Source organism: Streptopelia decaocto (genome assembly GCF_964273445.1).
Source record: "Streptopelia decaocto genome assembly, chromosome: 1".
Classification (NCBI taxonomy): domain Eukaryota; kingdom Metazoa; phylum Chordata; class Aves; order Columbiformes; family Columbidae; genus Streptopelia; species Streptopelia decaocto.
This window is the reverse complement of record NC_138663.1, coordinates 69,331,924-69,404,012: the sequence shown is the minus strand read 5'-3', so window position 1 is coordinate 69,404,012 and position 72,089 is coordinate 69,331,924. Positions and strand designations below refer to the sequence as shown.

Here is a 72,089-nt window from a genome sequence, read left to right as displayed (position 1 = left end):
ATTGGTTTGGAAGGCCAACAGTGTGGTCTACAAATGAGTTTGTGATCCTAACAGAAAAGGAATATATCCTCATTTTGTCCTTCTTTTTAAGCCTGTGATGGAATCCATCACTCCCTAAGACAGGGATGTCCAGCCTGCAGCATACAAGCTGTTTCCAGCTGGTCATATAATTCGTCTCATGGTCTGGTTTTGGCCACCTTTCCTTAGAGTTCCTCACATGTGGATGACAGACTAATAAATTAATCTGGAGAACTAATTAGGAAGGAAAGGAACAGCAATCTGGTTTACTCTGAGTAGCACCCTATAGCTGAATTTTCATTTAGAATTGGTTGACTTTTTTTAGAGAATTAGTTGTTGTGTCTGAAATGGTAACTTTTTCTTTAACTACATGGCATATAACCTCATAGACTTCCCTGTATTAGTTGTGATCGTTGGCCAGCCACTCCAAGGCAACCAGGGAACACAGACACTTCTATCCAGAACCAGAAATTAACTGTGAAGGGAAGAGAGAGTTGTGAAATCAAGTGTTAACGCTATCTTAGCAGCTGTTCATCAGCTTCGGTGGCAGTTATTTGTCCTTTTCTTTTAACATCACTGGATCTCCACAGTGAAGGGTATTCACCTATCCTGAGAGCAAGAACGGCTTTAACCAGCATTTAAGTTAAAAGTGCAGGAAGGAGCCACACAGAAAGGACAAGCCCAAGTACTTTCATTATCCCACATGAAGTTCAAGCATCTAGAGTACTACTGAGATGACATGAGACAGAAGAGAGTGTTTGTTCATCCATTTCCCTAAGTATCTAGTCTCCAGTGCTGATAAGGACCATGAATATACCAGGATCGCTTGTCGTTGTCCTAACCAAATCTTGTGTTGTGTCTGAAAAGTCTCCTTGCATGTTTCCTCCATCTGTTGACAATGAAGTAGTGTTTGTGCTAGAGTATTTAGCACTGGGTGGGGACTGGATCTCCAAAGTGCCCCATTAATAAGTACTTGCTTTTCTGCTCCTAAAGAGCAGGTCATGTATTCCTCTTCCAGAAGCCATCAAGAACTGTATCTGGACAAGAACTGGGCACAGAAGTCTGCACTCATCATCTGCATGGCACTCACAGCAAGCAAAGAGGAGGCTGGCATCAGCTATGTTTAATGCAAATAGTGGCACACCACTGCTTGTTTCTAGGATGTGTTTGCCAGTGTTCCCTTGTTGGTGATTGGTGTCAATCAAGATTTAAGGACATCTACATTTACTTTATCGCTTTCACAATACTTCCCCCATATATGTAAAACTAGAATAGGAAGTGGGGGTGATCATGTTGCACAACTGATATTTTATTTTGTCAGGCCACTTTAGGTCTGACTCCTTCCTTCTAGAAGGGATGCAAGTGCCTTGGCCCCACAGCACCTACTCAGGCACCTTCATGTAAAGTGTTCATGAATATGAACGGGGACGGCCAAACTGCAGAAGTGTATCCCACTCTCTGCCACACAAGTTGTAGCAATAATCACTTTTCACAGTGGGAGCAATAATTTTTTTTGATGCTGAGTTTAAGGCAATACTGAGCCCAGCTACCAACAGAAATCAAAAGGCAAAAAATAGGACTTGTTTTGCATATGAAACACTATGTTTATAAGTGGATGATACTTAGTTTCTTCCCTTTTGGATGCAATGTACATTGAGCGAACCAGTATGAGAGAAAAACAGTGCTCATCCTTGCTTGGTGACTCTGTTCTCAGGCTTCTTACTATGTAGGAAATGTGACTTCTATACCAAGGACTCTTTTTGTCCTAATTCTAAATAAGCAGTCTTATGCTAGAGTAACCACTGAGTTCTCCATGTGCTTTAAATCTTCCATAAATTGCTGGAGCCATCTATCAGGGAGTCGGAAGGGCTGAAGACCTCGTAGTAACTTGCTTAAGTCTTTGCTATGGTATATTAATGGTAGGAGGAATAAATCCAGAGAAACTACAAGGACGTTTCTTTGGACATGTGACTAGAATATACATCTGAAGCCGTAACAGGCTTCTAAACAGCTAAAGGAATAAGAATTACTACACAAAGAGGAAGTAATTTCAAATTATTACCCAGAATATTTTCTTTTCTCTTTCTTCAGCACCATTTAGAAAGTGTTGCTGCCAAACCACTCATTCAAAGGGAAATGTCTAATTTGCAAACATGCGAAGTGGGCACCTAAGTCACTGAGGTGGTCTTAAGTACTTCACCCCAGGTCTAAAGCTGTTTCCACAGTCACCCATTGAATGACTTCTCCTAGTTCAGCACATTTCCGGTTTTCTTTGCATGTAGTTCATATTCCTTTACCAGCTCCCCATCCAGGTGACTGCCATCATATCCAAGTCTATTTGAATTACTTTTTCAAATAAGAATTTGTGAACTGCTGCCAAATCCTTTACTACACCCTAGATATTACTTTATCTGCTAATTTTGTTGATTAAAAAAAAAAAAAAAAAAGAAAAAAGAAAAGAGTTTTATTTGGTGTGTTCTTTATCCTGTAAATCCATGGCATTTTATAGATCATGGTTCAATTATTATGTATATAATCCAAGACCCACTGGAAATTTATTGAGCTTTTTAGAAACTTCCATGGACCTTGGATCAGGTCTTAAATATTTAGAGATTACCTGCTGTGATTTTTTTCTTCCTAGGAATTTTAAACAAAATTTATGGGATGGGAACTACAGGTTTGCTCATATTCTTGTTCTGGTTTGGTGTGGTTTTTTGTTTGTTTGTTTTTAGCAAATTACTATTATTTCCATAGTAATAAAATCACTAAGGAACCTTATTATTACCCTGGTCCATAAAAACATTTGACTGTGCTTAGCTTTAAATATAGGGTTGATCTTACCAACTTCAAGACAGTTATTCTCTCTGAAGTTGAGCATATGTTTAAGGGCTATTTTGGATAAAGAGGATGCAAGCAGGCTGAGTGCACTATGTCCACTTAAATGCAGCCCAGGCCATGGAACTGGCTCTCAATAAATCCTGACTGTATACTTTTTTTTGAGAATGAAATGATAAACCAATCCCACAGCCAGATGGACAGAGTGGGATTACAGGTCTAACTGAGGAATTTGTTAGGAGTGGTTCCCTGATTATCAGTAGAGACCCACTAAATGTTTTAAGTGCAAAAATCTCCCTGAGAGCAGAATTTCAGCTCAAGCTATTGTATTTTACTTTCATGTAAAGGAATTAATTTTACAAGACAGGAATCAGAAAGAAAAAAAAAAAAAAAAGAAAAAATAAGGTATTATTGCTATTATCAAAGGCCAGCTGAATTTTTTTTCTTAAGATTACAAAATTTTGGATTTTTTTTTCTCAGCTTCTGCTTCTCTTTTCTATTGTTTTCCTTGTCAAGCTCCAGTTTTGGCTTTCTAAGGAGTTTCACGGTATCAGCTTTTGTGTGGGTTGCTGCAGTTCTTGACTTATGGAGACTACACTGTTCCTGCTGAGCATGTCATTGCTTGGGGCAATGAAATATTTAGTAAACACTTTGTGAAATAATGAATGACCTTAGGGCTCACAGAAGCAGACACTTCAGATTATATTTAGGGATTGTAAAATCTTTGGCATTTATGAAGACTTTATGGAAAAGTAGTTGAAGAGAAAAATCTCAGTGAAGTTTTCCAAGCCCACAAAGTTATACCCCAGTTCACAAATTGAGTCATCACTGAAGGCTGGTGAAGGTTACAAAACCAAGGATGTAATACTTACCCAGAATTAATCATTTCCGTTTATTTCAGATTGTAGTTTTGGCATGTTTCTAATGCAGTAAAATTGATCATATTACTTATACTCAAAATTTGCTTACTGAAAAATGCTTGGGAAAGCCAAAATGTGAAGTTTGTGGTGAATTAAAAAGAAACTCTCGTGGACACCTTTGTTTAGCAGGACTGGGTTCTTTTTCTTAGCTGAGAATAGATTGCTGTTGTCCAAAACAGTTTTGTTTCTGGATAAGAGCATCTTCACTGATCTTGTAGTGTGTACATGCTATCTTAACCACAGAATCACAGAATCACAGAATGTTAGGGATTGGAAGGGACCTCAAAAGACCACCTGGTTCATTTTCCTGGCTGGAGCAGGAACACCTAGACGAGGCTACACAGGAAGGTGTTAAGGAGGGTTTTGAATGTCTCCAGAGAAGGAGACTCCACAACCTTCCTGGGCAGTCTGTTCCAGTGTTCTGTCACCCTCACTGTGAAGAATTTTCTTCTCATATTTAAGTGGAACATCTTGTGTTCCAGTTTGCACCCATTACCCCTTGTCTTACCATTGGTTGTCACCAAGAAGAGCCTGGCTCCATCCTCATGACACTCACCCTTTATATATTTATAAACATTAATAAGGTCACCCCTCAGTCTCCTCCAAGCTCAAGAGACCCAGCTCCCTCAGCCTTTCCTCCTTAATTTTCCAGTGTTTCTTGTGTTGTGAATAATTATAATTTCAGAATTTAATTCTGAATACCAGTACCTGCAAATTTAGCTTTCAGTTGTTTCTCATCATTTCTTCAAACAAAACAAGGCCCAATGAAGTTACATCTGATGCAAGAGGTAAAGTTAATTTTGAATTCTATGCATGATGGTTCTTAGGGGAGACTATGTAGCTGATGCCTTGGAAAGCCCCTGGGTTTACTCAGTGAATTGCATTGAAACAACCTGAGATCTGACAAAAATATCCCTCCACGCAAGGCAGATGTAGTATAAAGCTGTTACAGCACAGAAGTGTAGGCTCCCTGTAATCTGTCACCTTAAATAATTTGATTGGTATTCATCATGTAACTATGCAAGGAGCAGCTATGTGATATAGGGAAACTGAGAGTCTGATCAAGCATAGAGACCACCACCTGCTTTAAAATGTCACAGGCATAATTCCAAGCTCTATTGCATGAGTAAAAACTGGGACTAATCCTACTGAAGTCAGACATTAAACTTGTGTGAGATCAGAAAAGAGCTAAGTATTTATTAGTTGTATATGTGGTTGTTTCCTCTAAAACTATATGGATGACTCAAAAACTTTCCACTCTTCAGATTGTCTTGTTCTGTACATTCTGGATGCAAGTGAAACTGTTCAAGAGTAAATATTGCTAAAAAACCCCACCTACTTTTGCCTTCCTCTTTAGTCTTTCACTTTATGTGACCCGGGTCCAAAACTTCGCAGGATTGCCTTTATATTTCTGAAACTTGACTTACAAAATGTCAGTGTGGATCCTTCTCTGCAAAGATTCCACAGGAGGAGGAGAAGGACCTGTCCCAGAGATCAGCCTGTGAGATGATGGAGTTGTCCTCATGCTCTCTTTGCCTGGCTGTTGTGAACAGGGAAATGTGTTGTGCATCTATATTGTTACTGTTCTCCATTTCTATGCCACTGATGCACCCCAGTCTCAATGGCATTTAGGAAAAGAGAAAGAACCACAGAGACTCCTGAACCCCCTTCCTCAATTCAGTCATGGTACTGTGATGCTCTTCTTTTCCACTCACATATAAATGTTCACTGCAGCAGGAGCTACAGCAGAAGATTTCACCATATATTTCTGTAGTGAACTACCAACACAGTAAGAAGAAACCTGAAGGGAAAATAGATCACTGAATGACTCTACTTAACAAGAATTTTCCTCTTTCTGTGTAACTTCTGTTCTCCAGCATCCCTGTATCCCTCTAAGAGAACTACATGCAGTAGACCTTTCTCAGGAACACATATCTTCTATTTCTGTGTAAAAACAAAAACAAAAACAAAACAAACCCCCCCCCCCAAACAAACTACAAAAGAAGCCCAAATAAACAAAAACAAGAAAAAAACATGGGAGTTTGAGAAAAAACTGTTCCCATGAGAGATCATTTTTGCATAATTGCTGCTATCTGATTATGGTGGGAGAAGGTTATTTTGTTTCACCTTTACCCCTGCCTAGGACAAGTACGATGCCCTGACGCCGAGTCTCAGGAATCCGAGACAGCCAAGATTATTGACTTAGGGAATATGTGCCTCTGAGTCAGATCCTGAGATCAGGAGGATCATGATGGTTGTACATTCTATTTTATGTGTCTGAGGTGTCTGAGGGGTTTAATTTTCAAGGAACCTACGTATTGATTTTTGCGCCACCCATCCCACTTCTTCACCCTTCAGCTCTCCATTCAGACAGTTCCTACCTTCTTGAGACTTCAAACATAGCTACTTGTAATATCATGGAATAGACACTGTGACTGTGGCAGCTGAGCTCTCACTCTCTGCAGAATGGAAATATTTCCTTCCTGGAATTTTTTTTCCTCAACATAAATTCCATGATCATGCTCTGACCTGTGTTTTGTCTCGTATATTAGGGTTATGGTGTATGCTCTGTCAGCGGTGTAGAAATGAGCAAATTTCTATCTTCTGAACTTAATGAGAATCACATTTAGTAGCTTTGTGCAATAACAAAGATTAAAAAAATATTGTACTCCATATGAGCAGTGGGCTGTGTTGCATATGAATGTGACTCAGAGTATTTGTAATTACTTGACAAAAGCTGCCATTCAATATGTTAAAACATATTTAGTCTCTGAGCCTGAGAAGTAGATTCTGTCACTGTCAAACGTTTGGTTTAACAATCTACTGTACAAATGTGAGACTTAAAATTTTACATTGCCCAGCAACTTTAGAGTTGTAATTCTGCTCCATTATCCACAAAGAATGCATGCTGCAAACATCTATGAGCGGAAAGTTGAGGTGCTTATTATGCAAAATACCATGTGTAAAACAGAACCAAGAATTTGCATTAACATTCCTTTCTCAGACAATGAAAACATAAATGGGAATCAACAGAAGTTGTTTACAGTGCTCGACACAGTATTTTGCTGCATACTTCCATTTACAGGGTGGGTTTTTTTTTTGTCTTTTGTAAATTGCTGTTAAATATATGTGCACTGGTCACATCAGAAAGTTCAAAACATATTTTAAAACTTGAATCCCTGGAACTAAACAAAGCAATGAACAATTTTTATGACACCAATATTAAAACCTTGGCTTGTTTTGTTTGGTGGATAGTGCTTTCAACTTTGGTTCCCCCTTAAGCATTCAGTTTGGATTTAATACCTTCCAAGTCAAATTCTGCCCTCACTTAACAGCTCTGTAATCCTAAGTGCTGACAACAGGGGCTGCATAGGTCTAACTGAGAGCAAGACTTCATCATCTATGCTCAGTGAACACAGCTAATTCTTAATCAACGCAGTGCGATTGACCCCAATTAATAGAGATTAATTTTCCTTTTGAATTCATGTTTCAGATGATCTAATAGTATTTCTTTAACCCTTTTCATAGCAGAAAAGAGTCTTTCATCTGAAGTTATAGTTGAGCAATCTCTCTCCCTTGTTATATTTAATCTCTGTAAGATATTTGCCACCCAACAGCTATGAGTCCCTGCTTTTATCAGTACTTTCTTTTACTCCGACCCTCCGTGGAAATATTTTTGCTTTGACAAAAAAATCATCCTACCTTCTTCCTTAGAAACCTCCCCTGGACATGTTAGTGTTTTCTGTCAAATGGTCTCAATGTAATTTACAAATAAGGGAGCTGGTCTGTCAGTGATGCTCTTTCCCCCATGTGACACAGGTAAATAGTAAGGACACACTGTGTTTTAAAGAGGAGATAACTGACGTACTGCAACCACAGCACCCTTTTACAGCAGTTGCATTCAGATTCACATAAGGTACAGTTCCGGGAAGGCAAAAAATGTGAACTGAGAAACTGTCCTTCTGTTAAAGGTCTACTTGACTTCTCAACCCATGGACACGCAGGAAGCAACCCTTGATTGCAGAGCCCTTAATCATGCAACTTGCAGCTCAAGACTGAAAGCAGACCAGGAGATTTGGGAATGTGGATGTAAAGATGGGGTAGGGCTACTTGCTCTCTTTATGCTCCTTGGTCATCGTGCACACAACCGCTTCTCAAGCATGATTTAGAGCAGCCTGGTCATGATCTCACCTAATTGTGCGGCTTACAGCTCCAAAATAGGCCCTTGTGATCAGCATGTCCGGAAACATGAGGTCATGACATCAAAAGGCCAGTTCCGTAGTGAAAGTATGGCTTTCAGGTGCCACTGGCTTCAAAGCTCAGCAGTAAAACAAAGGAAGAATCTATATTTGGGGACTTTCATGGAAAGCATTACCATTTGCTGTTCATCATAGGTATCAAAGCAGCTAGCAATTACAAAAAAACCCAAATTTTTAAAAATTAATAATCTCATGAGTGTAATAAGTTTCAAAAAATAACACATTTTTGCCACAGAAGTTAGTTAAATAATTTAACTGGGAATGTCACTGCTGAGCTCTGCAATAACCTGCACAAAACTGCATGGACCTACAGTGGTAGTGAATGGTCGACTCTCCCAGGAAAGGTTTTGTTATTCTTATATTGCTTGACTTTTTTACACCACATCTGTGCTTGCTTCGTCATTCCGCCATCTGCTGTAACAAAATACAGGCAAAGCATTTCAGAAAACAACCCCTCTACACTTTAAAATGCTCCAACCCGGAGCACAGCTCTTAACTTCTCACAAGCTGTAGTGCTTATTATCCTCTTCTCCTCCTCCCTCGCCCGCCTCCCCCCCCCCCATGCATGATGAATTACATACGCTTACCAAACGTGGAGAACATAGAATCCCATTGATTTTGCCACAATGTTTCTATTAAATAAAAGGAATGGTTATGCACTTTACTCCACTGCACAAATGTGTTCGCTGAAAGGTCAGAAATAGCAGGTCATTATCATTAAATTTTTAATTTTGGAACTCCCAATCAGACTTGTTTCCTGTTTGGTATTGTCTGCAGATACACAATGTGTAGCCGAACGAAAGACCCTGATTGCTAAAGCATCGACAAAACAGAGTATGAGCAGAGTGATTTCGAGCACACACTCTGTATAGTCCAGTCAAAGTTTCTTCCTGGTGCAGCCACACAAATCTCTTGGTAGCAGTAAACTCGCTGCACAGACTTCATTCCTGAACACATGTTCAAAGGTGATAAAATAAATGCAGATGGTTTCCCAAAACCTCAGTGGAGCATTTTTTACTGTTACTAAATGGACTGTAAAAAACTAGGGAAAAAATGGGGAAAATACAGTTTGACACAGGCAATTTCAGAAGAGCATTTGGTTGTTTGGGAGAAAAGCTAAATAAAATGTGTGTTTATAATGATCTATTGGTAGAAACAATATTGATAGAGCATCTGATCTGCCTACTGGGAGTGAGTTTTAGAATACTCAAATTAAACTAACATTGTAAGCTGAATATTTTGCTTAATTACTTAACATATATACAAAAAAGTTGGATAGGAGTTTTGAATTAATTGTGCCATGACCAAAGTTAACAATAAATCCATCCCCAGCTACAGTGAAAAAAGGATTAGGCCTTAACAAATTTATTACAGGCTTTGTTTACAAACTTGTTACAAAATTATACAGCATCTTATGCGTACACAGGATTTACAAGAACGCGTAACTGATGTGTGCGATTGCTCCACTCCCTGGTTGAGATGTGCAGGTTTTTCTTCACTTGAGGCCTGATTCAGCTTCCACTGGAGAAGGTGAGAATTTTTCCTTTGGCTTTAGTGGAAACTGGATCAGATCCAGAGGGTAACACTTCCGCTCATTGTTATACTGAGGTGGGAAAGAGGCAGCCAATCTAATAACCTTATGTACCATGTTTCTTTCTCATTTAATGCATTTCAGATGACGGATGTTGTATTTACTCCGATACATTTTTGCTGGCCGCTTGTAAAATACTTGGTGCATTGGCAAGGTTAAGAGTCAAAAACCAGTTACTGTTACTAGATTTACAGTGGAAAATGCAAATTGTTTTCTTTGAAACTATAAAGAATGAACCTTGATTCTGAGGGAGCAGAAATAAAGGCATCAGGATCGACCCTGATGTTGCTTACTTTGCTTTAAACCAATGTTTTCTCACCTGATTTCAATAGATTTTCTCTTGATTTAGAGTGCTGTAAAGAAGCATGGCATCCACACTGTAGGAACAATGTAGTTTTCAGTTAATGGGATATAAGGTTTGTAAGCAACAGTGACTAACCAGCTCTGTTAGTTTTCTTACTTCTCATATGGAGATAGACCTATCTGACATACTGAAGCATGGACACCTCTAAAGTTAATGATGTATGTCAATATCTGCTCTCAATTACTCACAGCACTTTGGGAAATCAGGGTGTAAAAATAGGTTTTGAACTTCCAAAAATTTTCAGTAGGATAGGACTCTGAAAAACATGCTTGTCCCTCCAAGATGAAAAATTAATAGGTAGGGGTTATTTTTTTTGTGTTGAAACTTTCCTACTAATAAAACTAGAAAAATTTCTATTGAAGATTTTTATTTTTAATGTTTGCCAAGGAAAGAGAATTTGGGGAAAATTATAGTCAGATCTATCAGATACTGAGTTCCTTATTATATTACATACACTCTTTCCTTTTAACAATGGCTTCACTATCGAACTTCTGAAGTTCTTGCTTGAAACAAAGACTGAAGTTATTGCTTGAAACAGAGTCAGGGTTTAGTCCTCTGAGGTGACAGTATTTCCTGTGAGGTAAATACCCTGGCTTCATATTGAAAATTGAGATGAATCTCAAAACCTTTGTTTAAGGCCTCCCCTACAGAATTGTCCCTACATGCTCCCACCTGGCTTTCAGAGTCACTGCTACTCCAGTGCCTGGCCTCATGAGCAACCTGTCTGGTTCTCCAGTGGTTTTATGATGTGCAACACTCTCTGTAAGGGAGTAGAGGACACCACACAATTTGCTGTCTTTGATGACCTGTTGCAGATTTGAAGTTGGTTTTCCAGTAGTGAAAACTCTATGAACAAAGACATCCTGCAACCTGATCTCATTCTCATTTGTGATGCTGAAGTTGCTACAACAGTGAAAGCTGTACTGTAAAAAACCAAGACCACTGCAGCTGTAATGTTTTTTAAATGGCTGGCATTTTTCAGCCCTGACTGTGTTTTAAGATCTAGCTAGATACAGACAAAATATGCTGTCCAAACTTAATTCTGTTGCTATCCATGACAAGACTCTCATTTACTTTTATGGGAGTGGGATCCCATCCAGGGCATTATACAGCTAATGTATAATAGATTGTCTCTTCAAGTAGTGTAATTATCATTGTCCCCAGTGAAGCTACATGGCAATACAAAGAAGAGTTTGAGGTATATATATGCTAGTACATTTGTCTGTCCTAAGTAATAATTCAGCTGTATAATCAAATAACTTAATTGTAACTATAGACTACCTGGATTTTAGTCACCGTGCTGCTCAAAAAGATATATTGTTTCATGTTCCTATGAAAGCTACCAGGTTTATTGAGCAGTTCTGCACATTTTTCCCTCTGTGAAAATGAAGAATGAATTCCTGAGGAGAAGAACAACTTCATATGGTTATGTGGCTTTCATATCCACACCAGGATATCATATCTTTCCTTACTAAAATTTGCAAGCCAAGGGTTCTTTAAACCTTAAGACACAACCAGCTTGGTTTCTACTTTAAAAACTCAAACAGAGTGGAGTGATGCAACAATGCAAACCGAAGATAATTGATTCATGTGAAGAGGGAGAGACTGATCACAATAAATAGTCAATTTTGAAGAAATCATATTTTATGCATTATATTAATGATCTGTGTAGGTTGTTTCTTGGCTTCAGTAAGTTTCTGCTACAAATATTTTAGATTTTTTTTCATATTTTTTCTACAACGAACTGGCAGCATTATAAACAGTTGCAAAACAAATGTGCTTCAAAAACATAAACAAAAATTGCTGGATTATTATCATTCTGAAATGCTAACAGAAGAGAAAATGGTCATTTCACTAGCAAAACTGGCATAATACACAGAAATCATATTTTATGGCTTCTTGATGGTTGTAACATTGACATCATCTGCAGGCTACAACATGTATTTTGGTCCATTTTTGTTTTGCCAGTAAGGAGTCAACACTGCATCCAATTAAATGTGAATGTATGGAGTGGGGAATATAAATATGTACACAACTCTTGACATTGATCTGATTTTTAGCAAGTTTACTAAATGACAGTCACTGGCTTGACAATACTGAATGAAAAATACTGATTTTACACAGATTTTACAGCAAGGTTACAGTATGCTGCCGACGAGCAGTGTCACAAACATAGTCTAAAAAAAACCCGGAGTTGCCCACAGCAGAGGTACACACCCTTTGCTCTTGTTTATTGAGAGAGAAAGCTTATATACTGTAGATTTGCTGAAGTTTAATAAATAAGGTCAACTTATAATATATAAAACAATATAAACATTTATATGCTACATGCATATCATATAATTTAAAGTAATAATTTATATAGCGAAGAGATGCAGATTTATGTTCTTCCTATTTTCCTTGACAATGCGCACACGCAGGAGGTGTCTATTCTTATCCATCTCCATCCTACCAGTTTATTGTTTTCTGAAGTCAGTGCTCTAACGTAAGTTTGGGATGTCTTGCATTGGGAGTTCCAGTGCTTGTCATCAATGCCGCGGCATCCATTTTTTACAGGCTTGGCCTCTTTACATCTTGTTTCATAAAAGTATTGCTTAACTGGAGAATTACCTGTTTTAATTTCTCCCAGCACAGTTACCTGGTGTCCTCTAATGTCGATCGCAGACGATTTGTCTGTGACCCATAAACTTTCACTGTCACAAACTGAATATTCCCCTCGGTGACTCCTGTGCTCCGCGTACCTTTTCCGGCGTGAGGTTCTGTTCACCACCACCGAATTTCCAATATAATCCTCCATGAGGTACAGTGGCGGTGGTTCCAGCGGTGTGTTGTCACTCAAGAGAACTCGGGGAGAGTTGTAGCGTCTCTGCTGCCTTAAGAGGTCTGTATCCATTGAGATAACTGGCTGGAAGTCTGATTTCACATTTTCATCTCCATCCATGTCTTGCTGAGTGTCTTCTTTCTGCACCGTGTTTTGATAGTTTTCCTTAATATCGACCATCTGCTTAGAAAGCTTGTTTTTCAAAATGTCTGCCTGAATGAGTTTAATAATAAGAGAATTTATTGAATCTTCTGGCAAACTCCTTTGATCCATGTTGGTAGACTGGATGCCACGGAGATAAGTGAGAAATATCACATAAAAGAAGATGGACATCACCTTGTTCACCTGTAAGATCTGCAAAGAAACAGAAAGTCAACATAAAACCAATTAAATAGGGAAGTTTACTAGATGCTGTAGACATTAAAATTCTTATTTGTTTTAGCTGTCATACATCTTCTGCATGTTATAAATATAGCTAGGCCATGTGTTTCTTTTAAGATAATTTGTCATTGCATTTTATAATTAATGTAACTGTCTTCTGATTTTTTTTTTCCAGTGTTTAATCTGTATTTCATGCACTTTTCAAGATGACCTTCTTTTTCCTCTTTCCATGTATAGTGACAAATACATCTTTTAGGCCCTTTCTCTACAGAGGTGTGATAGTATGTCCAGGTCTTGTAAGCAGAGAGCGGCTAAGTTACTTTCACAAAGTCTATTCTACAACATAGTTTAGTTTCAAAACTGCAAGATTATGCAGAGTAACATATTATGCAATGGTGGAAAATGAAGAATTTCTGATTTTGCTAAGTGTTGTCAGTTTTTGCGTGTTGATGTCTCCTGGATTCCTCAAATTCCTCTAGGCAACCTGTTCCACTGTTTGACCAACCTCACGTTAACAAACAAACAAACAAAACAACACTCCTGTTTAAATATCATTTCCTGTATCTCAATCTGTACCCGTTGCCTCTTGTCCTTTCTTGGGACACCTCTGAGAAGAGTCTGGCTCCATCTTTTTTATTCCCTCCCATCAGGTATTTCTACACTTCTATAAGGTCTGCCTGAGCCTTCTCTTCTCCAGGCTGAAGAGCCCCAGCTCTCTTAGCCTCCCCTCGTATGACAGATGCTGCAGTCCCTTAATCATCTTTGTGCACTCACTCATGTAGGTCAATGTCTCTCCTGCACTGTGAAGCCCAGAACTAGACATAACACATCAGTTGTGGCCTCACCCGTTCTGTGATGAGGGGAGAGATCCCCTCCCTTAATCTGCTGGTGACTCTTCGAGTACCCTGTGTTTTTCCCAGAAGAAATTGTGGAGAAATTAGACATCTTAAACAGAACATTTTCCACTTCTTCAAATCACCATTTTTCTTGTTAAGAAAGCAAACCATTTTCTATTTAAGAAAGCAAAAGGAAAAAAAAGAAAAGTGTTTTATCGGAGAATCCTCTATTCGCTCTAAGCAAAACTCCTTTAGCAACAGTGAGTCCCCACTTCATAGTTTGGAACTGTAGCAAAATCAGAGCTACCCTCTGTGGATGTGTGATCTGTCCTTTTATGGACAAGAAATGTGTTTTCTCCATTCTCAGTTTGTCACAGTATGAGTTCACCTAAATCTAGACTGTTGCTTGCAGCAATGTTATGCTTTGGAAAAAAAAAAAAAAATCTAAGATTTTTCAGTTACCATACAATTACTGTCATACCTAAACAAATATTAACTTAATGTAGATGGATCTCAGAGCCCAGACCATGCTGTGTAAAAAGACGTCTTCCTGTGCAATTTAGTCTTCCCTCAGTAAATTATGTGCTTTTAAAAACACTAAAAATATTCTAAAACAGATGTCATTCAGCAGATTTCTTACAGCACTCAGAAGGGCTAACCCACACACAGTATGACACATAAGTCCATAGGATGGTGAGCAAAGCTCTAACAACGCTCAGCTCAAAAGCTGAAAGCATTATTCATGCCAACATGCAGCTGCATGTAATCACTGGTCTGCTTAGTTTCAAGACTAAGTGGCACTAGCAAAATACACAAGTTGGAGCAGGTGATGAGGTGGGAAAAGTAAGACTGGAGTTCCTGCAGACTCTTTAATGTCATGCTGCACACAAAAAGAAAAGGCTAGGGACTTCAGAATCAGGGCAGTTCAAATAAACTACTTTTTTCATCCATTCAGGAACCCCGTTGAGATGGAAACAATGTTTAGAAGTATTTTTCTGAACCTAAAGTAAAATATCTTGTGGATTTGATAAGAGGGGTATTTAACTAATCTGAAATTTTGCTTGCAGTTTGATTTGTACTTGGCAAATTATTTGCTGCAAAAGTAAAAATGTTTCAGAACGAATGTTTACATTTTTTTCTGGTATGTTTGAGGGTGCAAAATTTGGAAAGAAAATCAAATGCTTGGTGAAATGACAAATTTTTTACGGCGTTTCTCGAAGACAGTTCACCCAGGAGGTTCATAAGTGGATTGTTCAGAAATTCCAGTCCATGACTTGAAATTGTCAAGCTTACCGTACAGTCCAGCACCATCCAGGATATGTGTAAAGTGCTATTCTAGCTAGGAGAAATGGACATCACTGGGAAACTGCAGCTGCGTTATGGTTTTGGCTCTATTTTGAGTATAAGACACCTTAAAAGTGTACTGGTTTGCAGGGCTGGGCAATATTGCTTTTGAGAAATGGCTCTTTGCCTAAAATGGAACTATGTGCTTGTCTAAATTGAGGATAATTTTCAGTTATTACTTTTTTTTTTTTTTTTTTTTTTGTTAAACCAATACAAATGAGAGGAAAATGTAAAATATCAAAATGTTCAGATGTTTATGTTTCCATATTTTCAAAGCAAATCATTCTGATGTTTCTGGACATGCTTCAAAAGTTACACAATGTAATTTACAAAACAGAAAAAACCCTTACTCAGTATAGTGAGTGAGTGTATAGTGAACAAGTTATCTACAGAAGAGACTTGCATTCAGAGGAAAGATTTCAACAGAGTTACCCTGTGTAAGAGAAGACTGACCTAACTTCCAGGCTCCTGGGGCACAGGCTTGTATGAACTTAAACAGAAGCCACTCCAGCACAAGTAGCAACAGCTCCTTCTTCAGCCTTTTGGAGAATGATGTAAAAATCCCCCAATAATTTAGTCCTTCACATGATTTTTTTCTGTTCTCTCATTAAAAATTATGAAACTTTCAAAAAAATCATTTCAGGAAGAAAGATGAATTTTGTTCAAGTCAAACTTTTTCTAATTAACTGATGACCATGAGAAGTTTTTGTCATTCTTCAGGGTTGTTCTTGACATTTTCCACATGTAAATCTCTGAAAAGTTTCATTTTAGCTGTCTTTGTAGACTATTTGCAGTCAAGTAAATGTGATGAATGGTCCCAGAAATTGACACAATACTATTTACAATCCTACAGGCAGTACAGGCTAGAACACTACATTTATGGCATGGGTCTGAGTGCCAATTAGGCATAGGCAAGCATTTCCATGGTGACCTCAGAATAAGAGCAGAGCCCAGCATCATGCTCCCTAGTCTGGTATCAGCTGAAGTAATGCTGTTGGATACAAACGAGACTGTAACAAGTGACTGCTTCAGTTCCTTTCTGTCTGATATCTGATTGTGCGAGAGTATTAACAGTGGTACCTGAGCTCAGTTTCTTTTTCCATGGGCTTTCAGATCAGCTGGGACACACAGACTAGTCAACATTAAGGTGTGTGATGGCACATCATTTAAATGGACCTTCAGTATATATTGGATAAATGACACATCCATTTGAACCAGTATAATCATCTTACTGTGCAGCACCTGCTACATACCAATATATAAAGCTATGTGGTTGTCGAACAGTTTAGGTAGTGCGAATCTAGACTAATTGATCCAGCACTTTCTCTGGATTCACCTTAAAGGCTAACCCTTGTTGACCTGCCTGTTTATGTTGAACTCATCATTTCCCTGGGGACTGAGTGGTTGGATGTAATAGTGAATTACTCATCTCATTTTGTGCCTGTACCACAAACAGAGTAGGCAGCTAGCTAGGGTAGGCTTTAGCAGCTTGACACAGTCTTGCTGCTGGGGTATCCACCACATTTTCTGTTTCTGTGCTTCCGTATCACCCAATTCCTTTTCTGTTCTGTATATTAGGAGTTCAGCAAGGGCTGCTGACATATTCCAGAAAGCTGTTTTTCCTGAGCAGCTGAGAAGCTTTGGCCCAGCTCTGCTTTTGTACTGTGTTATTCTGTGTGCCCTTCTAGATATTGGGGTGTATCTTTGATGCTTATAGCTCTTGCTAAAGATAATCAAAAAGGGGCTGGGGGGCACATGTATCTCAAATTAGCCTTTAAATGTTCCTGGAAAACACTCTGTTTTATGCAAATTGGAAAAAGCACTGGACATAGAGGTAGGAAGACCCGTCTCTTCAAGTTGGTCCCTTTGCATAGTGGCAGTGCTCTCTTATTCAGAGATACTACCCTAGCTTTCAAAAGTGATTGCAAACATGGTATGAGGAGTAAAACTAAGTGACAATAAGGCATTATGAATGGTCCAGAGGGTCTGTGGGAGCACACATCACAGCACGGCAGGAAAACCAGAATATCCTGGTAATACAGAGCCAGCTGTTAATTTTTCACAAGCAAATTTGACTTAGAGATTGCTGACATTTGTGGCACAGTGGGTAAAAATGAACACCATACGAAAGAAAAGCTCATGCATTGCAAAGGTCTTTGATCTTTCATCTGTAGCTTATTTTTGCTCTATTTTAGCGTTTTTTATTCCTGCCTATCACTGTGGTGTTAGCAGGGTATTAATACTGTCTAATCTAGGTGTCCCAGGGAAGGCCTAAAATTCAGAGAAATACATAAGCTTACCTATTGCTTCATCAATAAATAAAATCCCCAATAGATTCTGGCAAAGAACTCTCTGTTCTTTTCAGATGCAACACTTTATGTAGTGTTGGAAACTTTTATTTTGTTCTGTTTGTGGTGATTAAAAAAAAAAAATCTGTATTGCTTCATTTTGATCAGTCTCTGAACAGTCTACACAGCTGAAGAGCCAAGTGTCATTTAATATGTTCTGTGAAAATAATGAAATTCTAGTACTGTGAGATACTGCCTATTTACTTTTAAGTCATTGCTAAGGGAAACTGGAATAGAAAGAAAAGTGACTGATGAATTTTACGTTCAGCATTGTATAATACCCAACATGATTTATGTAAGTCAACTTGAAGTATTTGGCACTTTCTGAAAATTTAAGAGCCGCTTTTGTTCTTCAGACTGAGCAACTGATGATCATTTGTGGTGGCTGACAGCTTAGTCAGGCTTTTGCCAAAGATGACAGTGTAATTATTCTCATTGCTTGCTAAGCACTGTTTTCACAAACTCACAGAAAGCAGCAAGTAGCAGAATGCCTTGTTAAGTCCCTCATCCTAATAACTGTGTTGAGAAGAAATGTAGCCCTTCTCCTGTGTACTTATGGGGACAGTGAAAAGGTACAGAACAAGAAAAATATCATGCATTCTGATTATTCAGAAAGGTAGGAGTATGAAATTATTGCACATGAAAATTTGCACTGTATTTCAAAATAGTAATCAACTATTTGTACAATATGTACCTCTAGAAGGATTTATTAATGTAGATTGCTGTGGAGTGCTGAATGCTCCGAGAGATGCTATGACCCTCCTGAATATTTCCACTTTTCAAGATGCAGAAATTTCAACACATACAAATTGAAGCTAAAGCTTTCAGAAGAGCCAGACCCACTAAGAAGCCTAAGAATTCAGAGACAAAATCAAGTGGAATGGGGTTACGGCAGATTTAAGTGTTAACTCTCCCATCCTCGAGGCCAACCAAACTGTAAGTTAGAGTGAAGGAATTTGAAACTAATTAATTCCTTTTACAGATGGGCTGGGGAGTGCAGCTATACACCATGTCTGAGGATGAGGCCACCAAAGTATCTTAAGTCTCTGCAGCAGGTCAGTTGCTTTTGGTGATGCATTACTCAAGGCCATTTTCTGAAGAGAAGACACATCTGACCACTGAGCCCAAATAGCCTCCAGTGAATAATATATACCTAAGTTCTTATGGAAATGGGGTTCATCCTACTGAGACATTAATATTTCCTTTTCCTCTCTAAATGACTGGCTGAGCAAAGCACGGCAAGACAGCTGTACACCCAAGTATCAAAAACTCATCTGCACTTTGAACCAATCTACAATACTGTTTATGATTGTTATTGTGACTGTGATCCTACTAGTTGTTGAAGAAAGTTTTCCTGACTCATAATGTTTTTCTGAGGGATAGTTTTGTGATAATACATCTGCTGCATGGAACAATCTGTTTTCTGAACAGTTAAATGCGCTATGTAGAACTGTGGCAATATCGGTTCATTTCAGACACAGCTGATTGCAACAGCATGTGTGTCTACATTTGATCTTTCCACAAATGTATCTGAGATCAAAATGTGATCACCTTACACATACCTGCCCATTTCCAAGAGAAAGTTCAGTAACAGTTCCTTGGTGCTTACCTCACTACTTGGAACAGCAGCTGCTTCTCACACCTTGTGCAAAGTTAATACTGTTAGGTTTTGGCCCCACACCTTTCTCCCCCACCACCAACACTGTCTGGAGTTCAGGGCACTCAAGACCCCCCTGGAGGCATTTAAACACTCCCCAGCATCCTCCAGCAATCCCAACAAGGGACTTGTCTATTAATAATGTCCAGTACAATATCAACCACACAAGCTACATCCCCAAGTCTATAATAAACCACAGAAGTAGGCAGGATTCCTTAGTCACAACTAGGTCTGTTTTAATTCCTTTCCCGACTGATATTTTTGTGACATGGTATTTATACCTGTCTGTCTCTGACCTGACTGCCATGGTATAATTTTGTATTAACCTGCTGACTAATTAATCTGTGTATTGAGAAGGTCAGGGAAAGAGTTTGGGAGGCTGGGATCCTGGTTTCTCTAATTTGTTGGATGAGTTATGTCAAAATCTCCATTCATTACTTTCTGTATCTGCGAAATAAGTAACTCTGTTGAATGGTATTGGGGTTTTATCACCCTAGATAAATACCCTGAAAAGCTTTGCTTTCTCCCTCAAAGAGATCACTGTTGTCGTGCTAAGAGAGCAAAAGTAAAGATTTCCTTTCTCCACACAAGGCACAATAGCATTGCAGTATGATGTCCTACATGGGGTGTGGGAGGTGCCTGCCTGTTTTGAGAGTAATGAGACATCTTAACAAATATATTTCCATAAATGTTTTCAGTCTAAATTATCCTCTGTTTTCATTCATCATTCTCATATCACTGAAATTTGAGCTGTCCATAAGAATTTATCTGGGTTAATATCGACAAAGTAATATGTCTGCCATTGTTCACATTTTAAAGAGGAACTGGAATGTACAGAAATAAGATGATGTTTGCAAGGTCATACAGGAGTTCTGCTGCAAGTTGGGGAACAGCCCCTGGGTTTTCCTGTAGCACTCCCTGGATCAGGAAAACTCCTCTGGAATGCTCTACGGAAGCTTGATTGATCATTGAGAAGCATGAAATGCAAGGAAATAAAAACAATGCCATCTGAGATGAGCAGCCAGCTTAATCTTAGTCATGACAAAGAATTAAAGGCGTAGTTGGATAAACAATTTCCACAAAAGCGAAAGTATTTCTACATACTATTCACAATGTAGCTCTGAAAACTGTCCAAAGTAACAGGAAAACAAAATGTCATGTGCTTAGCTAAATCAATAAATTCCAATGACTTGACTAGACCTGTGCTAATTTTACAAAAACAGATTTTCCCAGAGCTTTGCACTTTCCAGAACCAGGTGGTGCATAATTTGAGCTGATAAACAGTTTGTGTGTCAGTTAATCTTTTCATTACTGTTTGTTAATAGTGTCAGGGCCAAGCAGTAAACAAATCAAATTTGCAGATGAATTTGGAGGTGATGCAAACAGCAGTGAGTAAAGAGAAATACAATCTCTGATGGAGAAATGGAGACATAAAATATTGGCAGAAAATTACAAAACAAAAGTCAAAGTAGAAATTACAAGCGAGCATGCTGGGCAAATAATGGTATTGAGCAATGATATCCAGAGAAGTAAAGAAACCTAGAAAGGAGCAATACCTGATCAGTCCCAGGAATGTTGTAAAATTTTGGAAAGGCAGAGTATTAATAAATGTAAATACTAAGGCATTGTATTGCAGAGCTAGGAAGGAATTAGTGCTTTTTGTAGCACAGCAGAAAAATTGGGAGGTTGAAAAAGTTGGAAAGTATTGTCATGTGAAAAAAAATTAGGAACAATCACCAAAAAAAGTCTAGAAAAGTAGTATGACTGACCTTTGAGGAAATTCTCTCGAACACGCAATCCTTTGCTACAAGCTGACAGAAAAGGCATGACAGAAAACCCACCGCAAAGATCTGGAAAGTGTAAACTCCGGTGAAAGAGAGCATTCACTTTAGGGTGGTGCAAAGGAGTACAATCAGGAAAAATGGGATTAAACTAAGGAAAAGGAAGTTAGGCTGATCATCAAAAGCAGTTTTCAAGCTCTGCAAGATGTTTGTAACAAGCCCAAAGCCACACCAAAGAGGCCTGGTTTCGTGTTTCGTTGCAGCCATGAAACTCCATCTAAGTCTTTTTTTGAAACAGTTTGAAGATCCATTAACCTTTCAAGTCTGCCTGGACCTACTTTGGCACAACCAGGGTTGATTAATTGTTTTATATTAAAGTCAGGCAATCGTTGCAGTTCCTCTTATTTTCGTCAGAGAGATGCTTTGAGGGATTATTCTTTCCATAATTAAAGTTGAGAGCAGTCTTCCAGATGAAATTCAGGTCTTTTACTTTCCCATAATTCTGGGGGCTTCAAGCCCGGCCCCTGGATATATCAGGGGCATGACTATATTTTTTGTATGTTTCCAAAAAGAGAGAGGGAAGCCATGCAAAGGCTCAAGGTGAAGTAGTCCACATTTATAACAGGTTGCTCTTGTTATTCTATTTTCAAATACCAGAGGTGAGTTTTATCTAACTTGGCAGAAGGAGGAGAAAGGGAAGCTGCTCTCAGATAATCAGAATTTTGCCCGTCTCCTGTTAGGGTATGAAAAAGCAGCCTTCTAGAGACCCTGTGGTGTAGAACGGTCTGGCACTTTTTGACATTTACATTACTACTGGAGAACTCATTTTGAAGGAAAAAAAAAAATCATAGAAACAATTTGAGAGATTTTTAAAACGCTGGTTTTTAGTTTTTCTGATGTTAAGAAACTCAAGAGGAAAACTGCTTCAAACTGTGAATTTCAATATAATTATTTCACTGGATTTTATATTGAAAACAAAAGGGTTTGTGTTTTGGTTTGGTTTAGAAACTGAAAAATTCCTTTTCCATCTTTTTTTCATACCTTACAATCTATTTTTTTTCTTTTATGAAATAAGGAAAACAGTGAAATCAAGCAAGCAAGCAGAAGAAAACAAGTGTTGCAGCTTCAAAAATGTCTCAGTATGAAAAACTCTTACATCCCTAAACCTGGTTTATGGGTACAGACAAACCTCACATCCAGAAGGAAACAGAAATGTACCAACAGGGAATGCTAGTTAGAAATGAAATGAGCTTTTGTTTGGTTTGAATTAAAAAAAAAAAAAAATCCTTAAGAGAATCTGAGATATCCCTGTTGATAAGAGAGCATTTCTTTGGTTTTGCTGCCACCCTTGAATACAGATGTTTACCTTTAGAGTAGTGATGCTCTTAGGGCAACACTATCTCTTGTGAGGCCCAGTCAAATTTTTAAGTTACTGTTTTCTTAGAAGAAACAGCACTGCTGCTTGAGAGTTTCTCCCAAGCACCAGAGATGAACCTCACTGCACCTCCACACACAATGCACCACCACCCCATGTGTGCCCTGTGGGACTGGGATTGTGGAGAGCCATGGCGCAAGAGACTTGGTGGGGAAGCCCTGTTTAATTTCAGTCAAAACTGCACTTGTGTTTGCTTTGCAAAAGCCCATGATTCTGAGTTTATTTAAAGCTGTACAGAAATACATCCATGGTCACTTTGTGAATCAAAGTTTGCTTTCTGAATTGCCTCTGCCTGCTCCTCAAAGGTGTAAAGTATCTGATGCAGAGTTCTCAAGAACAAGACTCCAGGCCTGGTACAAATACTTTAAAAGCAACCTCGTTGAACTCAGCATGAATTGGGCAAAGTTTTTGCACAGTAAGGGGCGTAAGGAAATCACAATATGACTAGAGGCAGTTCATGTTTGATCCTTATTTTGTCGTACATGTAACTTGCACCTGAATTGTTTGCATTAAGAGCATTAGCATTGCAGAAATTAGCATTGCAGTATATAATTAATACTTTTTCCATGGCCTTTGCATAGGTGCAGCAGCTTGCTCACAGACAGCTTAATACTATATATATAAAGTCATTCTCAGAAAAAAAGCAGTCTTGTATTTCTGATAAAATACAGGCAAAGGTTTTGGAGAGAAATGTAAGGTTAGAAGTTTGTTTCTTTGCATAAAATACAGGCCTTCAGATTAAAAAGAGTTTATACGCCTAAAATCTTGTCTATTCTGACGAGCTAAATATCTGGTCTAATGTGAGAGATCACTTCTCCCACTGTGAAAAGGCAGCTCTCTTAGAACTTCTAACAGCTGCACAGTGAGACTCCTGAATCCTTCTTATGGAGAAGAGCTCACAAATATAATGTGTGCCCGTGAAAGACTGTTGTGCTTTTTCCCATTGCATTTGAATCCTTAAAAATGTCATTGCCCATTTAGAGAAAAAAAAATAATTTTACTAATTTGCACTACTTTATGGCAAATTGCTTACGTGAAGGCCTGTCCTGGGGGTAAAGACTGTTCCGGTAAATCTAGCTGGTCTGCATTTTTTTCCTTGTAAAAATTTGCCTGAAGTGGAACTTTGTTTGTGAGTCCCCTAGTTCATCAATGTTCATGTGGATAAAATTTCCAGTATGCAGTTCTCCTCAAGACACAGAAGTTTTCCAATTTTAACTCTCAGTTAACACTTTACTGTGAGTTTTGCTATACTTGGGGGCTAAAGCTCAAGGATAGTGAGAGAATTCTGATCCCATCTAACAGAGTGCATGTTTTTTAAGCTTGTGAGTTGTCTCAATGAAATGTAGATTGCCCACCCGTTGAATGCTCTGCTAAACTGCACCCAGAGCGTCTGCTAATTTGCAGAATTCAGCCTTCCCTTACAAAGTCAAAGCGTGGTCTCTGTGTTCTCCTAACGCAATAATGCAGGCTCTGCACCTCTACAAATACAAAACTCATCTGAAAACTGCCTTGGGTTTTGGAAACCACTGTGGGTTTTTTTATCTTGTGATCCAGATTCCACTTTGCTGTTCACGTCTAATGCCTCCCATCTACTCCTTGCCAAAAATCTATGAAATAAGAATTTTAGAACTGAAAGTACTTTAACATATGCTGTCTCATGTCAGGCATATGATCTATAGATATTTGATAGAAAAGCAAGGTTTTACACTGGGCATGGGAGACACACAATTGAGATGTACAGTAGCTGGCTTAAACATTGGCCTTGCCTCTCCTTATACAGTAAATAGCTATCCAGTCAACAGCTAGGATGTCTTTCTAGATGTCTTCTTACTGAAGAAATGCTGGTTATGAAGAATATTTTCTATAAAAGGTCAGTAATAAGTAATATGCAGGGTATGGGAACTAGGAATAGAAAAAGTAATTTTTTAATAGACCTTTTTCCATCTCTTGTTGCATGCATACTATACATTTCATGAAAGAATCCTGCTAGTATCTGATCACCACAAGGGTTGGTTATATATTTGGATAATTGACTCATAGGTAAGCTACAACCTATGGAGACGCTGCTGCAGGACTTGACTACTTTTATGAGAGATCAGGTGTCCTGCGATGTTACAGGCTTGGACACACGACCCCCACTGCAAGAGCAGGTCCTGTGAATGCATGAGAGCTGACAGAGAGTAAGTGAAGGCTACAGACATCTGTTTGCAGACATGGTAATGCTGCAGCATACAGATTTTTCATAATTAAGAGTCAAATTTGTGATTAAGTGGTTTTGCTATTGTTTTATGGTTTGGAAATTAAAGCCCAGACAAGTTGTATGAGTTTTCCAAGGTTCTGGAAGACCAAGGTCATGTGAGAAGAGAAGGAGAGGGTGAGTATTCAGACCTTCCTCTCATGAGGTCTAGGCTGTGGTTGGTTCTACCCACTGGACTAGTCTCTTTCTGCTTCTTCCCAGCACTCTGCTGGCCCTAAGCAATGTCCATTGAGTCAACTGACCAAAATCAAAAGTATTTCCATGCCATATTTCTTCCTATTGAAATCATAGCAAAAGGAAACAGTCCTTACTCTAGTGAAGTCAGAAGTAACTGAGAAACAAGCAGAGGGAGGGAAAGGATGTGTAAAACATTGCCAAAGGTGTCCATAGCTGGCTTATGTTGAAGATCTCAGGTGCCTTGAGGAATTAAGTATTACTTGGAATCAATGTTAAAAAAGGAACAGGCCAATGTAAATTGACCATAACAGTTCAGTAGTTTTTCCCCATGAACCAACAAAAAAATCAAGGGAGAGATTTTTAATTCTGCACATAGGAAAAACTTGGTCCTAGCTTCAATTTGCACAGTAGAGATCCCTGATTAAAAAGGAGCCAAATGCTGTTGTGCTTCAGGAAGTGGGAGAATTAGGGATGCTTACTTTGGATGACAGTGTAACCTTACAGTGTAGCCTGTACAAGGGGAGATGCACAGCTGCATCTCCCCAGGAGCAGAGTACAAAATATATTGTAAGAGTCACAGTTCCTCCCTATCTTCCCTCCACCACCACACGTACTCCCTTTGCTCTGCTACAAGTCAATTACTTCATACTTACTTTTTTTTTTTTTCATGATGTAGTTTACTCTCCCATGCTCCCAGCCAGCTACTTTGGCTAGCAAGGAAGGGGAATGGGGTGCAGCTTGGGCCCTCTGCACTTCTGTCATCTTAACACCCCCTCTCCACCTACTTCCTCTCAGCAGGGAGTATTGGGTGAGCAGCCTCCTTACATCGAGCAACCTGAACTTGTACACTCATGGCAACAAAGACAGAGGGAAGAGAGAGGGTTAGTCCTCCCTCTTATATTTCTGTCTGACAAGGTGCTGGCCCTGGCAATGCATGGTGAGTTTAACCTAGTAAATGTATGCCGTACAGATTCCAATTTAAAGGCCCACGTTAAGATGATATATGATATTACCAGTGCTAGCAAAGAGGTGAACGTGTTCACTGAAACCTGTTGGAAGACCAGCATCTTTCTAGCCTGATCTCAGTCTGTTACTAGAAAATATGGAAGTGAGCCCATTGTGAAAACAACACAAAACAATCACATCCTTAGGAACTTTTGCAAGGCAAACATATGGGGAAATTCTTTACTAAAGGTGAGAGGTCAGTCAACATCTTGGGATCACTGGATGTAAAATGGATAATAAGTTCTCAGGCCTTTTTGACAATGGGAATACAAAGAGTGTGCTGAGCTACAAGCAGGAATAAAGGACTTTTCCAATGGAAAACTTTTCCTATGGCTGGCACTGATGGGAAGCCTACATATACTCAGGAAATATCTCACGTGCCCTCCCAGGAAACAGCAAAAGCACAGACATAACTCTTTTCTGTCCCATGCTCTCATCATCTCACCTTAAACCTACATCTCTGGGCTGAAAGCACACCAAGCCTCAGATAAGTCTTCCTTGACCACGTCATGAAAACCTCTTTCTTGTTAGCATACATATGGGGGTACAGTTTGTGATTTCAGACTTTCAGTATAGCTTCAATTAAGACACAGGTGAGCGCAAAGGAGGAGAGAATCCAGGAGGTCAAGGCTGGGGGAGTCAGGTGTCTGTGCAGATGTTGGATTTACAAGCAAAATACTGTGCTAGAGTTAATTGGAAAAGATAAGACACATATTTTGAGACTGCTAGAAATTAAGGAAAATTGCGAAGAACATTTATTCTCATTTTAAATTATTAAATGATATTATACTTGGAGCCAATTTTGTATATGTAACTCGAAATTAAAGCTCAAGGCCAAATTCTGCTTTTGGTCACACAGAAAGATACTGAGTTGCATATGGCTGAGGTCATAATCTGGCATAGTGTCTGAGCTGGCTCAGTTTTCTATTGAGCTAATGTCAGTACTGGTAAGCAGTTATGAGGAAATCCAATAGGGAACTGGTCAGGTGTTAATACTCACAATCAACAGAATTCCAAATAAATTGGAGGAATTTAAGAAACAATACTGTATCTTATGATTAGGTTGCTTGTTTAGACTTAAAATAACTCTATTGACTTGAGTGGTGCTCCTTCAGATTTACTTTGGTACAAGTTAGAAGAAAATGTGATTCAGTGTTCAGAAGATCTTTCCACATCAGATCTGTAACAAAAGTGAAGGAAGGAGGCATACAGATACTTCTGAAAAACAAGACAGTAAAACCAAACTACATTCTTGTCCTCTTTTCTGTGTTCTATGAACAAGCTGAAACTGAAATTTCTTCGAATTATTTCCTTTCCCTTAAATTTGGGGAAGACATGAGTCTATGTTGTGAAACTTGGAGTCATCTGTTTTGTTGGCTCAGGTGGTCTACAGCTATGTGAAATGAAGAAAATTGCATTAATGTAAGAAAGGGGTCTAGTTTCTCTACACTCTAATGAAAGAAATACCTTAAAAAGTATGTATCATTCCACAAAAATATATCGTTATTTCCCTGTCCTTTTCCTAACCTACAAATTTTTGGCAGTGGAAAAGGTAGTTTTATTCACAGCATAAAGACAATGGTGTCTCAATTTTATATTATTTGTTTCTAACTGAAGAGAAATTTTTATACTACAGTAAAGTCTTAGGTTCAAGGTTTGAAATTAAGTTTATGGATTAATTTTCAATATTTTCCATTAATTTCAGTTCCAAACACCCACAGTTGCATTAAAGGATTTAACCTCCTTGCATCACTGAGGGTTAATTTTAAATCCTTTCCAGTGTTCACCTGGAAGGCAAATATTCATCCTGCCTACACGTGCTGGGTTGTCTAAATGATACGCTTTGTCTTAGGTGAGGTAAATCTGCACCACAGTGAATTAGCCATTCTGAGACTGTAATTGAAATCTTGTTTATCCTACAGGCTGAAAGGTTCAGATGAGAGATTGTAATTTTAGTCTGGTTTGGGCTTTTCTCTTTTTCTACTTGCATCTGTCTTAAAACGTTATGTTACAGGTTGGCACTCTGTACAGTAATCTAAAGAGCACTGCAACTTTTTACTCCAATGTGTAATGCAGAAGACAGTATCAGGGATACCTGGCAGGGAGGCTGGGTAAGAACTTGTTCAAGGAACTCAAATACAGCAGAATAGGACCAGCAGTGCTATCACAGACTGTCCACTTGTTTGTGCTGGTGATTGCTTGCCAGTGTCTAATTCTAGCCAAAGCCATGAGAACATTTTCAGGACATTAAGTTTTTCCAGATAAGTAAAAGGACTTAAAGTACTCATTTTGTACTAAAAAATCTTCACACTCATAAAACCCCCAGTGAAAGTAAAAGAGAATACAAAGAATGAATATTTTAAACCATTATGTCTTGAAAGAAAATGCATAGCCATTACTATTTTACTATCTCTTGTCCTTTGTGTTCTGGGAAGGCAAAAATGCAGCCATTCTAATGAAAAAAAAAAGAAACTAAATCCCACAAATACCATTGTTAGGAAGGGGGAAAGGAGAAGAAATAATGCTTATCATAATTTCCCTTCAGAATGAAGACAGTGGTTGACTACCCTAAATAAATCCATAAATAAATAGGAATTGTATTCCTTTTGAGGCTTCCATGTTTGGAAATTTCCTTGTGCAGTTCTCTGTCATTTTCGTTCTTGAAAACTTCCATGCTCCTTGCTTTAGTTACTCTTTAGGGTAACATGTTCCATATGTCACATAGCCTTTTTATGAAAGCTTAGAATAAATTCTCCTTTCATCCCTGTGACCTAATTTTAAGGTCTTAGTGTTGTGGAGGATGAATCTGGATCAGTTTGATCAGACCCTCCTATTCTATAAATGTCATTTAACTCACCACAACATTTTTTCCTCTTTCCATAAAAATAATCCCAGGTCTTTCTTTTTAAGTGTTGCTATTATGAATTCCCTGAAATGCTACATCTAATTGAGCAGTACTCTCTGACTCAGATCATTATTATACTACTTGCTTTCATTTAAGTGAATTTTTAAATTAATGCAACACAGAATCTTATTATCTTCTTTTTTCTTGGTTGTTATTCTCTGGAGTAGATGCCAAAGAGGGTTTTATTTTTTTTTTATTTATTTTTTATTTTTTTTAACAGTGGCTTCCCAAGTATTTTTTATGCTCTGCATACAACATGAATTTCTTTCTGGGCAAATGCTCGCTTTGATACATTTTTCTTGGAATAACATCTTCACAGGCATTATTTTCTTTATGCATTCCCATCACTCTTCTGTGTAAGAAATGTATGCACTTAAAAATCATCCAGGCCGTTCCATTCACTAGCTAAATCAAAAATTCTCACTGTGGATTCTTGATGTTCCCTGTGCCTCACCTCTCTCTCTAGCACCAGCTTACACTGGAGAAAACTTCACTGCAGCTGATGCAATTAAACTTATTCAAACCAATCACAAGTGACAGAAGAGGGGCCCCCTCGCTTTCTGATTCTGTTCTCCTAATGTTGGTATTCTTCACACATGTAAATCTGTAATCCTGATGCAATCTCTTTTCAGTGGGTTAATCTGCTTGTTATCAGTTTAGCTTGTGCTTGTTCTACAGGTGGAAAAAAGATCAAACAGTTTTAAAGTACATCACATAGAAAAGTTGCAACAGTTCAACTATGAAATTTTGACTGAGCCTATCTCAAAGATGCACTGTTTTATAGAAGGATCAGTCAGGGACTGCACTAATTCTTCTTGCCATCAACACAGCTATATGGGGAGAAGACTCTATCAATTTCTTCTGGCAAAAATAGATTTTTACTCCTTTAGCCTGCTTTGCTTGTGGAAGGTAGCTATAGCCATACAAAACATGATCATGCCTCTGGTGGTTGTTGCCTACAAGGAATACAGGCCTGATGGAGTCAGTCTGGCAAACACTCAACTGTAGTCCCGAGACAGATGAAAACTAAGAGTTTTTCCTGCATAGTTCTTTTGTTTTTACAAGAAAAAAAGCTCTGTCAAACAAGCTCTAGCTCTACAGTACTTACATAGATATGCTGCTACAAAGTCCTTGCATTATGTGGCTTATACTTGGGAAAAGGCACAGCTCTGTCTGCAGCAAAATCCTTTTTTCTTGTCATGTCCTCTCCTCTCTTCTCATTAGAGGGCTTTGTTGGTAGACACACCTGGCATAATAGCGGCTCTAGACAACCCCATTCTGTTCTCCTCAACTTTATAAAACTTGTGATCTGGTATCTTTGTAGTATTTATTTTCATGATATTCCCATGGAGCTGAACTGTGCTCCAAATATTCTTGTTTTACAGGTGAAAAACTGTCTGGCAAAGAGGCAAGTTGACCTGCCCAAGGCCCAGAGGAGGTCTGTGGTGTGACAGAGAGTTAGACTGAAATGAGACAATGTAAGCAGTAGCCAGAGCAGCTTCTGGGTTTGGACTTGCTCAGATATTGCACATTGAGCTCCCTGTGACTAAAATCAGTCTGCAGTAGTACACTTCCTTGAGTAGTACCAATAATGAAGTTTGTTTTAATGTAACTTAGTGTCTTGTGGTTGGATTATTTAATCTTCTAAAAAAGTCAAACTGCAACTGAAATTTTTCTTAAATTTTTGTGCTGTGTGGATTGTCTGGTACTAAAGTCTAGAAGTTTCTCTTTCTTGGCTGGACTTCCCTCAGTGGTAGCATTAACATTGTACTCCCATGTTCTCTCTCTGGCTATCTGTTTCCATGACTTTTGTAAAAGCCAAACACCTTAAGATCCTCTCTCAACAATGGCCATGCTCTGAACTTATTGAGAGGGACTTATGAACAGACTCACAGACTGTATCACTACATAAGCCTCATGTAGTACAGAGATTGCCAGAAACTGGGTGAGATGGGCAAATTTTTTGCTGAGACATGGAGGCAAACTTATGGTTTTTACCCTATTATCTTTGTTGTATCCACTGTGTCTCTGTAGGGCAAAATGGTTATTTCATTCTCTCTGCCATGGCCCCTGTTTTTCCTGATGTCTACTCCACCAATAGTCCTTTTTTGCCATCTCCGCAGAACGACTTCCAGAAGGAGGGATAGGAGCTGCAAGATATAGGCCCCTCTTCCTGTGTTGCTAAGAAGGTACTGTCTGACTCCAGAGAAGTTTCTGAAACCTTAGCCCCGGTGGACAAAGGAGATCAGGCTTTGGATGCAGATAATTAAGCAAATTAGCAGGGAGCAATTGAGGTTTATACATCTACTGGAGTTCTTGAGTTGACATATATGCATTTAGAGCATTGCAAAACTGCAATGGTGCTGTATAAGGTGTGCACAAGAAATTGGTGTTAAGATCTTAGTTACTTGTATTAGAATTTTTCTGGCAGTGAGAGGGTGGCACCCCTCAAACATGATTTCAGATGTACCACTTCTGTAGTGTTCAGGAATATTGCTCATCTTGCATTAAAGGGCAAATTGGCTCTCTGGTGTAAATAAAGATCAAGAAGTCAAAGTTTGTGTCAAAATCTCAGTTTTGAAATCAGCATGCCATGGAGAACCTGTGCTTTGATTTAACACTTTCATTCCAGCTTGAACGATGTAATAATCAGACCCTGGACAAACTTTTTTTCTGTATTTCTGTTCTATATAATTATCTTGATTAGTTTATATAACACATTTGATGCAAAGCCCTTCATGAAGGGCTGAGAAATCCTCTCTTCACACTCAATAGAAGTATCTATTCTAATGTTAACATTTCTGTGTATACTTCAGGACCCTGTCAGCCCAGAAAAAGGCTTACTTCACAGACCAGTATTGTTTAGCATAAAAAGGGCAGAATATGCATTTGAAATACAAGAAAATTTCAAAAAATCCCACCAAGACAAAGTGCAGTCACATACTCTGCTGATGAGGAGAGTGCAGAAACCTATATTGAGTAGAATTGTAATAGAGAAGGAAACAAAAGTAAACACATAGGACAAATAAGCAAAGCAAGTGGTAACTTCTTCATAAAGCGAAGTTCTGGGATTGCAAAAGGTCAAAAATGCTTTAAATCACTGGAGTGTGTTTCAATTAGAAAGATAAAATGAAATGGGCTTTGAAGTACTATTTAAAATTGAGGAGAAGAATCCTGAAATCTCCGGGAGTCTCAAAGAGTTAAAAGTAATGAATTCAGTAAGAAAAAGCATGATTCAATGTCAAAAAGTTTACAAGTTGACCATCTGAAAATACTTTGAGTTCAACAGATCAAAACAGATTGCTTGACTTGAACTTTCAAAGAAATAAACAACAAAAAATATGTTTAGAAACACAAATTGTTTAATTGTTTGAAGTGAACAGGCTTTACTTCCACACAGTTTGAATTTAATTGATTGGACTTTTCTGATTCAAAATGTTTTCAGGAATTTGGGAAGACAGAGATGTATGGTGTGGTTGTTACAAAGTGAGAATCTCATCTGATTGCTAGATGCCAGCAAGTCAATGACCAGAGGGATACTATCATTACAGTGGAATCATAAGAATGAACAGTATTGTCCGAAAGACACAAGGGAAAAGTATTTAAAAGCCTTGGAAGAACTTCATGTCTAACAATACTGGCATCTGAATTTTGCATAGATGGCCAGATCTTCTGTAGCATAGCATCACTGTTTAGTGTCTTTAATCTGGCTTGCATCATTGTGAGGATCTGGCCCTTAACTGAAAATGTTCCAATGCTTTGTAGAACAATATAATCCAGCGAAAAAAATCAACAAACCTTGATTGTCAGCATGTGTCATGCAGGAGCTGTTTTATGGTTTAATGCCAGTGCACTTTTTCAGCATTTCTGATATTAACAAATTTATTTCTTCATAAGAAATTTTTAAAAAGCTCCCCTCTCCTCCCTCCTACACATCTTTGCTCTTCTCTCAGCTGTCATCACTGTTTACAGTTTGAGTAAGCAAAAATATATATTTACAAGTACAGCTTAGTGCTGTGTTTGCTGGTATAGACTGCCTGGGGGCATGTCTGTGAATTGAGCACCCGGCTACACACATGAATATACCTTCTTCTCTCATCAGTCCTTCCCCTTCCCTGCCTTGTTTTCTTAAGTTGTATATTAAATCTTTTCTGTCAGATTTTGAGCTTTTTGAGATGGAGACTGATGTCTTCAGGTCTGTACATGAGCTCTGTCAGATCCTGAGCAGTAAGCATGAGGCTCCTATCACTCCCGAGCAGGGAAGACCAAAACTTCTGTCTTTATTGAACACCCCTGTGGCCTATATCCTGCTCTGTGAACCTACACGCTAGATTAGCTGAGGTCACAGAGCAGAAGAAACGTCATGTGCCTGCGTTGCAGCTGAGTATTTCACCTTATGGGGTTGCGTGTGAAAGCAGCCTTAGGAGAAGATTTTATTTTCAGCTGCAGTCTAGTGCTATGGCCCTTCTCCTGACTGGACATGTGCCCATCGGACAATCCCAGAGCATCTTGGTTGCCTGCCAGTCCCAGATGCCAGAAGCATGTCCCCACTTCCTCTCCCCTTACATGATGAAGTCTGCGGGGTCTCATTCACTATAACTCAGAGAAGTTGCATCTTACACACTCTTGGGGCAGTGAGGCCAGATCCTGATGAAGGCCTCCAGATGTTATTGTAATAGCAATAACAATTAAAAATCTACCATGACAAAATGAAAAAGGTACGATAAAGTTAAAATCTGGCTTTTCACATAGTTTTAGAAAAAATGTTGCAAAGCAGCAGCTACACTCTTATAAGAACTGGCCTTCAGCATCATGCAGACAGTGTTTGTGGCTTTCCAAATCCTCATGACTTCAGGTACTGCTGATGCCAACTGAAAGCTAGCAGTTCCCAGAAATTTTGCAGAATTTCTTCTCAGTGTTCAACTAGTCAGTAATCAGTGTCCAGTTAAGGTCACTAACCGGTGTTCAGTTCGTAAGTCCCCTGGGAATTGCCTTTATAAGTTTGGGAAAGACATTAAGGACTTGCTCACACTGCTAAAATTAACTTCATTTTTTTTTACTGTAGTATTACTGATGGATATGTAGCTGCCACAATGTTATACCAGCAAACACAAAACATGTTAGTTTTAGGCTGAGATGTATTTGCTGAAGTTGACTCCTACAAGAATAGCTGACTTTTTTTGATTGTTTGTTTGACCTTCATTGTAGTTTTGACCTTGGGTAGCTAAAGTGCTTTTAGTGGTTCTGAAGTAAAAGAAGAATGTAGCTTTCTAAAGCAACTTTTCTACCTGTGAAATGGGACTGATAGTACTGATTAGCTTTATCTCAATGATACTGTTGAGTACACTGTAAAAACTGACAGACTGTATTTGTCATGGGAGTTGCTGTGGCAGATGAAGACAGCTCTTGTACCCAAGGCTCCCTACATTTGTTCATGTGTAGGCAAAAATATATTTAGACATTTGTCTCAACTGCGCTTATCTGTGTCACAAAAACTAAAAATAAAACCTAGGGAAAGCTAGGTTGTTGCTTGCCACTATTTTCCTAGCTGCAGAAAATCTGTAATAAAGATTTACGTGAATAAGCTATAAAACATCTTGCTAGACGCAGACCTGGTAGACTCCTGATTTTTGTAGATAGTGATCAAATGGTCTGTGAGTAGCCTGAACAGTGCTTGGGAAAGGTGTGAACCCACTAACCCCTCACCTCCAGAGGGATACTAAGCGTTTTTTGCTCATGGTATGATAGATGATGTATTTGGGCTTGTTTATGTAAACCATGATCCTGATTTTGCTAATAAGAGTTATCCAGACACTACTTTCTGATCACAGATCCTTATTTGATTTGACGTAAGGCCATATAGAATCAATTTTGACTAAATGAAAATGTGATTGTCTTAATTCTCAAAAAATACTTAACTGACCACGTGCAAGCACTAGAAACAATGTGTATTGACTCTTTTTTGTTATTGATGAGAAAATATTTGTGATGATTACAATAATATCACTGAAGATTTTTGTGGATTTGCATCCCCTACACAAAGTGAAACCTCACAGTGATGACATAGTCAAAATGTGAGTTCAAGAAAGAATATAAAGCTGTTCAATTCCTTTCAGTGAGTCATAACATCTGGAAACAAAGAGGAAAAACCAGCATCATGAGTAGGATTTTCAAACTTGTCTAAAGGTGCTCACTCCTTCAGCTGCCAAAAGTCTTTTGGTGCCTTTGCAGATCACAGAATTGATTATCAAAGAGCTCTGTAACACTCTGGGAAGTAAGAATAAATTCAGAGCCCCTGTCCTTTGATAGCCTTTGAAAAATGGCTTCATATTTTTAAACAGTATTCAGGGAGTATTAGTGAGAAGAGTACTCTCCCTTTATGCTCTGCATGTACCATCTGGACAAGTCCTGCTACTGTGTTATCTGACAAAGACGCAGTTTTCCTGGAATGTAGAATTGATAAAAACTGGAATACAGTATGATATTCTCTGCACAGATAAACCACAGGACTATGAGGTTTAATACATGAAGTTCATGTAGAACTACCTTCTGCTAACAATTTTGTTCTGTTTCTTGGTTAGTGTGTAGATTCAATGCAATGTGTTTCAGAGTTCTTTCATCTGATTTTCACACTAAATTCACAAGAGAAACTATGAAACTGTCTTCTAGTTGCTAGAATTACAGTATATTAGTGAAGAAAAATGGCATCATCCTAATAAGTGGACATACAGAAGTGAATTACAAATATGAATACTGTAAAGTTGTCATAGTTTCACTGGTCCCAAAGGCAGACTGTCCTTGTTCTACTTTAACACTGGATACATAACATAATCGGGGGCTGTGATCCTGTGCTTTGTTAATCTTTTATGCCTTTCATATTGGTTATTTTTGGAGGGGTTTTGATAGATAAAGATCTGTTGCTGAATTAGTCAGGCTCAAAGGAATCTCAAGGCCACTTTGAGAAGCTGAGAACAGAATCTGCTGTGAGAAAGAGGGGTGTTCCTCAATCAGCGGGATCCTGGCATGGCGTGAATCATTGGACATATCATCAGTGAGACTCCAGTGCATGGACAGCCCATGATACTCATTTAGCGAATCCATGCTTGGAGCGTGGACGCGTGATTAGAATATAGTTGCATATATAAGGAGGCTTGTTTCTGTAATAAATGGCTTTAGCGTGATTCACATTAAATCGAATTGTTTGCTGAGTCCTTTATCACTCCAACAGTTATTGGCCTACAATCTGACAGCCAGAAACTTGAACCACAAAATGCATGCAATTTATCCAAAAGGAATTCCAGTTAATGAGCATCCATGTACTTTGTTAACATGCTTTTAGCTCTTTTCAGGCTTCTAGCTGAATAGTGGTATATACTGTATGCAGCGTATTTCAGGGCCAAACCAGCTCCAAAAGAAGTCAGTGGGAGTCTGTCTGTCTCATTTCGGTGAGATGGAATTGGACTGATAAAACTGTGAGAAACACTGGGGAAGCCTTTGGGAATACTTACTCAAAATTACTTAATGAGTCAGGATGAAAATACACGATCCCTCTGGTATTCCCTAATCCTTCATGTTTTCAATAATACAGTATGCCAAGATATGGGAGACCAGCATTTATCCTCTAAAGCCACTATACCCACAGCTATACCAAACAGTGGGGGCTGTCATCTCTTTATATCGTTCATCTAAGTATTGTGTCAAAGAGATGTTAGTTTGGTCTTAATACTCCCAGACATGTCTACATCCAAGATGGCATGGATCTGTGAAAAAGGTAACTATCCAGTGTGAATGGTCTTCTGCATATCATATTCATCCAAGTCCTTAGGCTCTACTCTTAACTTCTAGCACTTTCAAATAGACTCATAATACTAGCTCACGCTACCTCACATCATTCCTACTTTGAAAGCTTGGGAAGCCTGGGAATGTAAAACCTTGACATTTTATAGATATATGAACACACTCTTGAAGTCTTTGTCTTTCTTCTTTAAAGCATCACTCTTTTTTCTTTTTCTCCAGAGTTAACATACTCAGACTGTGGCTTCTTTTACCAGTGTTCTCCCATTAAAATGGCAATTTTATGACTGTCCTGTCACTCCTATTGGAGCTTGACCATCTGTTGCAATGTGTAACTGGTGGCTGACCCACTTTTCACCCTTAAATCATGCAGGAAGGACTTTTGAAATAAAAAATCAGAATCTCATTTGCTTCACAGCCGTTAGTTGTGACTAAACCATCACAACAGTGCAAGAGACAGTGTGGTATAGCAACAAAAATGCTGTTTTATATTTGAACCATATGGAAACCAAGGACTTCAACAGACAAGAATTAAGGTTTTCTTTAACAAGAAACACAGGAGCCACTCCAAACCATTATCTTTCAAAATAGTGCCCTGAGTAAAAAAGGATAGTCACTATGCCTTGCAAAGCTCAAAGAAAATAAGAAGAGCTAAGTAAAATGAAGTTAATTGAAAATGAGTACTGAAGAAACACAGTACAAACAAAACAAAAAGGGATGTAATTTTGCCATAAACAGATCACGTTAATTATCTATGTATAATATTTTGGACTTAACAGAGGACATTCATCCAAATTCAAGCAGTCATAACAACTAGTAACATTTTCATTAAAAACAGACTAGGGCTTGTATTCATGTGAAGTCCATTATGCTGCAAAATTGTAATTAAATGAATTTCAGCAACTCTATACCTCTTCATTTGTTTGGACCAGGGTTATTTAATAAGCCAGCATCATTGCAACTGTTTTGTGTTTTTAAAAAACACAAAACCAAACTACTAAAGGAGAAAATCTTTCTTAGAAACAATCCTTCAGTATGATTTTTTACTTACAAATTCAGTTTTCCAGGATTTACTCTGTGTAACGCTTTTTGCTGCAGTTGTTACACAGTGTATGGAATAAGAGACTATTCTCTTAACAGAGAGAGTCTGAGTGCTTCCAAATTTCACATGCAGCTTCATATTTATGTTATACTCAGAAACAAGTGAAATTAAACCAATTTAATAGCCTTAACACCTGTGCTTTCAAAGGGAATACAAATGTTCCTTGTGTTTTCTAAAGATTTGTATTATCAACCATGATTGCAAATCTTCTGTTTTACTTCTCACAAGAAGTGATTGTAAGATGGTGGGTCACCTATCCCAGTGATCCTGTTCTCACATACCAGCTCTGGAATCAAAGAGTTTCCACCTTCTAAAGTGATTCCATCTTGCAGCTGAAAGCTGCATTGTCTGAGAAGACCATAACCCGAGGGACTGTAGAAGTTTCTCTCAATGTTAGCAAATCTTCAGATTTCTCTCTCTCTCTTTTTTTTTTTTTTTTTTTTTTTTTTTAATGACATTGCCTTCATTTGACTCCAGTTGGCACACTAAGAGATTACAGGCATCAAGTTCCACCTCAGAAATTGTAGTAGCCATAAGGCCTGTATTTAATGAAGTGGGTCCCACCTCAACAGAATGAGACTGCTTTTACTACATTATTATGATAATCAACAATTAAGTCGGCATTTGCCAGCCATAACCACAGATGTCTCCTTCGAAGTGTGGAAGAAACAGTGCTAATGTCAAATACCACAGTGTGGGAACACTTGGCATACACCACTAGCATAAGAAAATCAAGCATTTGGCCACACTCCTGGAAGATAGTGTGATTGTAGTGACAGAAATATATAATTAGGAAGAATCCGTACATCAACAAGAGCTGCACCCACTTTATTGTAAAAGTGATGGGGAAATCACAGCATTTTTCATTGTTCTTCACCTCTTTTGCAGTTAAGGTATCCAAAACAAACACATATCTGATGTTGATTTTAAGAAGGCTTCTGAGAGGCCCTCCTTTAGCTTTGAGCTCCACATGTACAATAAGCAGAACCTTCACAGCAATGCCTTTGAGCAATGAACCACCTTTAAATCACAGTCTAGTAGAAGTGTTCATATTTGACTAGTATATGTCTTGCTCATTTCCAGTACAGTAAGTTCAATAGGCTTGGAGCTGAACTGCAGTACAGCCATTAATCAAAAACCCTATAAAATTGAGTTCCAGGAATTTATAAATACATAATACAAATATAAGCCGCGGGATTTTTTCTGTAAACACTCCATCTCAGCAATGCTGCGTGTCTCTCCTAGCACCATAACTTCACCAGCTAGCATAGCTTGTTCTACCTCCTGATTTCTGTCTGCCTAAACAGCGTTGTCTTGTTTTCTATGCCTGCTTTTCAGTTCACAGTCATTGTAAAGGGGAGAGAGAAAGGAAACTGTCACCACCACAAAAAACAACCTATCTTTTTTCATGAGACAAGCACAGCATGACCCCGTAGGTCTGTAATCAACTACTTGCCTTATTTCTGGAATAAGGTGGACAGGACTGGATCCCTCCTACCCATACGCCAGCAGCCTGTCCATGAAACATCAGGAGTTCAGTGTAACTCCAAAGTTCAACAAAGTCCTTAGGAATCTGTGCATTAACTTCATTTGGATTGGTCTATGGGGTCCTAATGTTTTCACTTTACGAGTGGGCAGAAAAAATTGATTACTTCTTTGCTTTGCTTTCTCTGAGGGAATGTTCGCTCTGTTTATGGTTTCCTTTTAAATGAAAACTCCCTTTTCATCTCCTTCATTGCTGTTCTGCATTTAAACCACGATGTTTAGCTGTCATAGAGAAATCTGACACTGGAAAGTGTTTCTATTGGTTCCATCTCCTACTGAGACCACTTGACCCAACCTTCAGAAATGCTGCTAAGTGATTATTTTGGAGAGGATTGAAAATGGAGATCACTTTCTTTGCCTTCCAGGAGTGACTTGCAAAGGACTTCCCCAATGAATTAATTTGCTTTCATGTACTCTGCAAAGCTTTGTTTTGTCTTGTCCTGGACCAGACTACACTATGATGGCATAAACACATCTTGGTCCCTAACCTGAAAAGTCTTGTAGAGTGGGGAGACTTGAGTTTTCTTGTGGGTGTTTAGGCTTTTTCTTTTTTGCTTTCAGTTTGGCATGAAAGCACATCTCAGTAATTCATAAAGCACTGAAGATATTAATTGTAGCCTAAGTAAATGGAAGTAATGTTTAATTTTTCATTTTTCAGTGATGATGTAGAACGGAATACTGCGTATGCAGTTTACAAGGCTCCTACCACTAGAATTTGGACCCCATTTCAAACTTATAAATCATATGCTAAGTATAGTGCTTGTTTGCGTCTGTTAAATATTTCCTTCTTTTTTGTTCTTATCAACATCCAGTAATGATATATACATATGTCATGCAAGACAGTAAATATGCAGAAGTTCCAAGGAAATGTTCAGTGCCATATCTCTGCTGATTAATGCATAAATATTTGAAACCAGTATAAAAGCTAGAACAGTGATAACCTTTAGCATAGTCCAGAGGAATGAACACAGCTGATAAACGTGATCCTATGGAAAACACCACAGCAAAACGTATATGCCACCCAGCCTCCGCTTCAAGGACTCCAGACAATTGTGTTCTCTAGTCCTGTTCATTCCCAGGTGTATTTCACTCAGTCTGGGAGGCAGGAAATTGCATTTTCATCTTTATTCTACCACCAACTGTAAGCTAAATCCATACTTGAAGGCTGTACCAACAAATCCATTAAGTACAGGAATCCACTGCCACTGTGCTCATTAGTCATTTTAACTCTGTGTCTCCATTTCCCACAGTTGTACTATATGGATGAAAAGCCTTTCCTACACGATGCAAATGTGAGAATTAACAGGTGAGGCTTTGCACAGTGCTATCGATACTAACACTACCAAAGCATTAAGAAATGGAGAAGAACCTCAAGCGCGTACCTGAGGAAGAAGCTGAATGTTGCAATTGAGAACAAGAGATTATAAGATACAGAAAGAGATATAAATGACCTCTCCAGCAAACTTGTGTTATTTTTCCAGTCAAATCCTGTTACCAATGTAACCTGATTACAGAGTAAGACCTGTACTTATACCTGTGTTTCTAAGAGGCTGTTTCATAAGGAAAAAATAATATATGAACCAAGAAAACATGATAATCATTGTAGATATTTACAGAAGCCTCTCAGCACAAGAGGCAGTTTAGTAAAGACCATATGCCTTGTAACTGTCACAGGCAGCTAAGGCACTTACTCAGGTGCTCAGCCCCTGGTATCTATTTCCATTTGACATGCCCAAAGGAATTTTGTGTAGCCTCCAATACAGCACACTGCTCTAGAAGGTCTTGGGTCTAGGACAAGATTTGCATGGATTTTTTTTAGGCATCTCAATTTTAGGCATCTCTTAGGACATTAAGAAAAGTGAATTTGTCCCTATTTGTTTATGAAAATGAAGGCCTGTGAGATTACAATGGGCAGCCTGTATCTAGTCTTCTTTCTGAATAGTTTAATGGCATATGTATATGTAATTGACAAGGTATTTTATATAAGAGAAGTCATAGCTCATGTTTTCCAGAACTTGCCATGTAGGTTTCCTCCACTGATGATGAACACAAATTTCCAGAACAGATTTTTGGCCCTATTACATGACAGTGAAGCAAGGTCAGTACTCCTTAGCTTGAAGGATCAGACATGCACAGGATGCCCTTCTAACAGCTATGGATGTTACAGCACTGCAACAGATTGCTTAAAAAACATGGACAGTTTTCATCACTGAAGGCCACTGAGAACAAGATAAATAAACAGATACTTATTTACAGGGAGGAGTCTATGAGGAAGACAAAGGTGATCTCTTCACGTCCATTTATGAGTCTGTGCAATTTTCTTGACTGGATCTTTTTATTTTTGAGAACTCTAAGGCTATTGCAAGAGGAGAGAGAAGTGTGTCTCATGTATGAGAATGTGTTTTCAAATTTATGGTTAATAGATGAAACAACTTGCACAGAGATGTTGTGATATGTTATTTCAAGTTATGCATAGATGTCTATTTCTGAATTCACTGCCTTTGTAAACTCACTGGGAAGCAAAAGATAACAGATCCTAAAAAAACCCCAAAACCTAACAACCAAAACAACCATTTTAAGTTTGCTAGATTTCCTAAACTATGGCAAATGAAAACAGCATCTCAGGCTGCATTAGGCTACAAGGTATGCACTGATCTGTTAATGATATAATACATGCCTGTGTGCACCTATTTATCAAGATGAGGCTACTGAGGCTGTGAAGGAATGCCCTTGTGTAGTCCTCACAGATCTCAGCCTGAGGGTAAAAGTAAGTATGAGACAGGGAAGAATATATCCATGGTGTATAGCACTAAGGGGACACTGTTTTTGAGTGTGCTCTGGCAAGGCTAAGGGGAAATAGTTCAGCATTTACATATTTATGCATCATTGTGTAAGAATAGCCCAAGATGTCGTACTGATTCTGTACCCATGTTGTGTACAGGCAGAAATCTGGGTCTGCCAGCCTGATAGAGCATAGATTTAGCCCTGGATCTGTCTGTTTTACTAAAATAGTTGTTGAGATCTGGTAAATAAAATATATAATGATGGTTTCAGAGCTTCCATGAATAATTGTATGTTCAACCGTGTATAATTGCAATTATCAAAAATGTCCTCTGTTTGCATAACACCTCAGTGGATCTGCTGAATTCTCTGCAGCTAATATACATACAGAGCCACGAAATTCAAATGCCTTGCTAAACAACCACTAACAAACACTATGAAACACTGGATGTGGAGACAGATATTGGCCAAGGAAATAATATCCTGGTTTTATAAGGAAAAGTGTAGAATCTTTTATGTCTGCATGAGATGGTTACTCGGTTATGTCATAAGAACAACAAAAGTCAAATAAGAATCCCAAACATATTTCAAAATACATAGCAAACTGAAGCCATCTGTGAAGAAAGGTAAAACTGGGATGAGCATTAACAATTTTTTAACAATAGTCATGGGTAATAATACTAACTGTAAGTATCCCATCATTGCAGAAAACTAGCTAGCCTTCTCATAGAAGTCTAGCACATAGCAGGTGTTGAAAATGGAAATGCAATTTCCCAGCTAGGCAGACATCCAATATTTATGAGCCAAGTCTGTGGAAATAACAAACTGCCAATAGGGACAGAATAATTTAGTGGAAAATTGACTAAGTTTTCCACTTCAAGAGAAACTGTCATTCACCTTGTGTCCAATCATACTCATACTGACGTCTGAATGTATTGTCGGGTGCTGAAGCAATCATACCAGACACTAACACAAAGACAGGAGTATCCTCATGGCTAGAGTTGATTACATCTACTTTATTATCTGGCATAGCCAAGTGATGCATGGATGACAAAGAGACAAAAAAACCCCACAGATACCTGAGAGGGAAAACAGTCTACTGCCTTGCAGCAGCACCACTAATACTTCCTGGCCAGTGTTTTAGATATGGATTAAATGTAGTCTAGTGTTGAAATTATGTTCTGGTTTGACTCTGTCACAATCTTGTCAGATGTGCTTTGAAATTTCTACCAATTTGAGTGGAAATCTTTCACAAGCAATAGGTGTTTCTCTAAGATTTCTGGAGCATGGGAATATGACCCTTTTGGACTTTTTGCACTTTTGGACTGAAGTCAGAACCAGAACTGAAGAGCTAGAATGGCTCTGAACAACCAAGTCTGGAACACGCCTCTTGCCAAGCCAAAATCTGAAGGCTCTTGGATTCGCTCTGCAGCTATAAGGGGAAGAATTGATAGTTGCCAGACAGAGGGATCTGTTCCTGTCAACACTCCTAACTCAAAAGTCAGCTCCCAAATTTGCTTGAGAATTTCCTGTCTCCTGATAAGGCTCCTGTCTCATTTTGGCAGACTACCTATATTGAACTGCCAAACTATGCACAACAAGCCATGTTTCATGGGTATTTGCACAAATATAGATACTGCTGGCACCACCAGACATGGCCAAGAAATCATTGAACCAATGCAGAGCATTAAGGTGTGGAGAACTGAATGAATATGTCCAAAAAAGGAATATATTCAATGAATTTCCCTTCTTCCATCTGAAACTCACTCTGTTAGAAGGCTAGTGAGGAGTCTGGGCTCAGGCTAAGCTTTGGGAATAAAAGACCATAAGCGCAACCGATGTGATGGAAGTGCCCATCACTGACTCTCCGTAAGGTGTGAGTTTCAGCCTTTGAGAACTCATTTTATGTGGATTAGAACACCCCTGTTCCCACCCCAGTGTATTTGTTATTCAGGCAGGCATGCCAAATAACGTCCACTAAACGAGTGTTTTTGTTTGTGTTTTTTTTTTTGAACTAAAACTCATTCCTGAACAGTTTGTTGTAAACACTTGGTCAGAGTCACAGCAAGACACTTGGGAGCCTAGTTTGGCAACCCATCACCCTTCCTTCCTTGGTTTCCTTCCAGTTGCTGCTAACAAAGACTTCTGTGTTCCCAGAGATCTCCAGATGCTCCTTTTGGAGAAGGGCAACTGCTCTAGCATATGTCCTTTTCAGTGCCTCCCTGAAGTGACAGCCCTGCTTGCCCTACCTTTTGCTTAACTGTCAGACTATGCTGCTAGATTCATCACTCACGTATGGAATGCGTTTGCCCCATCCTCTCCAACAGACACTCCACTTTCAAGAAGTCCCCATGAAGATACTAATTTTTACAAATTTGCAAACTCTGGACTCAAAGTCCAAAATTCCTTTAAAACTGAACAAACTTGAAGAAATGATTGTGGAAAGGCAAACAAAAATGTTTACTGAACACTGGCAAAATGATTTTGATAGGCATTTTTTTTTTCTATTCAATAAAAAATGTTTCTGTTCTCTCACTGTGCTTGTTATTTATTTATTTATTTAGAAATAGACACACCACTTTTAATCTGAAACTATACAAGTCAGTATAAATGGCATTTTTCTATTTAAAAAGCAAGAAAGATCATATCAAGGAGTGTACAAAAATTATATTCATATTTAGAGATGGAAGCTAAAGAGAGTCTTGCAATTGATACATGAAAGATGAAGTCTGTTCCAACTGAAATAACTCAAACTTTTTCTGTTCATCTGAGTGAATCAGCTTATACCCTCAAAACTGAGTATATAACAAATTAATGGAGAAGTATGAAGAAAATAAATCAACCTACCCCAAAGAATAAAAGAAACAAGAATGACAGACTGACTGACTAACTGAATGACAGAAGGCTGTGCTAGGTTTTAGTAATGTGTTATGAATAAGAGGCAATGGACGAGTATTAAAACATGCAATACCTAGGTTCTAGCAAGGCATTCCTAAATACAGGTCCTGAAATCTTCCTTAAAGAGTTAATGCAAAATGGTTTGGATATGAATGCATTTGTGGGGATATGACATTGGCAGACCACAGCCTGACAAATTCCCACCCCAAAATGTTTGTAATGCAAGAGTTCATTATGAAAATCCATATCCCAGTGAGTTGATACTAATAGAACTTAGGGATCTAAAAACACATTAACAAGTTGATCCAGTTCTTTTTAAAGAATCCAAGGATTCTTCTGTAGTGAACACTATCTGTCAACTGTATCTTCAATCCATGACTTGAAGGCTCTCACCCAGTTATATGGGATATTTAGCTGGCGTTTGTCTGGCAGATGAAGTCCTATGACAAGATCTCACACTATAATATGATGCAATGTGCTGCCTCTCAGGTAGTACCTTTTTATTTTAGATGCATACCCATGTCCAGTGAGAAGACTTGCATTTTTCACATGCACGGACATCTGCAATCATGTGATAAAAGGAATACACTAACTGTGATAAAAGGAATACATTAAGGAGTACACTAAAAGGAATACACTAAGCTGTGTGCTAGTGCAAGTTGCTACTTGTTGTAGGGGAAAGGGCCTGAAAGCTTTGTTCCCAGTTTTCTCCAATAGCATGACTATGAATTCTCAGGGACTGCTGATTCCTCTGAAACAGTTACATTGATCAGGAAGTCAGACAAGTATATTTATTTACCAATACCAGGACACAGGGCAATATTCAGCATCACTAGAAGCCTTTGAATTCATTGGTTACAGAGGCACTAAATAAGACAACAGTATGAACTGGGCTGTCAGCACTGAAGCTCTTGGTCTAGGTTGTGAACAAATGCTTCCAGTACTGTGATGTACAATAAATAAAATGAAACAGGAAAATAGACTGACCTTGTTTGTGAACTAGAGGGTAAAGCCATCTTTGAATTATTTTGGGGCAGGTAACAGTCAGAAAACAGAAAAGGAATTAAGAAGTGACTGCTGTTCCAGAATTTCCCAACACAGAGACAGTCTGGACTAAGCCCCAGTTGCTCCTAAATAATTGTTAAAAATTATGTTTTATCACAAAATAAACATAAAAATATTTAGTGGAAGAGAAATATTCTCTATCAGTATAGGTATTGCTTTACCCTGCAAGCCACTCTGTGCACTTCCACTGTGCCTTTTTAGCCTGTTTTATTAAGGAAAAAAATTTGCATGATCACTTTGCCTGCTAATCCTTCCCAGTGATATATATAACAAATTATTTGTTTTGACTCAGTCTTTGTTACTTGGAAAATAATTTACGTTAAACTCAAAATCAGACACTCATATACCAGAATCAGATTATGAGCACGTAAACATGTTGCTAAATTCATAGCTTGCTTTAAAGTCATACTTTAGGCTTTAATAAAACATTTGAAAAAAAAAATTGTTCGGTTTTGTTTCTGGTTTTTTTTGCATTAACAAGAGCTTTGACTTTACGGGAATTAAATATTGCCAAGAAGAAGTTTGAAGAAAAATGGACACAATTTTGATTGTGGATAAATTATTCTAATCCTGAAGTGAAGACATAAGCATTATACTAAATTTGTATGAACGATGACATCTAGGAGGGAATAGAGTAAGGGCCAGAGTTGTTAAAAGCCTCTCATGAAATTAGAAGATAAGTAAACAAAATGGTTAAATCATCATCTCATGAAGTTCTACATGTCTTCTGTTTGGAAAGCTATTGAATAACATCAAGGTTATGTATTCAGAACACATTTAAATATAATTCAATTCAGGACAGCTGTAAGTATCAAGCCTTTGCTACTGAGACGTGTCTCTCCCTATAATTGACTAGAATAATTTTACAAAGGGTGTTTCTTTGTTTTTATCAGTGAGACATATAGTCTAAATTTTGCAGTTCGCTTTCCTATTGCAAATTCTGTTTCTCTAGCATATGTTGCAGTGGGACACTGAATTTGAAACCAAGCAAGTCTTTTTACCTTCTAGATGAAGAGGTGTCTGCACGTATAAAGTCTTCCACCTGTTTGCATTCTTAGATGAAATATGAAATTAGAGACATAAATGAAATGTAGAAATGTCTGAGAAGCAAACAAAGGTGGGAGTATCAGTAAGAACTGTGTCTGCCTAAAAAATGTGATTGCAATCACCTTTATAAATGCAGGAGTTACTCTCTTGAAAATTTGGTTCTGTCAAGAAATAAAGAAAATTATAAATAAATTAAAGAAATTATGGTAATTGGAAAAACTCATTCAGTTGGAGAGGAACTGTGAAAGATGCATTTTTTACATTTGTTCTTAGAACCGTACTTTTGATATAAATCATGATACTGCATCAGTGTGCTGTTGATATGAACCATTAATCTCACAACAAAGTTCACAGCCTTTCCCTCAAAAAAAGGAATGATCCAAACCAAACCAACCAAACAAACAAAATCAAACCAAACCAAAACACCAAACCAAATAAAAAGCCCTTCATGTTAACTGTTTAATTGTTTTGATTTTAACTGACAGCAACTTTAAAGGGTTGAAATTGGCAGGCATTTGCTCTGGCTTTGTTTTTTCACTTTATACTGTAATGGCATCAATTATTTCAGACACAGTTAAATGTCTCAGAAAGAAGATGATTTTCTTGAAAGCATAAAAAAGCCCTAATGTAGCAGAGAGAGGAAGTAATTCTAGCAGTGCCAACAATGAGGGAAACACTAATTTAGACCAGTCATTGCTGTTTTCACCACCAGATTGTCTCCACGTGTTCTAAATATGGTAAGATAACACAGCTAATGCCAGTATCATCTACAGCACTCTTCAATGCAAAAACAGTGAGAGGGGGGAATTTTCCATCTATTTCCTGCCCCCCATCATCAAAGAAAATAACACAGGTGACATTCATAGGAGGTGAATTTATGAGTCTGACTTTGAGAAGCTCATTGACTCTCCTCCACAACTACAGCAAAGATACTATTTGGAGCAATACAACCACACTGCGTGTCAATGATGTGGTGTGGTTCTGCCTCTTTCTCTGAAATGAAATTGTGGATTAATACAGACTGAAAACTATGTACTAAAGGTTAAGGTTTGGCAGCCAGGTGCAGTCAGCAATACTAGAAATGGAAGCATCTGAAAAATTCTCATTCTCCTTATGTAAAACATACTTTGTGTACAATTTATGTTCTCCATCAGATACTCTCCATCAGATATTCCATCAGATATTTGGCAAGATTTTTCTCATTTTCACCATTAAACCTTAAATGCTAACAATAAACATTTCGGTCCATGTGATTTGCATCAAATGAGATATTTCTGTCTTAGTATCTTCTTAACAAAGTCAACACATTTTGTTTCCATAAACTCAATAACAAATTATGCAGCAGTTCTCCGTGTACGCCTCTTGCTATTGTAGCAATTTTATTCACAGACTTGGTTCTTCTTTCTAGGCAGAATTCCCTGAAGGATACCGCCTCCAAGAACTGGTTTAGTAACATCTCTCAGATCAAACTGTTTGATGAATCACAACTGTAGGGTTATATGGTGCACTACTGGAGATGTAGTTTGGAAATCTCAAGCAGCCACCTTTTTTTTCTATGTCTCTAAACGTTTTCAAAAATACTGATTTTAATCATTAGATACTAGTTTCAGTTTCTATCTGTCTGAGAGAGGGATGCAGAGGTGCCTTTTCCTTTAATTCCTTTTCTTGTCTGAGTTCTGTCTAACCAACATCAAGGCACAGAATATTGTGCCAGGAGGAAAAAATAGAGTAAAAAAAAAAAAAAAAAGGATATATGTAGAATACCAAGAGCAGAAAGAAGATGATGAGTGAGAAAATGGAAACGTCAAAGGTCTCCAAATCTCCAAATAGCCTAACCTTTGCTGAAGTCAAGCAGAAGAGATTCAAGCAAGAATTTGTCTCCTCACAAAAATAAGGACCACTAGTGAAAAAGAACATGAGTAACAAGATGTCTAGAGGCCCGAGATTTGCTTAATACTGTGGCATTAAGAGAGAAAGATCAAGACAGTTACCAGACTGTGATAAAAAATGAAGAATATATTGAAAGGTTTCAGAATCATATAAAGAAAAAGAACAATGGGAACAAAACTTTTTTACACAACATATTTGAAACTTTTTCAATCAAAGAAGCAATTTCAGGGGAGATTGTGAACCCTGTCTGCTCAGATGGTGATGGGACATAAAGGTGTCAAACTGAGAAGTTAAAAAGTTAGAAACTCCTGTTTAGGAAGAAAAAAACAAAAACACCCCCCCCCCAAACGACAACAACAACAACAACAACAACAACACAACAAAAAAACAACCAACAAACACAAAAAATAAAGCCCCACACATCATAAACAAAACAAATTGCATATTTTGGAGGGAAGGCAGGAGACCACAGCTGACTGGGTTACCAAACCACAAACTTATAGGAACATGCAGACACAGGATAGAATTGAGGGCTACAAGCAAAAATTGACAAAAGGCAATTAGAGCCAGCTTGTAAAAGTAGCATGAAGGATTGCATTATGCATGGAAAAAAGTACCAACTTATGCAGCTCCAGCTTTTGGAAAGAATTGTTCTGCAAAAGATGGCAAAATAGAACTGAAGGTATTTACCAAGAAACTAAGTGTGTATACATGCATTCTGCATGGCTGTGGAGAAGAAGTGTTGGTTGAAACTGCTGAATAGCTTTTACATATTATCTGGATCATTACCTTGAATCCAAATGAAAACTTTCTGACATAAACATTTTGGTTTTGTGCCCAAGTTAAAGTGAAACCTGAAATGTTGGGAAAACATCAAAGACTATTATGGTGTTATGTGAAGGTGTTTTATTCCAAGCTTGTCCCTAAGTTTAGGTTAAGAGATACTGTATTTATATTTTTTTTTAAGAGAAGTAAGCACACAGGAGTGGAAAAAGTGAGACACGGGTGTGATATGTTTACCTCAAAGGAGTGTAAGAAGACCAAAACACAAACAAAAAAAAGCTTTAGAAAAATGGAATTCACACTACCAATGATGGTGATTTTCCACAAATTAAATCCATGGTCCAAGATTGCCACAGGTAGTTTATTTGTGTGTTCTTGGGAAAAACATTTAGGGGGATCTGTATTACCAATCTTATTAGTATGGAGAAGGTGTACCATTTGCTTAAATGTCCTTCAGTGGAAAGTTTGAAGCAAGAATACCTACTTATTCAACCATAAGATTAAAAAAAAAAGGCATAGTGAATTCTCATAATTGTAATGTAAAGAAAAATAAAATCTACTGAGGTAAGGAACAGGACATCTTGAGTCTTGTTCTGTGTACAATCAGTGCACACATATATATGCACATGCATACATATGTATACATGTACACATATATATGTATAATACATACATATATATATGCATTACATATAAACAGGTAATTTCCAATATCTAAAGCAGAAATTTCAGTGGGTCAGACACCATCAAGAGGCTGAACAGAGCTATTGTGGATATTAGGCTTCTGCTTTCTCACTTTCTCACAAGTTTTATAGGTGTTATATTTCCATTACAAATTGTTGTAAGAACAAGATCCAAATTACCCATAAATAAATTATAATTAGCATAATATTAAAATATTATGACACAACTAATGGACTTTAACTGGAATCCAGACTGCAGTATTAAATGTAGTATAGGAAACAGCAAGGCTGCGAATTTCCTGTGATAAAAATTCAAAAGAATTTCTTTTGTGTTTCCATGCATAACTCTGTAGTTTTCAAAATATTTGAACACTTAGATGACCAAAAAGATACTGAAAAAATGGCTTTCCAAAATCATTTATGTTTAGTGTAATTTAGTCCTTGTTGAGACTAGGTTTTGATGTTGATTAGCGAAGATAGGCTGGTGCTGAACAAACTTGACACCTGGCCCTTTTCATACTAATCTTTCAGTCTTTCCAGATGGCAGAATTTACTTCTGTTCCCATCGGTTCCTTTTCAGTAAGAAAAAGGAAGGAAAAAAATTAAATAACTAAAACATTTAATGGCTTTTAGAGGGATCTTTGAGATTTTTTTTCAAGACCTTTATTTTGGACCATGTTCCTGTGAAAGGCTGGTGATGGCACCTACGATTATTTGCCTCAGATCAAAGGTAAAATGCCGGGTTTCATTTTTCAAGTTTTGCCTAAGATAATTCATCTGGATGAAATTCATGGACAGAAAAATTGAAAGACCTGGAGTCATTACATCAGCACATAACTCCAAAAGAGTAAACAAAACAAACAAGCAAGTAAACAAACAAGAGTGGTATCAGACTTGTGATTAGATAACATTTGAAGCCACCTAGCAGTGGACAGGTCAGAGCAGAACTACTGATGAAATTTTACCAGTTCAGATTTGGAAAACTGTTTCTACATTAAGAAAACTTGTTATGCAGAACAGCCACTCTTATTTCCCTCATTATTTGCATTAGTTTCTCTGTTTCACTCTCAGGTCTTGACTCTGGTCTAAATTTGCCTCAAGATGAACTTATTCCCTGGGGGTCCATTAGGCTTCTTCCATGTAAGTGGGGTCAAAATTAGGCCTCTGCTAAGCTAGTTATCTCCAGAGCTAGAAATTGACTATTCAAGAAAATTCAGGAGGAGAATGAGAGAAGCTGATGGATGGGAAAAGACAGAAAAAAACAAAGTTAAATCCATCAATGGAAACCTGCCAGGTAAGCAGAAAATATTTTTTCATACTACTTTCTAGTCTATAAGTTTGCATGTGTTACTAGAAAATATCAGTTAACCAGGAGAAAATTCAGAATGCATTTATAATAAACAAGTTGCTAGGGATATTTATGAATAAAAATTAAAATAATCAAATTTATGGACTTGTCTGAAGGAGGGCTGTGGTACCCGTGTGTGCACACATTTGAATATCTGAAATAGCAAGAAGCTGTCTCTATCTTTCTCTTGTCAATGATTTGGCACAGTTCCCTTTGAGGACCAAGGAAATTTCTGAGTCCAGTCATCCTAAAAGAGCAGGTTGTCCTAAGGGAACTGGAAAAAGGCAGTAGCTTAGTTCACATGTCCCATCAAACAGTCTGATTGCCTGAGAGAAGCCTCAGTATGTTTGCAGGGACATGGCAGAGCAAGTGGCTTTCTTCTATGTGGTACAGCCTGTGTTCATGCTGCAGGCACTGCAAGCTGCTGGCACATAATATTCTGTCTCTTATACTCCACCTGAGCCTCTTTACACATCAGGATGTCTAAACACCACTCTACAGAGTGTCTTCAGGCAGTTTGTGTCTGGAGAGATTTACAATGCCATCCAAGCAGAAATAAGGCTGCTTATCCTGGTGCAGATTTGCTAATGGATTGGAGGATCAGGAGACTCTCCTTGTGCAAGTGTTGTATTGAATAGGCATGCCAATTTGTATAAAGTTACTCTCTAGATCTCTGTCCAGGTTGCTGACTGGCAATAGACAAACCTCAATGATCTTTATGAGGATCTGCTAAACTTTTCTTTTGAAAAAAAAAAAAAAAAAAAGAGCTGTTCTCTAACACTATTTATTAAAATATAGCTGTTATTTTCAACAATTATACTCTTTATTTTCACTTCTTTCTCAAAGAATAACATCATAAAAATGACCACTTGAAGTTAACTAATGAGAAAATAAAATTGAAACCAAAATTCTACTCTAAAATAGTCTCTTGCCAGCTGTCCTACTGCCACCCAGGATGGTGTCATAACAACTTTTACATGGAAAAGCACTCAATACTGTAGTAATGAGTGGCACTTAAGTTGAATGGGGGATGGTATGAAGATTTTAAGTGGAGTGATGGATGCCCAGTCACTTGATCATTTTAAAATTAGACATGACAGAGCTTTGAAGAATATGCTGTCTGGCTGACATGGTTCTTAGGATCACAGACCATATTAGGAGATATTGGACTGTAGTAGGAGGTGGATTTTGTTGGTTTTAAATCTCCAGTTCTGAGGAATTTTACTTGATCTCCCAAGCCCTGCAGCTTTCAGAGTTCCTTGTGAGGGGGCAGAATCATACCCTGGGTTGATCTAGGTCAACAGGCTTCACTGGCTTTGTCCCTGTAGCTGCAAGTACTAGTGTCCTGGTCTGTGGATGGCTGGTGTCTGTAGTAGCCAACAGAAGAGTCAACAAGGAGACAGGGTTTTGAAAAAGGGAGAAACCTGCCAGGTTTTTAAACTTTGGCGTCCAGGGGGACTTAATTGAGATTTAGTAGAACAAGGGAATGGTTTGTTTCTGAGAAACCGGCAAATTCCAGCAAAGAAATGGATTTGCAACAGTTTTTCTAATTAGGTATACCAGTCATCTAATAAGAGCATGTTCTTTTCCCCTCTCTGATTTCTATGATTCAACATACTAAAATGCTTTGGATGTGCATCCATGGTTAAAAAACGAACAAACAAACCACCACCACTAACAAAAAAATATCCCAAAACTAAAGATTAAGTCTCAAATTTAATGTTTGGTTACAGTCTTACTAATTTTAGTAGAATTGCCTGGATGCAAGAGAGGTCAAAATTTGGCCCACAATCAGGTGGATTTCCACATTTGCTCAGCTGGGGACTCCTGCTTTTATGAAAATCAGAATTAAATGCATTGATTTCAGTGGTTGTACTAGTGTCTACATGCAGAGAAATTGTCTGAGCAGACAGGGACCAGGTTAGGAAAGAGAAAGCCCTGATAAAATTAATTATGGCCAGGGACATCAAGGGCAACAAGAAAAGCTTCTATAGGTACACCAATAATAAAAGGAAGACTAGGGAAAAATTAGGTCCTCTCTGTAACAAAATGGGAGAGCCTGGAGAAGGCTGAGGTACTCAAGGACTTCTTTGCCTCAGTCTTTGCTGCCAAGAGCTCTAGCCACACCATCCAAATTGCAGAAGGCAAAGGCAAGGACTGGGAGAATGAAGAATCGACCACTGTAGGAGAAGATCAGGCTCGAGACCGTCTAAGGAACCTGAAGGTGCACAAGTCCACAGGGTCTGATGAAATGCATCTGTGGGTCCTGAGGGAACTGGCAGATGAAGTTGCTAAGCCACAGTCCATCATATCTGAGAAGTCTTGGCAGTCCAGTGAAGTTCCTACTGACTGGAAAAGGGGAAACATAACCCTCATTTTTAAAAAGCGAAAAAAGGAAGAACCAGGGAACTACAGGCTAGTCAGTCTCACCTCTGTGCCCAGCAAGATCATTGAGAAGATCCTATTGGAGGCTATGCTGAGGCACATGGAAAATAAGGAGGTGATTGGTGACAGACAGCTTGGCTTCATTAAGGGCAAATCATGCTTGACAAATCTGGTGGTATTTTATGAAAGGGTTACAGAGCTGTTGGATACAGAGATGTTGATGTTGACACCATCTGCCTGGACTAGTGCAAAGCATTTGACACTATCTCATACAACATCCTTCTCTCTAAATTAAAGAGACAAGGTTTTGACAGATGGATCACTTGGTGGATAGGGAATTGGATGGATTGTCAAACTTGAAGACTTGCAGCCAATGACTCAATGTCCTAGTAGAGACCAGGGACAAGTGGGGTTCCTCATGGGTAAGTATTGGGATTGATGTTATTAACATCTTTTTTGACAACATGGACAGTGGAATTGAATGCAATTCAATTAGCAAGTCTGCTAACAACACCAAGCTGTGTGGTGTGGTCAACACACTGGAGGGAAGGGATGGCATCCAGATGGACCTTGACAGACTTGATAAGTAGGCCCATGTGAACATTATGACCAAGCGCAAGGTCCTGACCATAGGTCAGATCAATCCCAAGCAAAAATATGGGCTGGGTGGACAATGGATTGAGAGCAGCCCTAAGGAGAAGGACTTGGGGGTGTTGGTTGATGAGAAGCTCAATATGATCCAGCATTGTGCACTTGGGCCCAGAAAGCTAACCAAATCCTGGGTTGCATCAAAGGAACTGTGACCAGCAAGTCAAGGGAAGTGATTCTGCACCTCTACACCACTCTCATGAGACCCCACTTGGAGTACTGCATTCAGCTCTGAGACCACAACATAAGAAAGACATGGAACTGTTGAAGCAAGTCCACAAAGATGATGAGAGGGATGAAGTACCTCTCCTATGAAGACAGGCTGAGAGAGCTGGGATTGTTCAGACTGGAGAAGAGAAGGCTGTAGGGAAACCTTAGAGCAGCCTTCCAGTACCTAAAGGGGACCTACAAGAAAGCTGGAGTTGGACTTTTTGCAAGGGCATGTAGTGATAGGACAAGGGGAAATGGCTTTAAACTGAAAGAGGGTAGAAATTGTTCATTATGAGAGTAGTGAGGCACTGGAACACGCTGCCCAGAAAAGCTGTGGATGTCACATCTCTGGAAGTGCTCAAGGCCAGGTTGGATGGGGCTTTGAGCAACCTAGTCTAGTGTTAGTTGTCCCTGCCTATGGCAAGGGAGGTGGAACCAGATGACCTTTAAGGTCCCTTGCAACCCGAACCATACTATGATTCTATGATTCTGATTCTATGATTGTATGATTCTATGACTCTATATGATTCTATGTCAAACTTATCATCAGTGGCTGAGTCTATAAAAGCACAATCTGAACCAGAGACATAGAAAAAGATTCTATTCTACTATGATAAACAAATGAACTAACCAAAGAACAACTAAAACAATCAGATTTGCTAAATGGTTGTTCAAAGGACAGCAAACACTGAAAATTCACCACCTTTTATTTGAGAGGAATGAAGCAAATGAAAAAAAAAACTATGAGAAAAAAGGCAAAATGAAGAGGAAGATTTCCTAGTAGAGGAAAGATGGAAAAAATTAGAAAAATCAAAATATATCAACGGACTTCAAAAACTTATCTGTTTCCCCAAAATGTAAACTCTTCCAAAGGAGACCACATTTTTTTTTCAGATCATCTCGTAGTAGTATTTAGATAGTTTTGCTTTTCTCAGAGCTTATAATTGTTACTCTTTCAACAGAAAAGCTAAACATTGTTCTGAGTGTTTTAGACTTATAAAAGCAGTTTGAATACAGGAAATACAACCTCTCAGCAGAAAAATAAAATCTCTTTCCAGATTGCTTCATGAGTAGGTTTTGTGTTAATAAATTGATTCAAAGTTTTTTTGAAGTACACATAGAGCCCATCCAGGAGGAAAGATATATTAAGACATTACTTCCTCAAGGTGTTCTGATATGGTGAGATGTTTGCCATCTCTCTCAGAAAGAATTTTACTCTGTAAGACTGTCTGTTGCAAATCATGCCTATTAACAGAAGCAGCCAGACTATACCAGCCACTCTATACCACCAATATACAGTCTCTCCAGGACTGATTTCAGGTGGCACCTATACCAATAAATAAAGCAGGGCCAGGATATAGTGTCAAGCACTGGCATACAAAGCCTGCTTCATGTAGGCTGCTTTATGTGCAAGTGCCACACAGAACTGAGGGATGTGTTTGGAAGATGGTGGTACTCACCACACATGCCCAAGTAGAAAGGGTGACTCTTCTTTAACACACAGATGTGTAAAGTACAAGTATTCATATTCTTATTTATAAGGGTGATAACATTTAAAAGAGTTCCAGTTGTAGGACTTTCAGATCCTCATAGTACTGGATTAGTTGTACTTCTATTGATGCTAAAACTTCCATTCACTTCTGAAAAATAAGTGTCAACTCCATTTTTGAAAATCCTGTTTTCTGGGCCTTAGAGCCATCAGGTTAAAAAATCTAATAGCCCTCATTGGTGCCAATGCCGAGGAGTTTTAAACTAGAATTGCTTTCAACTTTGTATATGTCTGAAGAAGTTGCTAGGTAGTCCCTGTGAACAGGAGATATTTTAAAAACATGCATTTCTTATCAGATGAAAACTTCATTTCCATCTTTTTTTTTTTAAATAAGTTTATTTTGTCTGAAGTCTGGAGGTATCTCACTCCTTATGGTCTAAGTCTGCTGGTTTTCCTGTGTTCCAAAATAAACTGGTGCTTAAGAGACAACTGGAAGTAGACAGCGAGTGGGTGGGGTCCATGGTGGTCAGGAAGGATGGGGTAGGAGCACCATGAGGGATCCCGGCCCGTGAACAGATACCACTTGTGTGCGTGGCAGAGCTGAGGTGAAGAAGGAGTTACTCAGCATGCCAATATGATGACAAGATGCCTGACTCCCTGACAGGAAAGGGGGCACCAGTTTGTAGAAAAATTCCAAGAGGGGTAATGAGTTGCTCAGTGCAACAAAGGATGATTATTTGTCAGTCTTACATGGCCTAAAGGGAGGTCAAGGACAGTGCTAGGAAGTCCAGAAAGAGGAGGACAAAGAAATAAGATGCAGTGTTCTCACAACACAGTCACATATTGACTGTTCTTCTGCCATTTAAACACACACATACAAACATCATCCACATACGTACATACATTCAGCTTATACGTGTCTCCCATCTACTCTAAAAAAAACAAATCAAGCCTCAAAACTGGATGTGATCCATAAACCAGCATGCTGGCAAATGATGACTATCAAGGCTGGGGTACTGTCAGGTGATGTACCACTCTTTTCAGTTGTGTCTTTGAGCAGTCTGAAAGCATTAAGTGGTAAAGCTGTGGACAAACAGAACAGTAGAGAAGGAGTGGGCTGCAAATGGGTAGAAAGGACGGAAAGGCTAGAAAAAAATTGTTTTACAGGACAGAGAGTGCTTAGAAAAATTGGCAGAAAATAAGAGACTTAGAGGGGAAAAGCCTAAGATAATGCATCTAGGGAAAATAAATTCAAAGCACCTATATTGAATGTCATGGAGTAAGCTGGAAAGGCATAATATTGAAAATTAGCTAGCCATGACTTAAAAAATAAATCAGTTGTGGATTATTACAGAGAAGTTCTTTTATAGTAGAAGAGATAAAGAGAAGATAGAACAAGAGAGTGCAAAAAGTCAGTATAATTATAGAAGGCAGATAAAGAGATTAAAGAAGTCTCCTGCTTTTGGAATGTCAGCTTTATTCCTGGACGTTCTAGTGACACAAAGATATGGATGAAACTGAAAGAAGTCTGAAAAAAAGTAATTAAAAAAAAATAGAGGAAAAATCCTAAAGAAAAAAAAAATAATATGCACTCTGTAAAACAAAGATGGGACTAAACAAGAGGCAGCTCATGTCAAGTATTTGAGGAATATATTTAGTAAATAGTAACAATCAAACAAAGTTGCTCAAGATGTTGGAGTATCTAAGTTCCCACTGCAAATATCAATAAACAGCAAAGAAAACCTATCCTTTCAGGAAGATTTTTTTTTTTTTTTATGTTATGGAGTTATCTGCATCATCCATTTGGAAAGTTCATCAAGCAAAATAAGAGTGTGCAAGTACCTTGAGAAAAAGGTGGAGAAAATAGTTTTGTACTTTTATCATAGGAGCTAAAAACAGTGAACTTAATAAATATTTTCTAACTTTTGAATGTACAAATACAGAAAAGACTTCCAACACATCAAATGACTTGCCCCTTTTAATTATCATGGTTTTGTTACCTAATCCAAAGCAGGGTCATTTCTCTAAGTTGGTGTCAGTGGACTTTATTTTTGCTGCTACCTTGGAATTTGCTTTTGTGCATAGTACTTATGTGCTAAGAGTGGTTAGGAAAGTGTGGGGAATGGTAGAGAGAGGACACACAGACATGTTTCCACATTCTTCCAAAGCCTTTCTTAAATAATTTTGCTGTAGCCTTTGCGTCTAAGGAACATTTTTTTTTTAATTTAACTGACTATACATTACTTTATTCCCCTAAAGCATCAGTTTTATCATTATTATTTAGTATTTCTGAAACCAAGCTCATCACAGATCTCAGCATCCAGTCATGCTACAAGTTAACCTCAAATACATCCTACTGGGAAAACTGGTTAAATGTCTTCATCTGATTTATGAGGTCTGTACTTGATAGCTAGAAGTCATAACATCTGATCTTGGTTTGTAGCAGAAACTAAATACTGTTCAAATCCCATGTCTCAAGAGGACAAAAGCTGCTTTCATCTTGCAAGTGTGATTGTCCACCTCCTGCTTAAGGCAGAGGCCACAAGAGAGGATGCTATCTTAGAAGTTGTCTAACCACAAAGCTATTCAGAAGCAGCTGCTGGATTTAAATTTCACGCTCACAACCTGAATTCACTTCTGAATGCAGATGAGACTTTAAACATTCATGTAGAGTACAATGTACTTCTTCCTTCTGTAACTCTTCAGTTAACTGCCAGTTACCTCTAATGATATTGATTTAGACTTCCGGAAAATGTGGGTGAATTTTTATAGGGCATAGCCTAGAAATATTTTTTTCTGAATTAACAAGATTAACACTTTCTCTCATGCTAACTCAGCTAATGTAAGATAAAACATGTAAAATCTATTGCAGGGAGAAACCCAAAATAAAGGAATTTATTGCTGGAAGGTATGAAAGAGCAACTGAGAAGCAGCACATTTACTGCTGTGGTTCTATTATGGGCAACACAGGCAGCTGAAGCATAGAAAATGTTGGAGGAGTGCTGCAAATCTTATCCTGCAGGATACAGTCCTCCAATAATGTTTTCATCACTTCTGGTACAGGTTTGTAATAGATAACACAAATGGAGGTTGTTCTGTGGAATCTGTATATTTACATGGCTAGGCAGGTGGTGACTCCCTCTGAAGTACAGGCAGAGTGGCAATGAGTCATGCACACCAGTTTCCCAGCACTGCCCGATGGAAGTGTGGTATTACCTGCTATCCTTTCCATGTGCATTGAAATGCAACCAACACATTCATTTTCTGAGCTCTGGATGATGACCAATGAACTTTGTTTCAACACATACAGACACACAGCCTTCCCCAACACACCAGTGTCCTAATTCATACACATCTCTATTGCACATTTCCACAGAGGAAAATTTCAAACCCAAACTTAGAAGCCAAATTGGAAAAGACCCTTTTGCTGTGTGTGAAGAGGTGGAGAAGAGAAACAAGTAGGGAAAGATAAGAGAGGGAGAAGTATATCGTTTTGTTCTTATCTTTCCAAATGTCTGCTGCCCCAAAGTAAAGGGCCACCTTGCTTAACTTGCTCATTCAGCAAGATGCTTGTACCATGTGAAGGAGAGAGGAGAATCTTAACTGAACTGGATGCTTGAGTGTGTTTTTCTTTTAATTCCTTGGGAAATATGATCTTCCTTGAGGTTTTCTGCAGATGAGTTCCCTTCCCCTATGGACTTAAGGCTCATGGTACAATCAGGAACATGTCTCTGTATATTCCCTCTAGTACCCATTTCACAATCTTGAAACTCCTCCATATGCACCCTTACTACTTCTCTCTTCACACGCACATCACATCTGTGCCCTCAGAAAACATCTTATTCCCTGACAAATGTATAAACAGCAATGGCTGTCTCCCACACAGAAACAGCTGCCATCTACCTCTGTCATCCCTACTCACAGGCTGCTTCTTTCTGTTGTCTGCTCCTAGTCACCATGAGAAGACACACATGGTCTCAAACTAGTAAGCATCTGCAGGGACACTCAGATGTTCCACCACTTGCAAACATGTTTCTCCGACTGTGTCATGGCTACAACAGAGTCCAGGTGGGTATAAATACCTCATGTTCTTCCACACAGCTCAATTGTTCATGTTATGAACCCCTGCCTGCAACAATACAGCTCTATTTGTACCCATCAACACATTTCTCTTTTCCCAGCCAGCTGACAGGTTGATGCTACTGTTTGATTTTTATTTCTCAGTGGTTAGCTGGGGAGGAAGTGGAGTGGCCAGAGGCCAGGACATTACACTGGGCCATGCTGGTGGCAGTGGACTAAGCAGGCTCCAGTCTGTGGTTTCAGACCAGCTGAATCCCAATGGCCAGGACCACTGGTTGCAGTCACGTGTCTCCCTCTCATGGACAATCACTTCACTGTCCCTACCTCCCGTAATCTGCCATGGTGGGACATTCACCACCACTAGAGAAGAAAGGGGCTTTCTGTTGACTGCAACCAGCTCCAAGCACCACCATGAAAAATTATCCTGCTGAAGAGTTTGAACTAGACTCTGCAGTGGGAAACCAGTGCATAAAGTAGGACAACGGGTTTCCAACAGAGCCCATAGCTGCACAAACACTAACTGCTTATTAGCTAAGTATTTTACAGGCTACTTATTTTTTTGGTAGGACTCGATCCCCAGAATAAACCAAAAGGCATCCACTAACTTTCACGTGACTGATGCTATATAAGGTCTGGGCCCAGAGGCTTCAGCCTTCACAGCTAGCAGTTCAGTGTGATCGAACTGTCTACTCCCACTGAAAGTCTCACAGGATTACTCACAATTTTCTAACCAGCTATGGATGGAATTGAGCACTTTCCTACCCAGTGTAGGACAGTGCTTAAGAAGACACAAAAACCCTAAGCAAGCTGGACAATCTGAAGACGTATAGAGAACAGATTTGAAGAACAGATGTTGTCAGTATATGTGATTGTTTTGAAGGGAAAGATATTCTTTATGTTTCTCTCTCACACCTAAGATGTACCCTATGTTTTCAGCCTTCAGTCAGCTGCACCTTACTCCAGTACAACTTCAAGCCATGGAGAAAGCTAGTACTTTCTCATTTCCTTTGACTGACACCTGTGCTCCCTATGTGTACTTCAACCCAATGATTGTTCATCCAACAGTCCTCTTACTACTTAGTAGCGATGTTAACTACCTAGTAGCCCTGTTAACTGATCCTAGAGGAATCTCTCGGTCATTTTGTGTCAGCAGTAGCATACTCAATTTTTAAGGTATGAAAATAAGGTGCATTGATATGCCTCCAAATGAAGCCAGTGTAACTATTTTAGTTAGACATCCTGGGATTTTCTCAGGATTATTCAATATTTCTTTAGAAAAAGCCAGAAAAATCTCTAAAAGAGAGTCTACATTGCTGTGCATGTCATGCAGAAGGCAAGCACATCTAGCACATGTTCGGTCCTATCGCTACCCACACACCAAATCATTTTCTCAGTTAGTCATTTCTCCCTACCCTCCTGCTCAACACAAACATTGCTTCTTAGCACTCTCGAAACTCACCTCTGTTGTGTGTCTTACATAACTTATTTCAACACAGAAGGTTGTGCCACAATCACAGTGGACACGTGATTTTCCAGTTGGCCTCCAATAGCTATCTTACATATCAGCATGGTTTCCTGGGTGCATGATTGTAATTTCCACACAGACAGTTACAACAATCCAGGACTCTTCCATGCCCCTCGAGGACTTCAGCTTCTTCCTGCAGACCAGCTGAATTGTTTTTATCATGTGTCCCTCTACAACTTTGCCAGTCATGTAGGCAAAATACTCACTGAACACACCTGTCCCTTACCCACACACAAACCCAATATCTCGTATATCTGTGCACCTATCCTCACTGACTATATGTGTTTACCTGTGCCTCCCACTTGCTTTTCCTTTACATTTAACTCCCAACCTGCTTTCATGCTATGCATACATGTATGGCCCCTTGAACAGTTAGACAGCCTCCTTTAAACTAAGAGGCAAATAACTACAGATGGCTTAAGCCATCATAAACTTTTTCCCACTCCTCATCACTTGTTCCTCCCCATAAGCTGTTTTTCTTCTCCCAGGCCCCATGCCCAGATCTGCAATCCTTACCTGTACTTCCCTCATTTACTTTGAGCATGCTATGTGCACAACTCTCTCTTATCAGACACAACTTTTCACTCCTTTCACCTTTCCTTCCACAGCCCTTGCAAGCAGGCATAATCTGGCAGGTATTTTTCTCACTTACACACCATTGTGTGTCAACCTATGCTAAGCTTCTAACCCCTTGTAAAGTGAACTGTCATTCTCGTTCACTTCTACTTCATGCCCTATAGTTCCCAACTGCACCCATGTCCCCACACACTTTACACTATACTTTGACCTAAGTAGAGCCATGTGGCTTATATGGCTCTCCAGGTAGTTATTTCTCCCATTCCTTCTCCTCCTATCTCTTTATATCTTTAGTCATTTGTCCTGTAGCACATTTGTTCCATTCCCTTCTGCTGCTTCACTTAGCCAGTACCTGCCACAGAGATATAAGCACATTTATGTCTCTCTTAACAGAAAATCACTTATTTTTCTCTGTGTTCTCTGTTCTCCTCTTCCCACACCCCCCATTATTCCTTACTTTCCATTGTTTTCCTGAACTTCTTCCCTGTAACTTAGTGCCTGTTCTTTCCCTGTGTTATCCCAGTTACTCAGTAAGAAGGCATCCTCTGTTTCCACTCACCAAGCCACTCCTGCACCTCTGCACTACTTTTTGTGTTTGCCTACAAAATAATACAAAACTAAATTTCCTCTCACTCTGTGTCCTCTTGCCCTAAGCCTCCTCAAACCACCTTTTTCCTAGGCATCCTCACGCCTTCTGTATTCCTTATTTTTCCCCATTCTCATACTTCTCGAGACCAGCCACATCTTTATATTCCTGTCACAGTTCACACTCCCCCCACGATTTTTACTATTTTGCATTTCCTCACACCACCTTCAAATGGCTTTTTCCCCAGTTCTATCCCTCCCTTGCAACCAGACAGCATGTTGCAGCAGGCTTCCAGTCTCCTCTAACATTTCTTTAAGCAACTACCCCCTCACATACCTTTATGAGTCCCTATACCCTTTTCCCATCACCACACCCTATCTCCATCCAGCTCATTTTTTCCTCTGCATTCCTCTTCTCGACATGTGTTTCCATCACCATGCAAGCCTTTCCTTTCATACTCTAACACCTTCCTCACAAATACTTCCTCGTATCTATTTCTTGACAGAATCAAAGGTGTCTCTTTTAGACATCCCCCACAAGCATCATGTAGCTGATTATTTTCCATACCTTTCTCCAAATAGACAACAGTTCACATTTTTTTTCCTCCTCCAAACATCCTTTGTGCCCTGTGCTTTCACCTTGCTCGCTTCACTCCTACTCCATACTCTGCCTCCTCCTTGCACACCCCAGCATCCTTGTATGTCCCTTTCATATCCTCACCCAGCTTCTAGTCTGCACCTTTTCCAATCTCCCTTCTTTTTCCACCCACAGAGATCCTCTTGTTCCAGTTGACCTGTAGCAGTCCCCATTTTAAGCTGACCACCTTTGCATGGCTCACCTACCCTTATTACCTCAATACACAACACTTAATATAATGCATAGGAGTTTATTATTGGTACATAACACTTTCCCTCCAAACTCCTTATATTTTTCTTTCTATGTGCCATTTAGTTCTTCTTTCCCTGGGAACAACAACAACAAAAAATCTTTAATCTACATGTATTGCATACCTCAACACATAACACAATTCTACATAAGACACTCCTCTCCTGGCTCTGCTGGTATATCTTCTTCTCCCTATATTTTGGGTCCACCACCTGCAATCGTGTCTAGTTCCCCTCCCCCTGCCATGCTCACATTCAGAGCTCCTGGTACTGACACGTGTATCTAAGACCAGACTTTTTACTACTAGCAGCTGGAACCATGCCGAACTGTCTTCCATTCTCTACTGTTTTGTCTGCCTTCCCATAAAGTGAGTTTTTCTTTTTTTAACTATTATTAGATTTTCCTCATTCTTACATCTTATTTATAGGTGTTTCTTGCACCACTCCCCCACTTACAGGCTTGCACAGATCAGGTATTTCTGTGCCTGAGAATGTCTCTCCTATTTGCCTGGGTATTTTCCTGAAGACACAATGTAAAGGCAAACTTTACATACCATTTGCACTCCTCATGCAACAAATCACATGAGCCTAAGAGCAAAGAGTGCTTTCTGAAAGGTTGTAGCTCATAACACTTGACTGGACCATACAGCACACATCTCTGTCTATTTAAAAAGGGGGGGGAGGGGGAAGCAACCACCCTCACACACACAGAGTCATCTCTAAATAACTAGTTTTGCAATATAGGAACCAGAGAATGTGTGCATAGCTGCCCTGTTCAATCCAAAATACCCATCTCTCTGGACACTGCATATTTATAGTTCAAGATATAGGACCAACACAGAGCTTTCCTGTTTATTTTAATGAAGGATTAAGAACTGATCAGAAAACTATCTAAACCATTCAAGGACTTTTTCCCCTCTTGGCTAATAGCAGTTTGGTGTCTCCATAAGGACTCGCCAGTAACTGACGCTTTAAGCTGCATTTCAGCTGTTTAGATGAGAAACAGCTTTCTATTTTGCTCTCTATATCTGCGCCTGTGTTGATTAGTGGTGTGCTGCATTCCTAGAAGGCACTTACCAAACACTGGAAATTGCAGCGTAAGAATAGTTTTCCTGCCATCCTAGCACAGAGTGAGTGTATCTTTTTCACCTAGACACAGATGTGCAGGGAATCCTTTGATCTCCAGTTCCTCCAAGAAAATTTAGTGTTTGGGTTTGAGAAGAACAGGGATTGATTTGAAGGTCATGAATAGGGTTTCCAGTGTCTGGTACACAAAATAAAAGAAAGCTCCAGTGAAGTTTATTACCTGAAACAGTCAAGGTCTAGTAATTGGGAATTTTGACTTTGCTTGTCATGGGCTCTAACTTTCCCTAAGGGCAAGCATGCTATGTATGCCGAGGCTGGTTCTTCCAATCCACCCTTAAGATTTGCAACCGCTTTTGTTGTATCTGAAGTTGCTGGTTTCCCTCTTAAAATAAAACCAAAAGTCTCCTTTGCTTTTGCCTCTCAAATCAGATTCCTGTAGCACCTCATATTTTTCCTCTGATGTTTTCTTGCCAGGGACCTAAACAATATTGTGCAGAGGAAGAGGAGAGAGGAACCTCAGGACTAAAGCAAGCTATAGGGCAAGTACGGGTGAGGAAAGGAAGAGGCACAATGGAAAAGGCAACATTTGGGACAGATTTACCGCTTACAAGACCCCCCTCTCCTCCCCATTATACTTCTTTAAGGGACTCCTCTTCCCCCCCCTCCCCTCCCCGCCCTCTTAGGACCCTATTAGAAAACGTCAAATTTCCCTTACCGTGGTAGGAGTAACCATGGCATCCGTGTGAATGTTTCCAGAAAAGTCGACATGAAGAGAAAGGTGGATGTAAATATGTTCATTCAAAGTCCCAAAGTTGGTCTGCTTGGTTTGTGCAGAGTTGCTCTATGGGAGAGGAGCCTTAAACTCTGAGTCCCGTGAACATAATCTGCTCGATTATAACAAACCAGCTCAGCCAGATGGCTCTGTGCTCTGTAGATTAACCCCTTTATTGCCACACTCTGCTTTTCCTACCTACCATTTATAATAACCTTGCCTGGTTAGGGAATTTCAGAGAATGAGGCATATTATTGAAAATGACAAAGTTATCATAAAGGTCATTTTTTCCCGTGTGCTCTAAAAAACCCATAATGTGCCTATTATCTTGTTTGAATCCAATTGGCGATTTTATTCCCCATCCTGGCAAAATCTTTTCGTATTATTAAGAACAGTATTAGCACCAGGGAACATTTTAGAGAATTCTTTTGTTAAATCATAACCATCTCTTCCGGACTGTGATTCTCAGAAGACAAGTATTTTATTGCAGGAATGTCTCTGTGTTTGCACTCTAATGGTCCATCCACTCCCCCCCTCCTCCCCTCCCACGCCCATACTCTCTCTGTCTCCCACATGCACACTCACACACATGCACACACACACCCTTTGGTCAAACTGCCAGCATGTGTTGCTATTCTTACCCATATTCAGAAGTCATTATAGGACATGTAAAACAGGTGAAATAGAGACACAGAACTAGAATGTCATAAGCCTCTGCTTTCTCCCTCTGACTACTCTTTTTTACTTTTTTTTTTAATTGTTTCAAAATCTTAGATAAATTTATTTTTTTGGTTAGCATTTCCATCAAGCAAGTTACCCCCCACAATACAAAAATAATTTTCAGAAGTATCCATTGTTAAGAATAGACCTTAGGATGGATTTGTGTCCAGATATTCCTTCTGTTTTGATTTGCAGATTAGTCCATTAAGCAAAGGATGGTGAGTGCCAAAAACATGGAAAGTTCATCAGCAACCAGCAGTGACTGGTTTCCAAACTTTTTATTTAGAATGATCGCTCACAGAGATGGCTGATAAATTTAGCTGCATGCCTCTAAGTCTCCCTCTAAATTTACATGCTTAAGTCATCTTTCTTTTCTATTTGATTCAAGCATAATTGAGCAAGCCATAACCATAAGAACATGGTCATATAAGATACAATACAACACTCGAGTCTTAAGAGTCTCCAGATAGTTTCCTTAAAGAATATTTCCTTTGCTAACTCATGAAGTTTTTTCTTTTGTTATTTAACCTAGGGATTTTTCCTCTTTCCACTCCCTGTGTAGTGACGATTAGCCTTCTCATACTGTCAAAGCATTGTGCTATCTTCTACCTAGATAGTTGTCACTGTTTTATTGAAGTATTTTCCACTGTGGATTAAACACAGTTGGTGCTGTTTGTTGTGGTTTTCCTTTATCTGACCTTTTTCAACCATAAAATGATCCTATTTAGGGACTTCTAAACTCTGCAAATTGTATCTGTCTCATAAATTCTACTCGAGTCCCTTATTCCCTTTTACTGTCCAGAGGCAGAAAGAAAGAGTCATCTTCCACCATTGCCTCTTATGAATTTTCTACTAAAACTTGCTGCTTTGTCAATCAAAAAACCATTCAAAGCTTGAATAACTCTAGAGTGGTTTTATCTTCCTCATTTGACTGAATGCATTTTCCATCCTTTTCAGAGCTTTTTCAGCTAAGAGTAGGGAATCAGAATTAAATCCTGTCCCTCCCAGCACCATAGTCAGATCTAAGAAATGCCTAAAATATGACTCAGCTTTTAATCTCCTGAAGTAGAGAAACAGTGCTAGGAATAGAAAATCTTCCTGTGGCTGGTGAATGCTTCTGGAGAGGTAGGCAAAGGGTTAAGCATCTGAAGGCAGCCTCAGCCCGGGAACTTTGCATTTGCAGCTAGTAGAAGAAAAGAATAAAACAAAACAAAACAAAACAAAACCAAAACATAAGCTACAAGTAAATGTTCTAGGCAGAGGGGCTGCCTACCTCTGATGGGAGACAAACTTATTGGAGCCAGGCATTTTGCACAAGTTGAGGGGTTTTGCCCTGTACTTGTGTCTGGGTCTGTGGGCAATCAGACGCCTTGTAATTTGAGATTGGACACCTTAATCTTGCCAAATATGTGTGCACTGTAAAAAGCATTGTAGACAGGGTGTTTTCACAGATATAGAAAATGGAGACATGTTTGGTCCTTGCAGTTTTCCAACCTTTCCTCTGAAGATGTTTCTGTTGTTCTGAAGCTGGTTTCTTTTCTAGATAATTTAACATCTTCTCTAGATAATTTAACATCTTCATCTGTTATTTTGGTTGTGGATTTTTGTTATTTTGTTTGGTTTGGTTGTTGTTTGTTTGTTTGTTTGTTTGTTTTTTAGTACTAACTCTTAGCACAAGTGGATTTTTTTTACACTTTAAGCTTGTTTCTGAGTTTTTTATGAGAAACAATAAATGTCCTAAGCAATCACGTTATTTTGCATGTAGCCCCTGGATCTGAGGTTCTGACATGGAAAGAAAAAAAAAAAAAAAAGTTACTTTTAACAAGTTTCTGTTCTATCTTGAAGAATTTGAAATATTGCTCAAAGCGTGCTGTAGGAAGTAATCTTTAAATTCTGTGGATTTTAATTAGAATAATTACTAGACATTGATCTCATTAATTAGGCACTTGATCAGACTTCAAAATATGTAACATTTTATATACTTTGAAGACCTGTATTTTTCTCTACATATTAACAGATACCACAGTTATTGCTTTTGATGTTAAAAAAATTAATATTTATAGAGAAGATATGCATGTGAGTATGCAAATGAATGACAATTTAATTGGGTTTAATGCATGCCTTGGGTCATTATGAAAACAGGGAACTGGTTTTCCGTATTAACCGTTAGCTTCAGCAACAGCACCACTTCGTGGTTGAAATCTCGAATAGAGACCGAAAGGAGGAATGCCCGCAGGGATACCACATGTGCTTCACCAAGTTTGCGCTGTTCTCATGCTGGTTTTGTTACATATTGACAAACACACTTACCTGAAATGTAAATATGTTCCAGAGATACGGTCCTGCATTTATGAGATGGTAGTTTTTAAGTAACGACAAATAAGAAGAAATAGAAGCAGAAGATTATCTCTGAACATTTTGTCTAACTAAGAACTTCAATTCAAGAGGCTGTTTGCCTTTCAAACATCAAAATCACTTTTATCCAAGTTTCTAGAATTTAATAAAGGATGTGACAATATTTCTAGAAAAGATTTTTCCATGGCATGTGTTGTAAATATTTTCTTAAAAGTAAAAATTAATGCAAATATGGTTCTCTTTAATCGATAAAAATGGTGGTGGAATAGGTTATTTTAGAAATTATTTATTTAAACATTGTTTAAATATTATTTTAAGAATAACAATGGTACCATTTCAGAGCTGAAAGAATTGTTGAAACCTAATTGACTTGGCTTTTCCATACACTTGCATTAATGCTGAACTTAAGCAATCATGTGTGCTCAGATTTGAGTTCTCCTTACATTCTTGCACCCAGGCTAGAGAAATGAGAAGTATTAAAGAGAAATTCCAAGCAAGATTCACAAACAAGGTCAAATTTTGTTCTGATACAGTTTTATTAGATTGTTGTATTCTGCAGTTTTTCCTTTTTCATGAAAAAGTAATTTGATAAATGCTTAAAATAATTACAATATGTCATAACAATTAACATGACAGATTGAAGATGACATATTGAAAAACGTGTACCCAGATCTGTAGACATGCCAACAGGCAGGTCAGAAAAAATGCAGGGCAATAACCATGAATTAGGGTCACACCCTGAGAGTCATTGTTCTTCAGAGCTATTCCTAAAAGCAATATAGTTTACAGAGTTAGCTTTCATGTAGTTCACCTGTAAACCTGTTTTCTTATCTGAGAATTGCCAAAGAGAGATTAAATGGGATTATAAATATAGTATTAATTGAAATAATATCTTATGGTCTATTTTATACTTACTAAGTGCAACTACTGACATTTTCTTATAAGAAATATTTTACACAAACACAACATAACCACAGATTCAAGTATTTTACAAATACTTCTCATTTCTAACTTTCCCTGTTTAATTAAATCTAGGGATCTATACCCATATCTCAAAATAAAGCTGCATATTAAGTAATACACAATAGGGGACTCCCACTTGCCAGTAAATAGCTATGTTTCAGCAATAGGGCTATGGATCATTGCAAATCTTCTCTACTATACTGATGTGTTACATCACTTCTCAGTTTAGCACAAATTTTGAACTTGTGTAATATTTGTCTTTTTCTGATGGTATCTGATTTTCCTGGAGACAGTCTTTATTGCAGGAATAATTAATTTTTTTTGCAGCTGAAAAAGGTTCGTTGATGATAGGCACCATTTCTGGAAAGAAAAAAGAAAAATCTTAGTCTAAATAATAGGCATACTTTCAGCCTCTAGTCATTTGTTATGATTTCCAAATTAGTTGAACAGAACTTGCACAACTATCTAAAAAAAAATAAAAAATAAAAGTAATTTCATACTTAGATAAATGTAAAGAAAAATAGTCAAATTAGAGCTACATGAAGAAGTTTAGTTCCAGTACTTATGCTGGAATCAGGAAGAGGCATCTTCAGTTTTTAATGATACTATATGAGGAAGAAAATATCTGGAACCATAGCACCATTCTTTTGCAAGGAAGATAAATTCCACACTGAAACATATGAAGAAGTACCTTAGCCTGCAAGACACATAAAGTCCTCTATTAAAATATCAGCTAGGATGTAGGATCCAGTTCTGACCAAGTTCAACTAGAGAAGATCTGGAAAATGAGAGAAACAATGATCATATGTGTAATATAGTTAAAAACATAGCATATGATTAAAAACAAAAAATTGGAATTGCTTACCAAAGAAAAGAGGTGTTCCAATTGAATACTTCAAGCTCATAAAAAGCTTCTGCATAGAAGAGACCAGTTCACATCCTGAATGATTGGGACAAGAAATGGTAAGTTGCAGCAAAACAGGTTCAAGCTAGATGTGAGTAAAAACTTGACAGCCCAAGCTCCAGAATTAGTTGCTTGGTGCTGCTGTGTTACCTGCCCCATTGAAGGTCCACACAAACATGGTAAAGAAATCTGTCAGGACCCAAAAGGCTGTAATTGATCCTGCACTAGAGCAAGGGTAGGTCTAGGTAGTCAGCTCATCTTTTCCACGACTCTATGACTTACATCATCTTTAAAAACAAATATTCTCTGGAACATCATGTACTTAGTGCTCTGACCTAGTTCTTGAAGAAAACTCCCCTGTGAAATCCTTCTGGAAGTTTCTTTTAGTTATCTATGTGCTTTGGTTTGAGACACTAATGGACTTTATTACTGGGAGAACTGAATGCTACACACAGCAGAACTGCTTATTCAAACACTAGTAGTATACACTGAAATTTCCCCAGCAGGGAGGCAAACATCTGTATTATTTTTCTCTCCTGGACTTGGTGCTTCTGTATCTTTGAGGTCCAGTGGAACTATACTATTTGAAGCAAGTTGAAAGAGAATGAAGTTAAAGGAGAAGACAAATATATTTTTTCCAAATTGAAAGGTAAAAATAAAAATAACAATATCAATCACTAAGTCAAGCAGTTCCAAAGTGAAAGACTTCAGAGCATTGCTGGTTTGCCAACACGGCATCAGTTGTGTCTATTAAGCTCAAGCAGGTAACTCATCACTGAAAGGCACAGTTCCAAGCAATATATCTGATAATACTCCAGCCACTGAGAAATGTGTCCTGACTTTTGTGCTTACATTCCCCATCTTGGTGTCAAATATAGATGTTCTTCCCATTTGTCAGTTTCTCCTACTGGAAGAAATATAAAATAAGGCAAAGCAAAGAAAGGAAGGTAAAACAGTAAAACACTCCATGAAAAGAAATGCTCCTCAGCCTTGCTCATTCGCCTGCAAGCAGCAACAAAAATTAGTGTAATACAAT

At 38.5% G+C, this 72,089-nt stretch overlaps 1 protein-coding gene across 1 annotated transcript; it reads right to left on the bottom strand.

Annotated features, from left to right (window-relative positions):
- Positions 1–12,112: 12,112 nt before the first annotated feature.
- NTF3 (neurotrophin 3) lies at positions 12,113–66,129 on the bottom strand. The gene is made up of 2 exons (XM_082072430.1): positions 66,055–66,129; positions 12,113–13,162 (listed from the first exon to the last, which is right to left on the bottom strand). Exons 1-2 carry the CDS (start codon positions 66,070–66,072, stop codon positions 12,368–12,370), a joined length of 813 nt encoding a protein of 270 aa, XP_081928556.1. The 5' UTR covers positions 66,073–66,129; the 3' UTR covers positions 12,113–12,367.
- Between the last annotated feature and the right edge of the window lie 5,960 nt (positions 66,130–72,089).